This window comes from Lygodium microphyllum, chromosome 24, assembly GCF_053477565.2.
Source record: "Lygodium microphyllum isolate KBCC chromosome 24, Lygodium_microphyllum_v1.1.10, whole genome shotgun sequence".
Taxonomy (NCBI): Eukaryota; Viridiplantae; Streptophyta; class Polypodiopsida; order Schizaeales; family Lygodiaceae; genus Lygodium; species Lygodium microphyllum.
The window spans coordinates 16,043,370-16,115,458 of record NC_141158.1 but is presented as its reverse complement, the minus strand read 5'-3'; the positions used below and the strand labels follow the sequence as shown (position 1 = coordinate 16,115,458).

At 39.2% G+C, this 72,089-nt stretch overlaps 2 protein-coding genes across 2 annotated transcripts; one reads left to right on the top strand and one right to left on the bottom strand.

Moving 5' to 3' along the window:
* Positions 1-12,698: 12,698 nt before the first annotated feature.
* Positions 12,699-38,817, top strand: LOC148014873 (uncharacterized). The gene is made up of 2 exons (XM_087665020.1): positions 12,699-12,987; positions 33,757-38,817. The coding sequence occupies exons 1-2, from the start codon at positions 12,878-12,880 to the stop codon at positions 33,962-33,964; spliced, it is 318 nt and encodes a 105-aa protein (XP_087521146.1). The 5' UTR covers positions 12,699-12,877; the 3' UTR covers positions 33,965-38,817.
* A 22,120-nt stretch (positions 38,818-60,937) lies between these two features.
* On the bottom strand, positions 60,938-70,912 carry LOC148014872 (uncharacterized). Its single transcript, XM_087665514.1, has 5 exons — positions 70,757-70,912; positions 70,576-70,677; positions 69,696-69,847; positions 61,362-61,472; positions 60,938-61,231 (listed from the first exon to the last, which is right to left on the bottom strand). Exons 1-5 carry the CDS (start codon positions 70,860-70,862, stop codon positions 60,998-61,000), a joined length of 705 nt encoding a protein of 234 aa, XP_087521640.1. The 5' UTR covers positions 70,863-70,912; the 3' UTR covers positions 60,938-60,997.
* Positions 70,913-72,089: the final 1,177 nt, after the last annotated feature.

The window sequence follows — 72,089 nt, the reverse complement described above, 5'->3', positions numbered from 1 at the left end:
GCATTCAACATTACTGTTTGCATTTTGGCCTCTTTGCCATCCACCACGACCTCTTTGGCTCCCCCTGCCTCTAGAGTTACCACGTCCTCCTCCATAGGACTGGTTTTCTTGAGTTTGCTGCATATTCTGATTTCTACCACGGCCTCCAAATCGGCCTCCTCTACCTCTGCCTCTACCTCTTCCAGCATTTGAGTAGAAGACAGTTTCTTTTGAAGTTCCTCCTGAAGAAGATGCACCACCATTTCTCTGCTCCTCAGAAATTAGAAGAGCAATCAACTCCTCAAAATCAGGAAATCTTTCACGGACGGAAATGGATGTCCGAAACTGCGCATAATCCTTTCCTAGACCATTCAAGGTCACAGAAACTAAATCATCATCTTCCACTGGCGACCCAATGGAAGCAAGTGCATCTGCAATCTTCTTCACCTTCATGTGGTAGTCATTGATGCTCATATTTTCTCTTTGCACATTGTGCAACTCTTGCTTGATCTGCATTTTCCTGGCTTGCGTATTTGTGCTATACATCTTTGACAGAGTATCCCATGCCTCCTTTGGCGTAGCTACATCCTGAATATGCACAATCATAGAGTCTGAAATGCTGATAGACAGCCAGTACATAACTTTCCTGGCTCTCTCATGCCATGCTTTGAATGCCTGCATTTGCTGTTGATTGGGAACATCAGGAAGAACTGGTTCTTCTTCATTTCCTGCAACAAATTCCCAATATCCTTTTCCCATAAGGAAATTCGTCATTCTAAACTTCCATGCTTGGAAGTTGTTCTTATCAAGCTTTTCAGTGACAATCTGTGAGAGAGAATCAGACGCCATTACAGAACACTGCAAAAAGTTCTGTCACTACAAAGAACACAGCTTCAGTCTCACAAGGGCTAATCTGCAAAATTGACGAAAGTGGTATTTGACCACACAGTCACTTCCTAGTGACGATTTTGCATCAACAGGCAACAAGGATGATTCTGTAACTCCCAATGTCTCTGCACACAAGCATACGATGCAATTTCTACAGCAACTTTTCACCGACCTGTAGAACAGTGGCTGCACAGCATAAAACTGGGCCTTTTCCTGAGTGCGTGCAGAAAACTTCCGCCTCCAAAACAGGCCCCGAAATGGCCTCAAATCAAAAAAACAGGGTCGTCGAGGGCTAAAGCCCTCGCCCTCGCCTGCAGCATATACTGCCCTCTTGCTTCAGCGCGAAGGGCGTCTCAACCTGAGACAATGCACTCCTGCAATTTCCGGCTGTGCTACCTACAGAGATCTGCTCCCAAAACAGAAAATGAAAGCAACACTGCTCCTCTTACCAGACCACCGCGAGCTTGGCTTGCTTTCTTGAGCTCCTTACCACGAACAAGGCTCTAATACCATGTCAAGATTGTGGGAGAGAAGGAAGGAGTCTCACTTGTAGCTTTCTTGCTTGCACAATGGGGGAATACACACAAGGGTGGAGGCTGAAAACAGTTTTCCTCTTCTTAGTTGTGTAAGCCAAAAGAACTCTAATACAAAGAAATAGAAGAACCCTATATATGGGTCTCAAACCAAACTCAACTAACTAAGGTGGCATACTAACTGAGCCATGAACTAGAGTAGATAAGGATAGCTATCGTGTAGCCATTATTCATGGGCGGTGTACCAACCGCGTCTGCAACTGACAAGTCGGTGACATAAATACACAACGGTCACCCTGGCGTATCACGAGTGGAGCTCGATATCTCAACAGAAAGGGCAGCTCGGGAAAGAGAAGAATTTAATGAATTGTTTGAAGACATTCTGGAAACGGTAGCGGGCCGGGACTACACCATTCATGTCTCGGCCGACATGTTCCCTACCCAACCCCACAAGGAGCCCCACACCAACAAAGCCCCAATCACCCGGCCACTGAGACTCGCCCCGCCTCGTACAAATAGAGTAGCCCCATGTTGTATAAAGGGCTTATCAAATGCTACCTGGCCATAAATTTTTGTCTTTAAATGGTTAAGTATTGACATGTTCCCAATTTGTACGAACTTTTCATATCTGCATTTAATATATTTCACGTCTTTAGCAAAAAAAAAAGCTAATCAAGCGCAGGTGATAAATGTCTAAGTCAACACCATAGAATGCAGATAAGTGATGTCTCCTTGCATTGCACTGGTTTATTGTAGTTGCGGCATATACCATGTATGTACTCTCATGAAGCGACAAGTGGATACAAGATGAGACAGGTCTTTGGGCGAAAGTGCTCAATGCCCGATCACCGCAAGACCATCGACCCCACGAGGAGCCGCGACAAAGCCACGCTGCCAAAAGCAGGAATCACCCTTGCCAACCGCCCACATCGCATGGCCCAAAGCACATTCATGGGCTACGCTCCCTTTCTGGGTCAAGCTCTATAGTTGGCTCACGGCAGTCGTTACCTCAATCGTACCAACATCGTGTGTGACGCAAGGAGGTTCGCAATATCTCAAGTGTATCTCCCCATCTCGACAACTGCTTCTCTAACAATGAGGCTAGGGCACAATCATCACTATAATATCAATTTCCTGAGCCTTCGAAGCTTGACATTTTCCAACCCATTGGAAGGCTGATAGCCTCAACATATTGTAATGGTTGTGCTTAGGCAAGTCCCAAAAAAAAAAGGAGAAGAAAAAAAAGAGAAGAAAACAAAAGAAAAGAAACGGATGAAAAGATAAGAAGCACCCACGAGCACAGCACAGCACCTAGGGGTCCTCAAATTAGGTACGTTCGGTGACCTTGTTCGACTAGCTCCGTCCCTAGTCCCCTAGCCCTTTAGCATCACCCACAATTGTTCAGGGCACTTCAAGGGCAGGACACACCTGGGGAGCTTGTCTCGCCTATGGTTAGACCTGTCACCCTGACCCACTTGCACAATTCTCTCTTACACTCTACCTTAGTACCATTGCAGTCAGTGGTGATTAGCACCGCACGATTGGCCATGAAAAATACATCGTACTCATCAAGCAAGTCCAATAGTTTCCAGCTACGGAAATGCGGTGTCCCTGTCTTCGTGCTACGTCGTGCAGTCACAATGCCAAGGAGGTCTCATATACATTCACGTGGACTTCTTCCCCACAGGGACAACTTTGCTTCATCCACGCATTGTTATGCGCAACTAGCCCGCGGTCTTCTAACTACGTAATATCTAAGTATGCACAAGCACTCACATAACATCTGCACCGAAGTATCTCCATAGTTTGGGTCCTCAAGTGCAGGACAATACTCCAGGCTTGCTTAGAGTTCGACATATCTCCCAAACTAATCAAAATATGTCTTGTGCACAATAGAGGAGACCAGCACTACCCTTAGGGAGAAACCACATGAGAGGTTTTCAATTGCAGGTGTTGACGACTCCAACGAAAGTGTCGTTCGCTCTTCATCAATACCCAAACTCTGAATATTTATCCCTTACCAACCGACAAGCCCGCAAATAATCGTCATGTGCAGCATCCCCAACAAACCAACACTTGTGCTGGCCATCAATGCAATCTCCAACACAGCATAGCCCTACCACCAACTCCAACAACCTTCCACCAGCCACCTTGGACACCAACAGGCCCCCAGGACCTTCTGCCACACTGCCACCAACACTCCTCCATGGAAACCATAGGAGTCCTTGTCACACACGTCTTCGGTGCATGCTAAACGCTTGCTACCTACGACGGTGAGTGTCATGGGACTGGCACTCATCTAGGAGGGGGGTAATGTTAACCCCAACATGAAGAAAGAAAAAGGAAATAAAAGAGACGCAGGGCAAAGGCGGAAAAAGGTAGCCCGATTGAAGAAAGAATAGGAGAAAAGGCCAAAAGCACAAGGGCAACCTTAAAAGGCCAAGGCAAATACAAAAAGGGAAATGCGCATTTTAAAATAAAAAAGCGCGCCCTAAAATCTTGTAAAAGAGCACCGGGCTCTCACCCGTGCAATTTGTAAATGTAGATGGGCGATGGAAAGGAAGCTAGGAAGATAGAAGGACAATGGGAAAAAGGGCCTAGGCTATGGCCGGCCATGTAAAAAGGGGATGACCACCCAAAAGGGATTTAGGGTTTTGTATATAAAGTTGAAAAGAGAATGAGAAGCTCATTCTTGTGTGTGGCAAAAAGTAGCTCTCCTCTTCTTTTTCTTCTTCTTCTTCTTGCTTGCTTGAGCTTGTGCTTGAGAGAGGGAGTGTGAGAGTATGACGGAGTGAGTGTGTGAGGGTGAGGAACCGAGGAGAAGAAGCTCTCCATCTTCTCCTCTCTTCTTCTCTTCTCTTCTCTTCTCTTCTCTTCTCTTCTCTTCTCTTCTCTTCTCTTCTCTTGCTCACGGCAATGGAGCTTGGAGCGTGGAGCTTGAGGATGGAGCTTGCTTGAAGCTTGCACTTGGATCATGGAGCTACCGGAGTGCGCAGGAGAGGAGGTAACTCAAACGGCATGGAGGTAAGCTCACTACACCCGTAGATATGGATGGCGCGTCGGCTATGTGAGAGGTAGCCATTAGTGCTCGGCTTGGAACGCTTGAAACAATAAGCGGTCCGTGGGTCTTGGCGGTTGAGCGAAGGTTGAGTGAGAGCTCCCACATATATAACAAAGCAAAATTTATATTTGTGTATAACTATTCTACAGTCTTAACACCTTACTATATTTTTTGGGCTTCAAACCTTGCCCCAAATATTATCAAGATTAAAGAGTAGAGAGAGAAAGAGTAATCAAAGAATATTTACACTCATTATAGTTATATCGGCCTTTCTTTTCACATGTGTTTGAAATCTAAGCCCTTTTTTAAAATGGCTAGCAGAGATGTCCTTATGGAGAGAGAGAGAGAGAGAGGGAGGGAGGGGGAGAGAGAGAGAGAGAGAGAGAGAGGTTTGCCACGAGGAGATAGAGAACCCATGTTGTAGATGGCTATTTGTGTGTGTGTGCATGTGGGCACACGTGTGTGCACTAAAATATTGGACAAGAGATTGAGGGATGAGAGAGAGAGAGAGAGAGAGAGTAGAAAGAGAAAGAGCTGACAAAGAATATTTGCCCTCATTACAATGTTAGTACCTGAATGTAGTTATTAAATATATTGGCCTTTCTTTTCACACATTTGAAATCTAAGCCCCTTTCTTAAATAAACCTAAACTACCCACTTTTTAAGCCCCAAAAACTATCTACTTTTTAGCACCAATAGCATGCCACCTATACATGATTTCACCCCATGATTTCAACCAAGATGCAAAAATTTTCAAGTTTTAGACCAATTTTGAATCTCAAGAGTCATACAAATTTATTCCAAGAAAGCAATGAAGATCAACAATTAATTAATCATGCAACCAAGCCCCTTTCTTTCCTTACAAGTTCTAATGATGCTCTACTTGTAAAATATGATGAAGCTTGCATCAATCCCTCTCAAATCCACTTGCATTATGACTCAAACTCATAAGATAGAGCTCTAGACTCATCTAGCCATTGCAGATGTTTCACTTGACCATTACAGATGCATTGCCAATGCTTGGTGTCTAGGCTATATATAAACCTACTCATCTATGAGAGTATAAACTAAATGTCGAGCCTTGTAATGCACACATAAGTTAAAGCATCCAATAACCTATTGATAAAGAAAGACATCAAAGTAATCTTCAACATCATCAATGCTTGAGTTCAAAGCTACCTCCATAGGCGTACCAATAAGTTTACAATCCTCAAGAGCAAATCTCTACAATAAAATCTCAACATACTTTTTTTGGCACAAAACAATACCCCCCATCAAACTACCTAAACTAAATACCCAAAACAATGATGTAATAGGTCGAAATCTGATATGCCAAAAGCTGAATTCAACTCTTAAAATCAAAAAAATGTGTCTCATTAGGACCAATGAGTAGCATGTTATCAACATAAATGATAATGATTAGATTCACATCATTTTTATGTCTACATGTAAGATATACTGTCACTTGGACTATTTCAGAAACCATGTATATTCAAGCATGTATGTGTCTTCTTACACTAAGCCCTAGATGCTTGCTTTAGACCATACAATGCCTTTTTCAATCTGCATGTTTTATTTTCATGTCCCTTCTAAATAAAACCACAAGGCTAAAGACAAATACTTCCTCATGCAAGTGACCATTTAGAAGTGCATTTTTAATATTCAAGTAATATACATTCCAACTGTTCTAGGCTACTAATGCACAAATGCTATGAATAGTTGCCATGCAGCAAGTGGGAGCAAAGGTATCATCAAAGTTAGTGCCCTTCTATTGAGCATATCCCTTTTCCATAAGTCTAGCCTTATATATATCAACACTGTCATCTGGCTTAGATTTTAACTTGTAAACCTACTTATTATCAATGGCATTTTTACCTAGAAGCAAGTCACATAAGAACCAAGTGCCATTTTTGACAATAGCATCATATTTAGATTGCACGGTAGCCATTAAATTTTTTTGAAATTTAATCCTCTTCAAAAGAAATAGGATCATCCTCATTACACATGCTAGAAATAGCCAATGCATAATAATCGACGTATAAGAGACATTGTGAGAGCTAGAATGAGTATGACTAGACAAAAATACATCTAATTTATTCATGTAATGTTTGTACTAGCCATTTTGGCATAGTCATGGAGGACTACTTAATCTCTACTCTCTCATCAACAAGTGCATCATTTGTATCTATATCAAAAATAAGTTGATTGATGGATCCATGAGAAACGTTCATGGGCTGAAAAACTAACTTGTTTGGTGCTACGTTTGACTTCCCACCACTAAAAAGAGGTAAAAAAGTGTCACATATATCTTATGAGCATATATCAATCTCCTTGATACATGAAAATAAAGGGTACACAATGTCTTCTACACAAACATCATCGTTGACCAAAATAGGCTTAGTTTGTGGTGAGACGATATAGCCCATAATTTTTGCATTCAGTACTTTACCCAACAAAGATACGTTTTACAACCTTGTCATCCAATTTTTTGCATTGTTGCACTAGTACTAGTGTAAAAGTCAAGTAATAAAAAATACATGTCATGGTCATGCCAAGCCTCATACATTGATAGATTCTAATGCCTTGATGGGACACCTCTCTAGTTACACTTAATAGTATCAAGCTAAAAACCATTTGGCAAAGCTTGAACTTTGATAATGCATTGTGCCATTTACATGACAAATTTTTTGTTTCTCTTAGCTATACCATTTTGTTGTGGTGTATATAGTGTTGTATAGTCATGTTTCAATCAACAATGTATTAAACTCTTTAAACATATACTCCCCCTTGGATTAGCCTATATTAGAATAGAGAATATTCACTTTAAATCTTGGCAAATTTTTAGCCATATATACAAATTTTTTGAGGCACAAAAAAAACTTCAAACGTAGCTTCCAAAGATACACCCATGCATGCCTAGAGTAATCATCAATATAAGTTATGAAGTATGGGTAATTGTCAAGGGATGGCATTTGCATCTCACCATAAATATCATCATGTACAATCTATTATTTGTGAACAGCTCTCACTTAACCATCTTCTAGAAATGAAGCATCTTGCATTTTATCCAATGTGTAACCCCCACAAATGTGTTTTATAGGTGCCATAAGAGCAGGTAATGAAGGCACCATGTCAGATTTTTGTAGCAGATATAACAAACTAGAAAAATAAAAAGTTTCGCATCTAAAAAGCTATGACTTGGCAACTACACATGCCAAAGCTTTAATCATAATTATTGAGCTTGTACAATAGACAATATAGTGAACTAGATGTAATAATTGTATCACCACATGAGATTCTTGAACAATACATCTATCATCCACAAACATGACAATCAAACCAATCTTGGCAAGTGCAAAATCTAACAACAAAATCATTTTTATCTTTTGCATGTACAAAGCATTTGAAAGTGTACAAGTACTCCCCTATCATAAAAATTAAGTAGAGAGAGAGAGAGAGAGAGAGAGAGAGAGAGAGAGAGAGAGAGAGAGAGAGAGAGAGAGAGAGAGAGAGAGAGAGAGAGAGAGAGAGAGAGAGAGAGAGAGAGAGAGAGAGGTGTACGAGAATAAGCATGCACACAAACTTGAAAGCTTTGCAAAATGACATGCAAAAAGAAAGATGCAACAAATACTAGCGGGTCCTTAGTACCCATGTAGCTTATAAAGATGTATAGAATGTAGCTCAAAAGTGTAACAACTCAATAGCGAGAGTACCTATAATTGTGTTCATAAAAGGGATGTGCTCACTACCACTATTTCACACATGGCAATTCAAATAGGAAGAGGTGTATGTGTACTATTTATTTTTATGTTTTCTAACTCATACATCTCATATAAGACCTTTCAACAAGGCAAGTTGTATTTTATAATAATAAAGCACATTTACTTGCTACAAAGTATATCAATGTATAAAATAAAAGCTATATCCATTTGAAGTTTTAGGCTTTGTGCTTAAGGTCATTGGATAGGTGAAACCAAGGGCAAAGCATGGAATAATAGCTTAGCAATTATAATGTGTAGGTGGTCTAATGGTGGGTGGGTGAAAGTGATGCATGAAATAAAAAATAGCTTGTGCGTAGAGAGGGTGTAGAGAAGAAACTAGCATCACTTACATGTCAAATTGTTAGTATTAAAAAGAAACAATGCATAAATCAAAATATCCTATTGATGTTAGACATGTTTTCATGAGCCCTACTCCTTAGTAGCCCAAAAAGAGTTCTTTGCATGCATGCAAAACACATTTATGTTGAATGATGTAATGTTTTGATAGGTCAACCTTTATTTATATGCTTGTGTTTAAGTGATCATTTTATTGTTGGGTTTTTGTTAAAATTATGTTGAGATTGGAGTGCTCCTGTGAGTGCCCACAATGGAGTATGGCCCTAGAAATGTTGTAACGTGTCTACTCATGTGAGCATCCACAATAGAGTATGGCCCTAGAAATGTTGTAATATGCCTGACACATAGATAAGAGATAGACAACTACTCATGCTATGCACATGAATTAGGATACAGTCATGAAATACATATAATGGACACATTTCATCTAAGTTGCTCAAACTTACGTGTACTTAAACTAGGATTTCATCTTGGGCTCATTAGAAGCCATTTCTCATATGCTCCTTGCTAGACCTTTTGAAACACTTGAATAGTTAAGAATGCAGAAGAGCTTTGGTTAACTTATTGATCTTTGATATATTGAGTTAAAAAATAGCCTCTTTTGAACATGCTTAATTATTTGAAGACTTTTTGGAAATGGATAAAGCACGACCTTGTTATTCTAGCAGAATCAAATCTTGCTCACACTATACAATAAAAGTAGAAGATATAATGTTTCTCAAATGATAACCAATAACAAAGACAAGTAAAGTAAATACATCTACTTAAGGATATCCAAAAGTAGATAAATTCAAAGCACCATTATTTACAGAATTATGGAGGGGTACAAAAAGTTGAAGCGTATGTTTCCCTGTAGTAGTGAATAGCAAGTTGGCAAAGATAGCAACATTTTTACAAATGAAAAAGTAGCTTTCTAGAAAATTGCAAACATTGAGGCTCTAGGGGGAAGGCTCATGTGCTAGCTTGTAGAAGGGCACATCACAATTGAATTTTACGATTGTAAAAATAAATAAACCAAAAATGAATAATGAAATCACTTCATTCATTTTGGTCCTACCTCATGATGTTTGGAAATCGAAATCAAACAATAACTCCATATTCTAATTAGGTTTAACTACCTTTAATACCACTATTTTTTAAATGTACTAGTCAACGTTAAAATATTGACCTTTCTTGATGAGAATAAGCTTGTTGCTTAGCCTAGTTTTATCAATTTATCACCAATTTTACACTAGTCTCCTAAAGTTAGCTAAACCTGCATGATTAATTATACAATATCTAACAGATGAGGTTGATATTGTGGTTTTGGCTAACCTCGAGTTGGTTGTTAGGAGAGCCTCAAGGTAGCCTACATGCCTCGAATACCCTTCAATGACCTCTTGATCATAACCTTTAATTAGGCCCTTTGCATGCAAACAATGCTTTGGTTAAATTATTTTTAAAAATGCTTTAATGCAGCAAACTAAGCCATCGTTTACAAACTTTGCCTCTTTTGTGTAGTTTAAGGACACAAACATCATTTCAATTTTCTCGATAAACTAGTAAACTCTACCCCACGTGAACACATTTCACAAACTAAGATTACCATTACAAGCTTGAAGTTGAACTAATCAAAGATTTGTCTTCATAGATGCACCGTTAGAGCTAGAAGCCTTTTATCATGATTGGTTCACAAATTCCAATTAAAGGCAACCTCGTTAGGGTTTCAATTTGTACCATTTTATTAAAAGTGCTTATATGGCCATTGTGGATTTCTAGAGATTATTTTTATACTTAAGGATTCCTTGTATTCACTTGGATCCATTACTCATGACATTTTCTATTGTGGAGCAAAGTTTGATGTGGTCAACGATGAATTTAGATGTCATTTTGGCTAGTTTCTATATTATTTATTGGTTGGTAGAAAGGTAATCTTCCATGACTTTTCCCTTTACCTTTTTATTTCATAGGATTAAAACACATTTTAGGTTTTGAACCTTGATGCTTTGAGAGAGAGAGAGAGAGAGAGAGAGAGAGAGAGAGAGAGAGAGAGAGAGAGAGAGAGAGAGAGAGAGAGAGAGAGAGAGAGAGAGAGAGAGAGAGAGAGAGAGAGAGAGAGAGAGAGAGAGAGAGAGAGAGAGAGAGAGAGAGAGAGAGAGAGAGAGAGAGAGAGAGAGAGATGCTCACATATGGTAGATCATGGTGTTAGTCTCCTATTTAAATATAAAAAACCTTTGTTAAATTTAGATTGGCCCTTGAGTTTTAAGGTCAATAGTCAAGCAATTTAGTTCTAAATTCTAGTAGGTAAATCTCAATAGTTTTACTAGAAGGCCCTTGAAATTAAAAGCGTGTAGGAAAAAAGGTTTTTTAAAGCATAGATAGAGTGTGTATGTGTGTGCATGCGTTTGTATTAAATTTCACTAACGATGAAAAACATAATTTCAGAATTCATATAAAAACCTTACATTCCAATAAGTAAATCACAATAGTCGAATTAGAGCTCGCCCAATTTAAGAGCTAAGAATAAAGTTTTTTCTAAAGGGAGAGAGGCTTTATGTCTTTGTGTTTCCATGTCTTTGTGTCAAATTTCATTGTCTAAAAACATTATTAAGAATCAATACAAGCCTTGAATTGGAAATGTTTGTAGATTTTCTCCAAGGCATTGATGTTTTAGAATTGCATTTCAATCTAGTACAAAATGGCTCATTTTCATCAACTTAAAAACCTTCCCATGAGAGCTTAGATATTTTTAAAAATAATTAACTTCATACAAGCGTTCACATAAAATCCAAGTTTGGTGTCATGCACCAAAACTTAGAGATTTCCGGAGAAAAGGTTTTCTAATGCTAAAAAACTTTCAGAATCTAAGAAAAAACCTAAAACAATTATTAAGGTTGAAGATTTTTGTAATGGCTCCGCCAAATGCGTTCCCTCAAAACCACTTAAAACTTACAACTCTTGGGACTTGTTCTAATGAGAATTTCAACTTGGATTTTTTTTTCGGGAACAATGTTAGGTTTTTAAATTGATTTTCGTTTACAAGAGGAGTTTATGAAACACCCTCCCTAAAAAAAACATTAAATAAAATGTTTGCACTTTCCAAAATTAGGTAGAAGGACCTTGGAAATCTGCCCTTTTCTTGTGGTTTCTTGTTTAGAAAGTCGAGTTCAAGAAGGGGGGCTTGGCAGAGGGGAGGTGCTGTTCTAAAAAAACAATGGTTTTCTTAGAAAATCAAAAACGGGTCCAAGTCATTGATTTTCTATGAGAATCCACTATGGAAATCACTCCTTTTTTTTTTGTGAATGCGGGTATTGCTACACCTATCATGGAGACTTGCTTGAAAAAAACCTAGATATACTCTAATACCACCTTCAATCTTAGTGCTAAAAATTTCAAAATCCATGGGATTTTAATGTTAAATCTTAAATTTATATTGACTATTTTTAATGTTTACAAAAAATGAAGGTTCAATGTAAAGTGAGTCACAAAAATTTCAAAATAAAAATAAAAGGGTTTAAAAACCTTGAAACCGAAATGAAAAATATATGTAAATTGATTCAAAAATCCCTCCAAAGTTTTGAGTTAGATATTGTTGTATTTGAGACCAAAAATATTTTTTGTGAACACTAAAATTTATTATACTAAAATACCTTTAAATTGAGAGAGAGAGAGGGCGGGGGGCCCACAGTCCGCTGTATTTTGGGGGCGGGCCCGGGGGGGGGGGGAGAGGCACACACGTTTCGAGGGAGTTGGGGTGGGGCCAACATTCTGGCAGTCAACAGTCAAAGGTACGAAATCACTGACAAAAAGAAAGGCCATAAATCCAATGATTCCCAGGTCAAAGTTTGACTCACTACTCGCCAGCCCGTTTTGTTTTTTCTTAACGCTAAATCCATAATTCTTCTTATCTTCTTCGAAACAAACGATCGTTAACATTAACATAACATTAACCTTTATTATAATTATAATCTCTAACGATCACTCTTGCAATTTTCCGTTTCTCTCGTTAAAATGTCAGTAATTAAGATGACGTGATAGAAATGTTCTTTGCCGTCCTTGACGTGTTCTCCCCCTCTCTCTCTCTCTCTCTCTCTCTCTCTCTCTCTCTCTATATATATATATATATATACACACACACACATACGTTGAATGGAAACTGCTCTTCTTCATCTTCCTCCCCACTCTCTTCTTCGTCTTCTTCTTCTTCTTGGTGTGCTGATGCCGCTGTCTGCAGCACCGTCTTGGTAGGACCGGTTCCTAACGCAGGGTTCAAGCGACGACCAGAGACTTGTGTGTACATATATCTCAGTGATCGTTTCATGGCCAGCGCACCCCCTGCTTGTCGGTCGGAAGAGAGGCTGGGCATAACGGTGGAGCGCTCCATTGACGAATCTCGCATCTCCGAGCTTGGCATCCGCTCCTGGCCTAAGTAATAATCATTCTTCATCATCAATCTTTGGAGAGAGAGAGAGAGAGTCTCTTCTGGTTTTTACCTTCTGTTTAGGTACCACTATTGCAAATTCATATATTGGAGTGTGCGCATGTATGGAGAGAGAGAGAGAGAGAGAGAGAGAGAGAGAGAGAGAGAGAGAGAGACTCTCCCTTGTGGTTTTTACCTTCTGTTGCGGTACCACTCTTCCGAATTCATGTCGCTCTCCCTTGTGGTTTTTACCTTCTGTTGCGGTACCACTCTTGCGAATTCATACGTTGGAGTATGCGAATGCATTTGTTTGTCTATGAAAAAAGCATCGACTCACAGTACAGTCACATGTGCACACACAAATATATGATACAGATCATGCTTCTCTTCTGGATGTGTTTTAGCGTTGTTTTATAATGTTTTGGAGCAGACTTTGCTATGAAATCTACTCTCTCCGTTTCCAAGTTTTTTGAGCAGACGTTACTGTGAAACCTGCGCTCTTTGTATATTCATGATATGATGAATACTGGCCTTACAAAAAGGGAAAATTTGCGAGACAGTCCTCCTAAGTGACAACCCAGTCTTGAGAGATACGGTATCCATTATTAAATTAAGAGTTCCATACTTGCCATTCCATGTAAGGATGCAGTTTCAAGCTGAGGTTTCAAAGAAGGGATAGCATCCGATTTGAACTCTATTCAGGTCTTGCCTGCGTGTTTACACTCTCTTTGGGCCGATTCTCTCTGATAGTCTTGTGTGGGATTCAGGTTGAAGCTTTCATCAAACTTGATACTTCCTCGTCGGTAGTTGTTTATTACAGCTTTGTTCCAGCATTTTTAACTCCTTACTTTAACATTCTAGTTTGCTCTTCCTCATCGTCAGCTGTTTATGATCAGTCTTTTTGATTCTCTAATGAACGTAATGAATTAGCAGGTTGTTCAGCAGTGCTGTGTCCTGCCTCTTTTCGCATATGACTTCATTCTGTACATTTCAGACTGTCCACTCACTGGCATAACTATGACTTATACCCACTTTAAAAATTATGGAAGATAGCCTACGAGTTTTGTTAAGAATAGCAAATGATGCTTAACATGAATGCCCGTAGAGGCTGGATGTGTGCCCTGAAGAAGCTAGGAGATATGACAAAGATGTATGCTTTAGAAGCTCTAGGAAGAGATGTCCAAAATCTCATATGCACAGTGAGTACAATGGTACTATCCAAAAGCTATAAAGACATGTACTTGTTGACACTCATTTCAAGGTAATAGTACTATCATTTTGTGTCACTCAAGATTGTGTTTATGAGTCCAAGTTAATCTATCTTGGAACCTAATTCACTTGAGTTATAATCATTTATTCCAATCATGTTTTATGTTTATAACCTCCGTCCACCATAGCTAGCATAGCTCGAGATCCGTGTTTCTCAACATGGTATCAGAGCCATGGTGAGCTATGACTAGCTTTATTAGAGAAGAGTTTTTCTTTAGCTCTGTTTTATTATGAATGGTAACCTACCTTAAGGCCCTCTGCCATATCCATACCTTAGACTTATTCTTCATCTCATATCCTTCTCTTCACTTAAAATCCACCCAAAGGAATATGCACAAGCTCATCCGACCAATGAGGAGTTTAAGGCATCAGGCTTGTTCGGTGCCAGGCCTGATTTCTTGAGGGAGGCAAGGTTAAGATCCGGTGCAGCTAAGAAGGTCGGAACTTGTGATAGAACCAGCCTAGACACTGCCTTCAACTAGAGAGACGAAGAGGTTGTCGAAAGCCATTACAAATGGAGAGCTAGTGAGCTTGTCAGAGCAGGATTTGACTACCCCTATACAAGCTCCGGTGGCCAATGTCTCACGGCCAAGGTGAGCAACAAGGTAGTATTCAAAGCTAGTACCTGTAGATAAAGCTCCAGATGGAGCAACAACAACAGCCATGGTCTCCCTCTGAGATTCAGAGCAAGGAAAAGGGTACTGAGCCTCCCGACTAGCAGTACGAGTTGGGACGCCACAGATAGGAAGTGACGGACTGAACCAGCAGTACGAGCTGGAATGCCACAAACAGGGAGTGACGGGTCGATGAGTTCGACTCCAGGAATGGATAGCTATGTGGATGTAGACTCAGACGATGAGTCATCACTGTTGTAAGTGGCAACAACTCTGATGATTGTTGCGCTGAATGGTGATGCATTCGACTTCCAGCTCTACATTCCATTACTATTTACTTCGTTTTTTGTTAAAAGACTAATACTAAGGTTAAAAACCCTAGTCTTTAAAGACCATTCATACTCTACCTCTCCAAACCTCCTTGACACAAGCCTACTCATATCACACTCATCTCCATTAAAATCCTAGACATTAAGGTAATTTACCATTTCTGTATATTTTTCATAAAGTGTCTTTTGACACTAGCATTATGTGCTTTCTGAATTTCTCTGAAGTATTTTGTAATCGGGATTAGACACTGCCCGAGTATACTCACGGTAAGACCTTCTCGTATTCAAAATGAGTTCTTTGCACCACGCTCAAACAATCAATACGAATGTAATGATGAGCCATGAGCCCCAGCCAAATAAATCCAACAAATCATGTATCCCAAAATCTATGACACGTATGTCAAAAAAGAGCTTGTCAATAAGCAAAGTAGCCATAAAAGCATGAAGCAAAATGACAGTGTCAAGAAGACTAAAAGAAAAGTACCATGCATTAACAAAAGGGATGAGGGCATGAAATCCAAGAGGTTGCCAAAGAAGCAAGAAGAAGATAAAGAAATTTCCGCTGCTAACAAACAAATAATTTTCCATAATGGATCTCCCTTAGTGGATCTTGTTTCCCAAAGTGGATTTTGTAGAAACCCTACCAAGATGTAAAGTTTCAAGCCTTAACTTGACTAGGCTGCCAAAGAGCTAGTCTCCCAGGCCATATTTACATGCAGGGGGGGGCAAAAGCCAGCAAGGGTAGAGACTCATCATTTGAGGGGGGATGTTAAGAATGGCAAATGATGCTTAACATGAATGCCCGTAGAGGCTGGATGTGTGCCCTGATGAAGAAGCTAGGAGATATGGCAAAGATGTATGCTCCAAAAGCTCTAGGAAAAGATGTCCAAAATCCCATATGCACAGTGAGTACAATGGTACTATCCAAAAGCTATAAAGGCATGTACTTGTTGACACTCATTTCAAGTTAATAGTACTATCATTCTGTGTCACTCAAGATTGTGTTTATGAGTCCAAGTTAATCTATCTTGGAACCTAATTCACTTGAGTTATAATCCTTTATCCCAGTGATGTTTTATGTTTATAATCTCCGTTCACCATAGCTAGCATAGCTCTAGATTTGTGTTTCTCAACAAGTTCAACATAGGGCTACTTTTTCTGAAATTATAGAAAAAATACATATATAAGGGGTTTTAAAATTTGAAGAGATCAAGTTTTCATATAGAAGGGCTCATTTATCACTGAACAAGGCACATATAAGAGGTCTATTTAATCTTTGAAAGTATACAAGCAAGGGGTTTTCAAAATGCCCCTTGAAGAATTATAGGATTCCTTGTTTTGATCCCCCTCAATTAGTCAAAGTATTATTGCTCTTGCAGAGAGTCACATTTTTTATAAACATTATTAATATAGGGGGAGAGGCCTTGTGCTTGGGGGGGAGAGACCTTATGCCCACATGGGCATGTTGTAGCAACATGTAAACAAGGCCATGTAACATGTAAACAAGGCCATGGGAGTTAGTTTGGCTTATCCCATACCTAGCATTTTATTATCTTTTTCAAGAAGAAATATCTAAAATTTGAGTTACAAATTGAAAAGAAGGCGACATGACATGCATATGCACGGGAGCCAACATGCCTTATCCCACTCACCACATGCCTTGTCTAGTATTCTTGATATTTTTTTTGGAACAAAATTCTAAATAAGTGACCTTTGCGTTTAATGCAAGTTAGCTTGTGCTATTTTTGAGCTATAAAACCAGGAGTTGGGTTGTATCCATATCGATTTTGAGGTGAATTAACCTCCACTTTCTCCACATCTCAATGCTATGATTTTAGAGTTTGTTGCTTCTGATGGTGCTATTTTCCTCACGGCCTTTGCTACTTCTTTGTAGCTCTAAATGACGAGGTTTCGGTCCTTTAAAACTTGAAGATGGAGGTGGGAGTGTTTGCACACATTTTGTTGTTAATGCTAGTTAATTACAAAAAAAATCATCCTTTGTTAAAAAAATAAAATTGGTGTGTTCTTTTTCATTGGTTTCCCTTCTTTAGCCACACCTCATCAACCCTCTCTCATTGGTGCTTGGTTGGTTCAGCTAGATTGATCTTAATTTAGTAAGGTACGGTTTTGTCTATTGTACGAGGTGTCTGATGCTTGCATGGATTGATATCTTCATGAATTTTGTGCCATGGTGGAGCTGTCTTTCCTCATTGAGGACTCGAGAGTTCTTTATTCTACAAGTAATTGGATTAAATTTCAGATTTCTCTGTTGTAAATTCTAATTTACAGCTGAAATTAGGGTTTAGCCGCAGCCTCAAGAAGCATGCCAAAAATTGGAAGCTCCAAGACTTGGGTTCAACAGGGCTGAGGCTGTTTTTAGTCCTATTCAAGTGGAGAGATGAGCAAATCAATGAATTTGGGGCATTTTCCATCTCCATCAAAGCGGGTGAAGGCCAATTGATTGTGTGAATCAAGGGGCAAAGCAGATTAAAGACTTGCTGGTCATTTTGGACAGCAAGGGAAGTTTGAATATCAAAAGGGATTGAGAGAACCCCATTGTACATTAACTTCTTTTTTAATTAAGTTAAATAAATACGAAAAGGAGCGCCAGTATTGGAGCCAACAGGGCATCCGTCGTTGAAGATTGTCAGTTAATTTACATTTCTCAGTTTTGTAGTAAATGTTATTGCTGTAACTAGTAATTAGGAAATTACCACCCATCCACGGAAGGAAGACTGGTTTCATGGTTATAATCATGCATGTGATATTGAAGGAATAGGCACCATACACTTGGCTCTTGAAAATGGTCTGGAATTGATCCTTCATGATGCTAGGCATGTACTTGGCATCAAGAAGAGCTTGCATTCTGTTGGGCAGCTAGACAACAAAGTTTACTTCACTATTTTTGGTGGTGGAATATGGAAGATACAAAGGGTCTATGCTAGTCAATAGAGGTGGTAAAAAGGGGACTCTATATTATCTCTACTACAAGGCACTTCTTGGAAAGTTTGTTGCAGTTGCTAAAGTGCAGTCACACATGGAGTTATGGCACAAGAGTCTTGGACACATGAGCCAAAAGGGTTTGTAGGCATTTTTTTCACTTGGAAGAGTTGATGTGAAAAACTCAAAGCTTGACTTTTGTGATGACTGTGTTTTAGGTAAACATGTAAAGAGTCTATACTCTCATGGAGCCTCTAGGAAGGCATGTATCTTGGATTTAGTCCATTTTGTTGTATGCACCATGCCAATAAAAACTCATAGTGGTTTCCATTATTTTGTGTCTTTTATTGTTGACCATTCTAGAAAGCTATGCGTTTACTTGCTTAAGCAGAAAAGTAAGGCATTGGATGCTTTTAGTAAGGTTTTATGCATTTGTTAGTACTCAGAAGGGTTAAAAATTAAAATACATAAGAACAGATAACGAGGGAGAGTATGTATCTAAAGAATTCAATAAATTTTGTGATGCCAATGGAATTAAAAGGGAGCTCACAACTCCTTATAATCCGTCATCAAATGGTGTGATTGAACAAATGAATTGCATGTTATGTGAGAAGATACGGTGCATGCTGTCCATAGCTAATCTCTCACAATTGTTTTGGGGAGAGGCACTTAAAACCGTGGCATATATCTGCAATAGATTTCCACATCGTGCACTTGAAAGTGGCATTCTTGAAGAGGTTTGGTTTGGCAAACCTACTTCTTATGAACACTTAAGAGTCTTTGGCTGCAAATGCTATGTACATGTATCTGTTGATAGTATGACCAAACTTGATATGAAATCTCATAGAGGCATCTTCATGGGTTATGGAGATGAAGGTGAAATGGGCTATAGAGTTTGGGTTCCAAGCATAAAAAAGGTGCTATGCAGCCGGGATGTGGTATTTAATGAGTCAAAGCTGCTAAAAAATGTCATATCTAATGACTTAGACAAAAAGAAAATGAAGTTTCAGCATGATCAGCCTCTTGAACAGCCATCAGCTGCTGAAAATTCAGCTCCATTTGATGCGTCTTATGATAATTAGCGTATCTTCATTGAGCCAGATGAAAATGGGTAGCAAGGGAATGTTGAAAATTAGCTAAGGCGCAACAAAATCAGCTTGCTGAAAATGAATTACAGCAGGCTGAAATTGTATTACAACAACCTGAACATGCCTTTCGGCAGCCAAATAATGAGGTCATTGACATTCCTTTGGATGTGGATCCATTACCTGATAACACCGACCATTGGGTAAGAAGGTCTCTACACGTGTCAGAAGACCTATACAAAGGTTTTATTCCTCTTTGGACTTTGCATTTTGCTCACAGATGAAGGTGAGCCTCTTATGTATAAAGAGGCTTTACCATGTGAATTGAAGAAAAAGTGGGGGCTAGCTATCCAGGAAGAAATGAAGTCACTGTATCAGAATGATACTTGGGATTTGTTTACATTGCCCAAGGATAGGAAAGCCATTCCTAACAAATGGGTCTATAAAATCAAATGTGTGGATGGCAAACCCAAATAAAAAGCCAGACTTGTGATAAGGGCTATACACAAAAATAGGGCATTGATTTTCAGGAAGTGTTTTCTCCTGTTGTCAAAATGGCTACTCTTTGAGTATTATTTGCCATTGAAGCATCTATGGATCTTGAACTTGATCAGATGGATGTTAAAACTGCATTCCTACATGGTGATTTGGAAGAAGAGCTGTACATGAAACAGCCTGAAGGTTTTGTTATACAAGGAAAGGAGCATTTGGTATGTAAGCTTAAGAGAAGCTTGTATGGTTTGAAATAGGCTTCTAGACAACGGTATAAAAAGTTTGATGCCTTTATGCTCTCACGTGGGTTTAGAAGTAGTGCAGATCATTGCTTATATATTAAGAAGGCTGATGGTGGAGGCCTTATTATACTTGTGCTTTATGTGGATGATATGCTTATTGTTGATTAGCATAAAAGCCAGATTAATGCATTGAAAAGACATTTGAATTCAGCCTTTTCCATGAAAGATTTGGATGCAACTGAACACATTTTGGGCATATGCGTGACAAGAGATAGAGAGCAACAACTCTTATTTCTCTCACAAGAAAAGTACATTAGTGAAGTACTAGAACGTTTTTCTATGGTAGATGCTAAGCCTCTTGGTGTTTCTTTACCACCATATCTTAAGCTTAGCAAAGTAGATTGCTCAAAAGACGATAAGGTGGCCAGCTTTATGAAGGGTGTTCCTTATGCTTCAGCTTGTGGTTCACTCATGTATGTGAAGGTTGCTACTAGACCTGGCATTGCTCATGCAGTGGGAGTTGTGAGCAAGTTTATGTGAAATCTTAGCAAAGCACATTGGGATGCAGTGAAATGCACACAGAAAATGTATTTGCTATGGAAAGGGTACGTTAGATCTACACGGGTATTGTGAAGGTATTTGACTTGTGCTTGAGGAAGCACGCCCATATGTATCAAGAGAAATTCTCCACTATCAAAAAGAAATATAGCGTGTCATTCAAGGCAACAGTGGATGTGGGACCACAAAGATCTACATGAATGAGCCTAAGGGGTTTCTCAGCACATGTGGTAGAATGTTAAGGGAAGGGTGTACGATGTTGCTTATCTAGGTCACATACTTTACAAACCTCTTAAGATAGTTTTAGATGTGGAAGGTGCTCAACCATCCCATGATGCAATAGCTTATACCGAGAGTTGTAGCCAAGATGTTCTAAGTGAAAATACTAAAGGCACTCAGAGTCCATGGGCTCCCACGTGGAGGCCAAGGCTTGGAAGTGATGGAACTCCGAGTCGGCAATAGTCAGCTTGGTAAGCAGATGGGTCATGTGATTAAGGCCATTAAGCTATGCCTTACCTCGAGCAATTACTAAACCAGTCTTGGAGTCTAGGATCTTGACTATAGTCTCTATGAAGAAAATTGCCCGCTCCAATCAGCAAAGCTACTGAACGGATAACAAGTTCACCCCATGTTGGGGAACATGATAGACATCATCCGGCGAAGCCGGATCTGGACCTTGGTTAGTGGAAAATTTGACACGACCTTGGGCCATAATCTTGATTAAGGAGTTATTTCCTATATGGATTCTCTCGATTGCAAGGACTTGGAAAATGAAAATGTCCTCTATAGGAGTGATGTGATGAGTAGCTTCACTATCCACAAGACAAATTAGTGTTGATGTGCTTGGTTGCAATGAGTGGGGCTATCTAGTCACCTCGTTGGGAGAGGCAACTTGTAAATGTGAACGAGGCTTGCATCTGATGTCTCTAAGGAGATGTCCACGAGACAAATTAGTGTTGATGTGCTTGGTTGCAATGAGTGGGGCTATTTAGTCACGTCGTTGGGAGGCAACTTGCAGATGTGAACGAGGTTTGCATGTGATGTCTCTAAGGAGACGATGTGGGCCTCTGCAGACCGATCAAGACAAAACCTTTGGTGTTGAAAAGTTGACTGATTGTGATGGCTGACCGATGGTAGTGTAGGTCTGTCCGCGTCATTGTCCTTGTTGAGGGTTTCCACCACCTTGTTTCCCTTGGGGGTTACTTGACTGGCGTGCAGGGGTCTGATTCTTGGATTTTGGTTGTGTACCTCTTGCCTTAGATTGACACTTGTCATCATAATGGCTAGGCTTTTGATAATGTTGACAATACCTGTTCTTCTTAGGTACATTCTACCACCCAAGTTTGAGAGCAGATTGTGTGGTGCCTTGGGATTCACTACCTTATTTTGATTTTGATTTTGATTTTGATTTGAGTTTGAATTTTGTTTGCCCTTTCCTTGCTTTCCCTTCTGAGAAAATGCAACGAGAGCTTCCTCTATCGAGGATGTTTATGAAATTGATTGAACATCTGTGCATAATGCAATAGCTAATATTGAAACTTATAAAAGGTGGGCATTTGAGGCTATGAAATTACCTGTTGCATAAAATGAAAACGTTTTCTTGACAATATTGTTAAGGGGCAGGGTAACTTGATTGTCAGAGCACTTAGGGGTGGTTGAGAACTTAGTGAGGAAATGCCGACACTCAACTAGCTTGACTTTCAAGTCATCCTTGTCTATCATTTTAAAGTTTTGGAGCTCATGATCCTAATTGATGTGACCAAATCTATCTCGAGCCACGTAGAGGTTAGTCAAGTGTGCCCAATGCTCAGATGCTAAGTTGAAATGTTGAAGTTGAGAGTCAATAAGCCCTACATAAGCTCGACAATAGCGGAGGTATGAGCCTTCCATAACTTATGACATCGTATGGAATAAGCGAGGGATCCAGTTGGGTTTCCAACCCGTGCAATTTTGAGAGTCTAAGACATGTCTCATCAAGTTAGACCAAGTGGTGTAGTTTGCCCTGTTGAGAGGAGTATTGTCATTAAAAGCATGCTTGGCGGATGAGGAGCTAGAACCATGAGGTGTCTGTAAAGGTGGATAGGTATGGTTGGGTGGAGGATAAGATGGAGGTGGTGGTGGTAGATAAGGAGGAGGAGGTAATGGTAGGTAGGCAGAAATAGGCTATTGATGTCTAATAAGTGCCGATTGATGGGTAGGGACCGAATTGCCATAGTTCCATATGGTACCATAGGTGGAGGTGGAGGCATTTGGGATACGATAGCCCTGTCCAAATGTTAGCTGGGGCACAACATAATGATTGGATGGTCCACTAGGTAATGCCATAGAGGCAAATTGTAGTACCAAACAATCTATACTCAAGTATCTTTGGGATGCACTCCGAAAGGGATAACCCAAAAGTGTATGTGTGGGAGGTCTAGTCTCCATCACAGGTATACCACCCGAAAACATGTATATAGAGGTACTAAAGGCAGTGCCTAAGTGTGCAAACCCCCCCCTGTGGTGTGTGGTGCACTTAATGGAAGCGGAAAGGAAGGTGCAATGGAAGATAAGGAAGGATGGGTAGGAGGCCAAATAGATTAGTGATTGATATTGTTGTGGGAAACATGGTTGGTTCCTTTTGTCCATTAAATGCATTAAATTGAGAATTGGATGAAGATATACCTACTCCAAATTGACCATGAGAACCAAAATTTATTGAAGGAAAAGGAAGGGAAGGAATTATTATAAGTTCTTCTTTTAGCTTCTTACCTAGTTTTGAGTTCATAAAGAAATACTTGTTTTTCTCATTAGGTTATTTTGAAGAGTCTCTTCTTCATGAGCATTCCATGATCCAACAAAAAATATAGAATCAGTTGGCTAGAATTTGACATAAGAGGGTTCGTACTTGGCATTGGAGAAAGGAAGTACTATAGAAGTGGTGTGTAATCTAAGCCAAGTTCCACTTGCGGATGGCCAGTCCATAGTGGAAATTCCAAAGGTCCTACAAGATCATTCGTTCTATGCACCGAATCTAAAGGAGATAACTTTGGCTTACCTTCAATCTCCTGTTGAGCCTTATGCATAAGGATGATATCACACTTAGCAACGGAAATCTGATATGGTCTTTGGACTCCATGGTAGTCTGATGGTTCTCCATCCATGTCAAATCAAGCAATAGCAAGCTAGGAGGCCCACTCTTGATCATTTCTGTCCATGTTTGGCTATGGAGACTTGAGCGGTGGTGTGAATGCATTTGAAGTCATTTGACCCTTCTATTATTCTTGCTTTAGCGGATGAGCTTTTTGATTAAAGGCCAAGGTTTCTTAGGGAGTACCTTGCTTTGATACCATGTGAAGAAATGCTCTAAACATAGAAAACACAAAACCAAATCGTATGACAAAACACAAATTGATGACACAGAACATAGTTAGGGTTAGGGTAACTTAGAGACAATGAACACAATGAATAATGAAGTGAATCACTACAGAATATATGATGCTCATGCAACAAACACACTATGCAGTGAATACTGAACCTGGAACTCTTGTATCACTAGGATCAAGGTAGAGATTATGAGCTAGAGAGCGTCATACTTTGAAATGGATCACGAAACGCAGCAAGGCAGCCTTTGTGTGTTGAATACTTGCAAACGCAGCTAGAGAAGGTGGATTTGATGCAGATGGCAGCAGAGGAGAGAGAATATGCAGCAAATGCTAATTGTGGAGGAGAGAGAATACCTGGTGACAGCTGGAAAGGCAAATGCAAACAATTTTATGTGGTGATAGGGTGTAAGGTGCAGGTGATAGTGTGGTAGACTTTGGAGAAGAGATAAGATGAAAACGTAGGTTGTCAGATGTGGGCAACAATACTTGGATGATGGCGACAGCTCAAAAGCCCTAGACAATAGTAAATGCAGCCTCAATGTGGTCGCCTATAGTTGGGAAGGAACCCTTGTCAACGAATGCAAGTTTGGCAATGACAGGAACAATAGTGGCAGCTCAATGTGGGTGAGGGAGCTTGAAATCAAGCGGGAGATGGTAGTAGACAGCAATGGGAAGCTTTGACCGTGATGTCCTCCGCGAAGAGGGTGTGGGCAGTAGAGATACAACTCTTGAAACCTACAAAAATGAGATTCAAGGAGAGTGGTGGGCAGCCTATTTATAGAAAGTTTGGGAGCACCCAAATTAGAGTCTGGCATGTGGGACATAGTTACACTCTAAGATCGTGTTTCTTTTAAAAATAATAAGGTTTCTTCATTAATAAAGTATGTTTTGGGGTTGTTAAGTCAAGCTAATGCATTTTTAGCTCAATAGAGGGTAAGAAATGAAGGCAAAGAAAAGAAGATATCTAAGGAGATCGGAGATCTAGAAAGCGAGTACAACCAAAACAAAGCACAAATTGCACTTGGCATGAGTTTACATGTAATTAAAAGAACACATGATCACTACTAAAAAGAGATTGAAAGGTGAGAATAGTCCAAACACAACAATATCAGCTTGAATATATTATCACCCAACTTGTTGAGGAGAGAAAGCTTGCAAATGCAAATGCTGTTGATGAAAACTCCAGCAAGGGTAGAATTAAATGCAGAGAATCAGCCTTGGAAGATGGTTGCCTCAGCAAAATGCAGATGCAGCTGGGCAAAGCACAGATTTCTAGGACAATTGATAGGCCAAACAGCAGTAGATAGAGGTCGCCTAGGCTAGAAACAACACTCAGAACCTAATTAGTAGGGAAATAGTGTGAGGGCAGACTTAGAGGCAGCAAAAAACAGCACTAAGATTCCAAACACGGACATTTGATATCTGTTAGCAGATATATCAGTTCATGGCTGAGTTTGTGCTTGCCGATCAACATTAAATGCTGGGCGACCTGACATGATTTATGGCATTATTTTTGCCTATTTATTCAGGCTTCTCCTCCACATTATGATCATTCATCACCTAACTAGTTTTGGTGGAGGGAGAGGAGCAAGTGCCAGTGTCTTCATAGTCGGTGACTCACATTGGTTCTATACTGTCTCATATCTATGGATTCCATTTCCCAAGTATCTGTTTGCTTCTGAGTTCCTTGTGCAGTGCTCTTTTCTTTTGTTTTGCAATGTTTCTCTTTTGTTGGGAATAAAGGCCCTACAGGCCCTCGTGCCTTTAAATGTGCTCGGGTGTGAACACACCCTTAGCACTTGTACTTACACATATATATCTATCTAAAAACCTAAAGGTACTCTCTCGTCATTGTACCTACAAACATGCACACTCTTTGCTCTGCTCTCTCTTACTCTCTCTGTCTCTCCGCGCGCAAGGAACACTTGTTGTCTCGATCTTCGTGCCTCTCCCGTCACTACAAATTGGTATCAAAGGGTTGGTTACAACATTCGCGTTCCCAAGGAGTGTCAGGTCGCAGCACTTGACAAGTGAGCCAGGAGGAGTGCATGCTTTTGGAGGAGAAGCACAGGCAAGCATAAGTCAGTGTGAGCAGTTGACTGGTTGGGCGAGTAGGCAACTGCTTGACGAGCAGTTCACAAGCGTGCGACGGGCTGGACAAGCAAGCAACGGCCTGGCGAGCAGGCGACAAGCTGGACCAACGGGGCATGACTAGCAATGATCTGCAAGTGACCAGGACCAGGGCGATACGTCTTCACGAATGCGCTGACGACCAGAGGGGCGGGACCAGTAGGCACTGACGACACGACTCCACAACGCATCTCGGACGGGCGACATTCAGTCGACGACCTGCACAGGGTCAACGGACCCCCCCCGGTCACACCTTTCAAAATCGTTTTTTCTTTTAAGGAAAAAAAAAGGGGAAAATCTCCTTTATCCCCTTTTCCTTTGACGAGGTTTCGCGTGCCAGGCAAAAGGCCAGATTTGTGCAACTATGGTCTAGAAATTTGTGGCTTTTCCCGAATTTAGGGATTTCAACTCAGAATTTGACAATCTGACTCAGAAATTGCAAAGTCGGTGCACATTTTCCCGGGAATTTTGGGGCTTTTAACATTTTAGTGAAATTCTTTCAATTTCACTGAAATTAGTGCAGGCAGGACTTGGAAAATTTGGGGATTTGACCAGATTTGGTGCGAGCAAGATGCAACAGTGATATCTGTCTCGAAAATTGTAGGAATTTGTGACATTTTGTCCCCGACATTTGGGGCTTTTCATGTACATGCACAAATTGGGCTGAAATTTACCCAATTTCTCGACATTGATGTACATTGGACCTTGTGCAATTTGGGGCTTTTGCAGGTGGGAAAGATACATCCATTAAGTTGGTACCTAATGGTACTAATACGTAAGGTATGGTACCTAAAGTATGGTATGGTATCAAACCTTTCGTACGTGGTACTAGTGCAACTAGAGAGAGAAAGAGGCTAGAGAGAGAGAGAGAGAGAGAGACTTGGGGGAGAAATAAGAAAGAAAAAAATAAGAAAAAAAAAGAAATGAGAAAGGAAAAAAAAAGTTGTAGACTTAAAGTAGAGTGGCCAAAAAGTGCCCATTTTTTCGTACTAAATCGTACGGATACATACCGTACCGTATGGATCAATCCGTACTACGTACGGAGACAACCCTGTCCATCGGTGAGAATGAAGCAACCGTATTTTATCCATGCAGTCCGAATAGGATCAAGGGCTCTATCAATCCTCTCCTTCTCTTCATCAATCTTTTTCGTCCTCATGTCATTGTATGTAACACCAATCCATCCTTCACATGGACCCACATTGGCAATGGCTTTTGCCATCTTCTTCCATTGCTCTTGCTTTAGGACATTGAATGCAAGATTGCACTCAATCACCGTGTGTGCAATTTCAATGTCCGCAAGTCGTTGCCTTTCTCTAAGAAAGGCAACCGATCCACGCACATGACCGGGAGCTTGAGAGAGAGAGAGAATTGTCTCTCCGGCACTACATGAGCCTCCACTTTTAGTCTTTTACCGGAGCCGGATACAGATCTGAAGTCCTCCACCACCAATGGTAGAGGCCTCTCCCATATCGGTTGAAGATAAGATACACCCACATTTGATGCTTCCTTGTTAGTAGGCATAGGAGTTGGTGCCAATAAGCCACTTCCTCCTCCTCTTGTGGATCCCCCTCTCATCTTGGTGAGAATCTCCTCCGCGATGTTTTGAGGAATCTCCTTGCATGAAGCAACTTGCTCCCCCCCCCCCCCCCGGTCTTGGAAAGATGTTGAAGAAGCCGAGTTGCACCACTTGTATAGCGCTTCCCGCAATACTTGCATGTCCAATGGTTGGAGTTGGACTTCTTTGTGTCCCTCTCCACATGGATCGCATGCAAATCGAAGGCCTCGCGCTTCTCATGAGTCATGGTGTCGATGATGGATAAAGAGGCCCGAGAGAGAGAGAGAGAGAGAGAGAGAGAGAGAGAGAGAGAGAGAGAGAGATGCTTGAGTCTCGACTCTTGAAACTTGAGTCTTGAAAGTTGAAAGGAGGGAGACTCGAGAGGCCCGAGGGTTGGGGTAAAGTTTAAAGAGCAAGAGTGAGAGAGAGGGGATGGGAGATGAGATATGAGAATGGCAAATGCTTAGATAGGGTGCGGGAAAGAGGGGATGGGAGGATGAGATTTGAGAATGACAAATCACAAGTCCATTCAAGAATCAAGATCCAAGAGAGGAAGATGAGAATGGTAAGTGCTTGCTGAATTGGTATGGAAGCATGGAGGAGAGGAGCACCTTTTGTAGATGAGAGAAGGGTGAAAGTTCAAACAGTCAAAGAGGGGTCAACAGTCAAAGAGAGGGCTACCAACTAGTAGGAATCCAAAGAGGTTTGGGGGGGGGGAGGGGAGTGCATGGCTGGAAAAGGGGATGGGATGAGGTATCCAAGGCTTCCCACCCCCCAAGAAGAGGACACGCAGGCCAAGTGGCCCAAATAAGCCCAGAAAAATGTACAAATTCGTACGGATACGTACCATACAGTACCGTATGGATCGTACTGTACCTCGTACAAAGGCAATTATGTTATCGACCTTTGCTCCTTGTATCACTGAAGTACACATGTCTCCCTTGTTGGGTTTTACTCACGCCTACGCTTATTACATAGGAGTGTCAATGATCTGCACGTAGGACATTGAGGCACTTTTTACTCTCCATAAGATGTTTTTTTCGCCAGCCACATTATTCTTCATTTGTGTATTTATGTTACACAGTTTAGTCACTTACAGCACATTGCACACTTCTATGTATGAATGCACTTTAACCCACTTACACAACCCTAAAGTCTAAGGGTTGTACTTTGTACTTAGGTACTTTACTTTTGTAATCAATTTGTGTTGAGCTATGACCACAAACACACACTCTCTCTACTGTCTGCACACTCTCCCAAGCTGAGCTGTTGTCCAACTCCACCAACATTCCTAATGGCACTCCTTGTGCCATCTTGCCATTCTAGGAAACACCCTTCATTTTGCATTAGCTATCAAAGCTTTGTGCTCAAGGAAATAAGTGCCTACAATATGTGCCCTCATAATGCAACATTGTGGCAAGACAAGTCATTGCACCCTTGATTGTCATGATCAACTGTTGCTCCTTATACCGTTGGAGTACATGTGTCTCCCCGAAGACGCTCTCTCTACCACCTCACCATTCTAGGCAACACCATTCATTTTGCATCAGCTATTAGTGCTCTATGTTCAATGCAATAAGATGCCTGCAACATGCAGTAAGTCCTCTTAAACACATTATGACACTGGCAATAAGCCCTTGACCACTGCAATGAGTTGCAATTTCCACCCCCCCAACTTATCCCTTCATGGGCTCAAGGCAATACATGCTAAGTCCTCTAGAGTGCCTAGAGTCCAGGAGACCCTATTGGGCCATAAGCTCTCTTGGAGACCACCACAACAAGCTACAGAAGACTCTCCTACCTATATTCGGAAGTAGTGGCTACCACAACCCTTGGCTTTGCAATCCACTTCTTTGAAAGACAATGGTGTGTAGAAATACCCTAACGCAGAAACTACACAAATGAAAGTGTACACAAAGCATAAACTCAAAAGAACACAGTTAGGGTTAGGGCAACTAAGAGACAATGAACACAGTGGAAATCTAAAAAAATGACTAAATGATGAATATACAATGCTCATGTAGCAAACAAACCATTTAGAAATGAAAACTGCACCTTGAATTCTCATGTCTCGTGGACTAAGGCAAAGGTGCTGAGCAGGAGAGTGTGTCTCACTCTTGAGGATCTCGAAACACAGCAAAGGCAGCCTCGAGATGTCAAACACAGCCTCGAGAGTGTGTCTCACTCTTGAGGATCTCGAAACACAGCAAAGGCAGCCTCGAAATGTCAAACAGCAACAAACGCAGCAGTGTGTGGTGCCAGAGTAATTTTGGACAGGTAGAGGAGAGAGAAAACAACAAATGCAGATGTAGGTGATGATGTGGCAGCTTGTGCAGCAGCCAGCTGTACAAAATGCAGGCTGATTTGTAGTCGCATGCAGCAAGGTGGCAGCCAGCAGTAGAAAACGCAGCAATCAGCTGCCACATGGCAGTAGGAAAGTGATATGCAGCAGACGCCATGGCTGAACAGCAGCAGTGAGTGATGAAAACTGCATGATGAAGGCTGGAAACAATCGCCTAATGGATGTAGACAACAATGGGCAGCTTCGATTGAGATGTCCTCTGCAAACAGGGTGTGGGCAGCAAAGCTAGAGGGCTTGAAACCTGCAAAACAAGATTGGGCTGAATGGAGGGCAGCCTGCCTATTTATGGAAAGTTTTAGGACTTTGTATTGCATACTGTTTTAAAACTCTTTCGAACTGTGTATTATTTTAGGGTTTTCATTATGTAAGCATTTTTGGACATGTTTAAGTGGCTAATTCAGCATGTAATGCTTATGTTAACTCAATACCCCCTCTTAGGTCCCAAAAACTGAGCTAGAAAGGAAGGGCAACCCAAAGGTTTGAGTGTTTTTGTTTTTACATGTTTTGATCCCAAGGAATCCCACCCCAAAGCAGCTAGATCATCAGAGAAAGTTTGCACAATGGTTGCCAAGTGGCCTACCAAGACTACAGAGGCAACAATTATCTTACCAAGGGAGTCTAAGTGGTCACCTGAGAGAGGCAAAGGCATTAGACAAAGGGTGCATGCTGATTGCCTAGTGGCCTACCAAGTCTTGCAAAGACGGATGGAACCACAATGAACCTTCTGGGTTTGATAATAATCGTTTCAAAAAATAGAGGTGGCGGTTGATTAACGGATGGGAGACTAATAGCAAGACCCAAAGGCTTTCACAAAATAAACAAGCTATCCCCACCACTACCAAATGTTGATGACCAAGGGAGAGGCTAGTGGTATGTAGCAAATATGGTGGGTATGTGGAGAGGCAAAAAAGATGTGCGGAAAGCAAAGCTAAGCAAGCAAGAGAGACTACCATGTGCAACGCCACGAATACAGTGGTGTGTAGCAAATATGGTGGGTATGTGGAGAGGCAAAAAAGATGTGCGGAAAGCAAAGCTAAGCAAGCAAGAGAGACTGCCATGTGCAACGCCACAAATAGAGTGGATCCAGAGTTAACCACTCCGAAAGACCAAAAAGGGATAAATGTGTATAGATGTATGTGTACAGAATAGAATGCCAATGCACTAGAGTTATGCAAGAGACAATGCTAGTGTGATCATGCTCATGCAAAATGCCATGCAACGGTGTCACGTGGACAGTGCCCTCATAGGATAATTATTCACTTGTTCAATCACCCTTTTACAATCATGTCATCTTGATGATGCGGATGCAAATACAAAATACAATATAGAAAATGTTTGAAAAGAAACTGTAAACAACATCCTGTCACCACCAAGAAAGTTGTCCCCTCTCAAACTGGAAAGGAAAGCTAGAGGGAAAATCTGAAGTAAGGGAGGGTGTATCCAAACGATCCTGAATAGAATATACTACAATATCGGCCAATTGATTGCCTTGGTTAATATGTCTACAACTCTAGGCATATAATACCTAGCTCAACCAACTCAGCATAGAGTGTGGCATGTTCATGATGGTCTGGTTCCTATGCTCTATGACTCATGCTTTTGTAGAAACTCTGAAAACTCCCGAGAGGCGAACTTGCCCCCATTGTCACTCGTCATGCATCTGACAAGACAACCAGTTAGGTTATGCACTAGCAACACCCAAACAAAAAAATAAGTGAAGTCATCGAACTTATGCTTGGGAAGTACACCCACATGTAACGAGAATGATATCATCCACAACTAAAAAGGATTACAATGCATTGCTCAAGAGGCGGCAGTGGATGTTAGTCCACAAAGATCAACATGAATCAATCTAAGAAAGAGGTGTCTTAGCTCTATGTGAAGATTGCTAAGGGAATGGGGTACGGTGCTGTTTCTTGAGTTGACAAGCTTTACAGATACCCCGCAATAGCTTTAGGTATAGAAGGCCATCAACCATTTATCAACATAACAACTCATAAAGAGAGAGGTATTCGAGATGTCCTTAGCAAAAATGCCAAAGACGCTTAGTGCTCGTAGGCCCCCATGTAGCGGCTAAAGCCTAAAAGGGGTGGAACTCAGAGCCCTCCAAGAATGGTATCCCATACCACTAGCCCGCACCATCTCAATAGACTATTTAAGAACTCAAAGTCAAAGTATGGTGATCACATGAGAGTATGGTACATATGAATCCCTAAGTTCCTTTGTAGGACCCCTTAACTGCCCTAACCTTCAGGGGGGTTACACCTAGTGACACCTTAATTGCTCTACCCATTAGAACCATTCACACTAGTGGCTAGTGAGGTAGTGGCAAATGTAATGGGTCCCATTCAGGATCTCAAAGTATGTGATAAAGTGTCCCTTGCACATGGTGCTCCGCTTATGTTGTATAGAGGATTGTTCAGCCCAAAAGCATCCACATCTTGGATGCTCGTCAAACACAATCCATTATAGCATTGATGTTGCTTGAGTCCATGAAATTGGCTGAGTTCATTGGTGAGCTCAAAGGGCACGTTTGGTCTTGAAGCTGTCTTTGAAATATCAGGTTCAAAATTATGAGCTTAATGTAAAGTGTCCTCAAGTGAAGCATACAGCAGCATTGAGCAACTCAAATATGGGCTGGAGATTAGGACTCCTTAACAATCTTAACCTTTATGGCCGTTAACACCTCATACTTCCTTAACCCCTAGTCAATAGGGCCATTCACACATAGCGACTCCTTAATTGTTCTAGGCAATAGGGCCATTCACATCTACTGACCAATGACCAATGCCACGGGTGACCATTCAGATTGTCCAAGCATGTGGCAAAGTGTCTTAAACACAGTGCTCCATTTACCTTGTGTAGAGCACTGTCAATCCCCAGAACATCTGCATCTTGGATGCATCCTATGCTATCTGCTATAGGCTTGTCTGGGTTCGTGAAATTGGCTGACTGTATCGGTGAGGAGGGCACACTTGGTCTTGAAGCTGACTTTGGGATATCAGCTGCAAAAGTAAAGTGTCCTCAGATGGAGTCGGCAGCATTAAACCACTCAAATATACACTGCATGATGCTTGCATAACTGCAATAGGTGTCTCTAGATCTTGTGTGTGGAGCCTATGCTCAGAGGCTCCACACATGGCACCAATAAACAGAATACTCCAAGAAGCTTGGAGGAAGGGTGGAAGATTGTCTCCAAGAAGAAAACTTGGCAGAAAGTATCAACGTAACATGATGCATTGGAACTCCTTTTTCAATACTTACTTTACCTGATTTTAAGAAATGGAAGGGATATACTACAAATGACTGGGATGACTGTTGGATGTGTGACAGTTGCAAATGTGAAGAAATGATTCTAAATAGGATATGAAAGCACCTCTTCTGAGAATGATATTCTTATGTTCCAGTAGAGTGTTTGCTTATGCTTTCTGGAATGTAGGCTGGGAGCTTTTACTGGCCCCTTGTCTGGTGAAAGTGCCTTGTAAGCTTGATCCCTGCCTTGTTTCTTTAGGAAAGGATTAGGATGAATACCTCTTGCTGAAGTTATCTGCTACTGGTAAGTTGTGGGCCTGCAGTACTTGCTTAGGCTTTCCTCCATTCTGAATCATCTCCTTATCTGGCAAGACTTAACTAATCTGATGGATTAGAGCATCTCATAGACCATTGAGCCTCAGATTCTCAGATTAATTTGATTTATGATATTTCTTTTTAATTCATCTGATCTGAAACAACATGCATTGAAATGCTTCTTTTTATTTTAATTAATTTATTTGAAGAAATATTTATGCTAAACCCCTGTTTGCTTGATTTTTGTCTTTTTTTTCTCGTCTATAGATGGGGTTGCCCTCCGAGCAAGTTCCCGTGGACATATGATGCATCAGAGACATGCTATCTTGTGAGGGGCAAAGTAAAGGTATATCCAGAGGGGTCTTCTGAGTATGTGGAGATTGGTGCAGGTGACTTGGCAGTCCTTCCCAAAGGAATGTGTTGCACATGGGATGTATCGGTAGCTATTGACAAGCATTACACGTTTGATCATTAGCAGCACAATAATTTTTGCTGGATCTTTCTAACAACACTTGTACAGAAAAGTGTAAGCAATTTTTTTGAACCACCTTACATAGCTCTTTCTTTGCCCTCCAGAAACCTGTCTGCTTTTACTTTTTTAGTCTCGGAGCTTTCTAATGTGCGAACCTCAAGGCTATGACTATGATCAGCTCTTTTGTCTTGGTTAGCAATAGGCCCTATTTATCCCATCTATCAAATGCCAAAGCTACATCTTGTGCTATGGTACACCAGAGTGAGAAATGCAAACATGCCCTTGCTTGTTTGCTTCCCACACTTACATGAGAAGCACAAGTGAAGCAATAAGTCTCTTCAAAAATCCAAAGGAGTATGAGACCAGCACCTGTTTGGTACTGTAAGTGAGGATGAAAGATAAACGAAAAGCAATGGATAAAGAAAAAAGAAACTGTTACAAAGATTTTACTAGGCATATCATAGGGACCTGTGTACATAATGAATCAGGTGAACCATACAAGGGAGGCTTGGATCCTGTCTTCATGATTCCGTAAGGGCTTGGAGTATCTCTGAAAGGTGGCATCATTAGAAGCATGTTGTGAGGTTTTTTGAACCTTACAAGGATGTCATGGCATCATTTGTGCAAAATCAGTGTTGGCTTTGACAGAACTCACAGGTGTAACCAGCAACATGCCATCAAGGTTTATAAATATAACTTAGGTTTAGGTTGGGACCAAGACAGGACCCCGTTTAACCAAAACCAGTATAGTACAACAGATTTCACTGTTTTAACCCGCAACATGTCATTGATGACACAAACATAGCTTACATTTAGGATAGGGCCATTAACACATTATGTGCTTAACAGGTCATGCTATTTGCTGTCTATCATAGCACTATTAGGTTGGCATATATTAGCTCTCACCAAACAATTCTAAATGCAACATTAGGTTAGTTTAGTTGTCTAGATGTGAAAATTCAATTGGTTGTTTGCGGTCATCAAGGTCTCTGCAATCGCCAAGCTTCATGAAAAGGATTCCTAGGATGGTCGTTGCTACTCCTAGCTATGTCCTGGCCATGAAGCATCTATCATATGTGTACTCACAACCTGCAGGGGAAGGGCATTCATTAATTGCAAAGCACGTAAGTACCGGGAATTAGTGGGTGATTAAGGGTGATAAAAATATCTCTTCTTCGCATAGGCAGACTGCTATCGGATGGATGTATAAGTGCAAGAGGGAACTGCTATTGGATGTCAGTCGGTGGTTTTGGAAGCGCTCTCTCTCTCTTTCTCTCTCTCTCTTATCTGTTTGAACTGTGAACTTACTTCCCTCCAAGTCCATAAAATGGATTTGCTTGTGAGGATCTTCTAAAACCTCCACAAGGCCTGCCGCCTCCAACATCTAAATCCCACTAGCCCCCCAACCTCAGGTCCTCCTGAATCCTTGTCTTATTTCCATTGAACCCAGCGCCTACCAGAGATGAAACACTCCTAGAAGATGGAAAGCCTTCTTGCTTGCACCTTGTTAGAGAGGTAAAGATCCCTTTCCTTTCATCAAGCTATGCAAACTAGTGAAGGACCCAAAGAAATACAACCTTATACTATAGTTAAAAGGCATAAGAGTGTATAATCTACATGAAAATGAGAATGATAGAGATCCCATCTCCATTGAGGAGGATCATATAAAGATGTAGCACTGGACTTACTTAGGACTCAAAACACGAGCCTTTTTTTCTAAAGTGTTTGGACCAATCAAGAGAGAATTATCTATGGACCACATCATTCCTTTGATTTTTAAACGTATATTTCATGAATAAAAATTTGAAATGAAAATGCTTTACAATTTATATTCAATAAATGATAGATTTTAAAAATATGTTATATTTCTTATATATCAATCTTTTCTTCTAAATATATTAAACTATAGTGTTGTGATCTCATTTAAATGATATAATATATCTCGCGTTTAAAGCCCCTCTCATTTTATGAAGAAATAACTTTCCTTTCAAAGATGAGCCATTTCTCTTCACTACTGTTTGTCATTTTTTCATGAGCTCCATTTGCAACTTTGTTATTTTACATGTTAGGGTTTAGGCGGTTTCTACTTGCATTTTTTGTATACTCTTCTATTACTTAAAGCAATGGCAACACTATGATCTATTTCTATTAGAAGTATTATATTACATATTGGATTTGCCATAGAGAACCATAGAGGACCCCAATAACAATATATGTTGGGAGCTGAATCATGCTACTTGTGTTTTTTGTTTGCTCTTTTACTACTTGAAGCAGAACAACACGAAGACCTACATGTCCATGCTCTTCTATTAGAAGTGTTATGTTATATAATAGTTTAGACATAGAAAACTACAAGTGGATCCCTGTCACAATCTCTATTGGGAGTTAGGTTATGCTACATATCAAAGAGAGACAAGAAGTAGCTAGCACAAATAAGTCTGTGCACACTTGCAAAGGTAGAGTGAATGGTTGTTAATAGTAGCGAATGTGTGAAGAAAGTGGTGACACGTGTATATGCACACTGAGTTGCATCTATGACAATAACCATGTGCATATTCTTGTGCACAAGCCAAACTATATGTTATTCCTTAGCTTTGGTCATATATAGTACATTTTTGTACTACTAATTTGAACTATGTTCATGAACATATATATACTTGTCAGGCATTGTGGATTGCCAACCACTAGAGATTATTGTGGGTATTATTGATACATTTTATAGAATCTTAAGAGAACCTATTTATAATACAACACTTCACAGGTCACTAGTAGAGTGGGAGTGATTTTTAATGACAAATTTTATGTGGTACCAGATACGACTATGGGCTATGGCAATTTATAGCATACTCCATTGTTATAATAAATGACCTAGGATAGCCACTTCTTATGATGGAAACAATATGTTTGTTCATGCCTTGACATATATTCATTGACTTTTAGGCTATGATAAAGAGGTTAGAAAAGTCTTATCAATGTACATCTACAAGAACAAGAAGTGTCTTGATTTCTTAGGTGACAGCTAGGATATGAAAGAATCTCAGAGGTTCATTGTGTGTAAACCCTTCATATGCATTCAATCATGAATCAAACTCACCCTTTTGTGCTAGCGAATCGAGACTTCACAACAAATATTCAAAATCCTCTTCTATTATTGGAGGTATGGCTAGAGAATGAGCTCCTAACATTGCTCAACATAAGTTCCAATATCTCTTCGCATCAAGTCAAAGTGGATCATTCTATGGATAAGTTTCCTATAAGTGCATTGATGTAATTATTCTAAGGTATTAGCTCTCTCTTGCCCTCCACTATATCATGTATATTTGAAGTAGCCCAATTGTGCTCGATAATGTGTTTTCTCCATTCTGGGGGTTGACCATATTGAGAGACTACCATATTCTTTTGCAAACCATGGAGTGTATGAGTGTGTAGATGATGTGCTACAACATATGTAATGCCCATAAGATAGAAATATTTACCAAATCCCTTACATAATACCATAGGTTTTTTGTATCAAGGCTTTCATTACCACATAGTGGCTTAGCTGTTGGTCTACCCATGCTTCAACCATTGACTTCTTAAATTCTTCAAGTGTTGTTTGAAAGGTGCTATGATCATTCAATATTATTACTTGCTTATTGCAAAATGTGAACATTACATCCAAATATCTCCAAAGGTTCACCTTTCTTGCTTTGACACTCCATAGGCTGCATAGTCCAATTCTACATTACAAATGCATTTTCATTTGTTATATTGTGTAATTCATGGACCCCACCTCCTACGATGTTGATGTTGATAGAGAGTCATTGTCTAGAGGGTCATTGTCTTAAGGTGGTGTAGATAGAAATCTTCTTGCTTTAGTACCTCCTAACTGGCTTTATGGATATATCTTTTCCATTGTTTGACGTTTTCCCGTATCTGTCAACGTTTATATTTCGTCCATGTAAGCCAATTTTAGAGAGATCTTTTTCTAATGCTTTTACAGATTTCTCATTTTCTATTATAGATTGCAGGGTCCATGCAAAGCATATGCACAAAAACAACAACTCTTTAATGGTTCTACAAAGAGCACACATTGTACAAATGTAAACTATGTGTACTAGAATATCAAGTATTGCTTTGAAATTAGGGTCCTTCATGTGCATGTCTAGAGCTTTTTTCCAGCATCTCTTGTTGAGTAGGTGATTTATATCAAAAAATTTAGAATTGGCACTCTTTGACACGTTATACATGCACTTCAAGGTCTTCAAATCATACCATAGCATGGCATGATTTTGATCTCAAATATTCATGCTTTATGAAAGACCCAATGTAAATATTAAAATTCTCCACATGAACTTGAAAGAAAGGGCATGAAAAAAAGGGATTGTGCAAAATAAGATTGTATTTTCATTTTCGTAGATAGTAAAATTAGATATACTCACATGATCCAAGGAAAATGTGTTATTCTCGCATTGTATATTAAACCACTTCAGATCATGTTTTCTAATGGAAGAATCAGATTCTCTATTCATCAGCATTATATTCATTATTTTTTATTTTTTATTCTTAGCGATCTGACACTCATCAAGTTTGATGATAAATTTTAAAACATTGCCACATTCTGTAGGAGTGACTTCAAAAAATCAAATTGCAATGAATTGCAAAGCCTCCAAATCACAAATTGTGTTGTTATACCAATCATAAACCACATCTCCTATCGTTAAGCTATACATATATTCAATATAGAATGGCTATCCTAGTACATGCATAATATCTTCATTGACTTGATAGTGGGAAAATCCCACGTGTGCGATTCAACAACATTGAGCCCTTTGCATTTGCTTGTTTCATATTTTTCTATAAAGTTTTATATATTATAGAGTGGCCTTTATGTGAAATGTTCACATGATCAAGAATCTCTTGAATCCCTTTTGGATGCAATGTACTATTTTTTATGAAGCTATGTGCGTCTTCTTGTTCCTAAACCTTATTTACTTCTTATTGCTTTCATCTCCTATAAGAAAATCAACATTAGATAATCCAATTGAGTCAAGCATGTCATTTTTGTTTTAATCAAGGTGTAATAAAGACATGTTCCACAAAGAAATAAAATAGACAATATTGATTATACATGCCTACTTAATTGTATATTGTACAGAAAAAGAAGGAAGGTGTAAGAATCACTATTCATTTGATTGTATATATGTGTTTTTTGATATCCCCACTTCCTACCTTCAGTATATCCCAAACCTACTTTTGTTTGTTGCAAAGACCCAAAGATAATTGCTTAAGTTTGCAACACTTCTTTTTCTTTTTATAGTTGCAAAATGGTCTCTTTACTACTTTTTAACTTCTTCAAACATTGATTCATAGTAGACTTCAAATATGTATTTATGAGGTTGAAATAGAATAGAAATATTGCAAAAAGGAGTTTGGAGAAGCTAAGTAAATAATGAGAGCCACAAAATCCCTCAAATAATCTCTATGTCCCATCAACTTTTGCCTTTGAAATCTCGTGATTTCTTAGAGTCTTGGGTTTGTACATTTACTCTAATCCTAATTACGCCTCCCATTTGCAATATTTACTTAACCATGTGATTAAAAATTAATCCACATGTTAAGTGAGGTTTCAAAAATACATGTCTTCGTGACAAATGATCTATGGAAATCTGATTTATTTGCCCCAAAATGTGGATGACTAGTTATTTTTTATCTGGCTAACTGCATATTTTGGGCCTTTTCCAACCAACCAACCTTTTCCTAATTGTTACCTATTTATAGACTGGACTCTCTCCTCTATCATTCACTTCAACATACACTAGATATCTTCAAGTCTTGTTGAAGAGAGAGAGCTAGTGCGAATGCCCATTCTTTTTCATAAGAAGAAAAGCAATGGTAGATAAACTTTACACCAATAGAATATAAGTCTTTTTTATTATAGGAAATAAGTGAAAGAGTGCAAAATGCGAGTAAATGAATGCCAAAGTGAGTTGATGGTAATAGAAGATAATAAAAAAAGTTCTAGTTTGTTAAAGATGTAAGAAATCTACCTGACAGCTAATTTTTTGAGATGAGCCACTAAATTCCACCTTCTCTACACCAAAGTTTCCAGTTTTTATTCCAACATTTAAGTTATGAAAGATCTTTATTTGAGAATAACAAAAAATGAGATGTATGAAAGTTTGAATAAAAAATATAAAAAAAGAGTTTCCTCTCATTTTTTTTGAACTTTTTGAATTATCTCTCTCTAGGCTAAGCAAGAGGCCCATTTTTTAGTCTAAAGTATGCCTAATGGTGGAATATTGACAAGCTTATATGCCTAAGGTGCTCCAAGTATGCAAAGAAGAAAAGGAGGTAATATAGAGGAACAATCGAGCCATTATTGATGGCAATCTTGAAGCTCAGTGTGTATGGGTGAGGGTCGAGATATCATGAGGTCAGATGCTATATATCACCCTATGCTACCTCTCTCTAAAAGGAATGAGATATGCTGATGGTGGGTAGATACATTAGCAAGAGATAGATAGAGATAAAGGAATAGATAAGGAGTCACCCTTTCTAGACCTATTAGTTGATGTGATATACTACACTAGATTGTGAGAGATTCGTCACATGAGAGACAAAGATTTTAATGTTAGGATACATAGTGGATAATGTGATACATATGACTTTGAGAAGCTAAGGAGGCTATAGGCGATGGATGATGCATGCACATTTAGAATATCAATAGACATGGGATGACATAGCACATGTTATGATCAACACTTGTTAGGTCTCAAGTCATAGCATCATCTCGTTATCTACAATGAGATGAAGAAGTGGCAAGGATCTTAGAGCATTGAACTATTTCTAGCCTAATGGCTCCAATACAATGTATTATGACTCGGGCTTCATAGAGACAATGGAGTTAATTCAATCATTCAATATCTCTCAATGCTTAAGTGGCATAGAGCATACCTACTTATCCCTCACCATCACCACTTCACCACATGTATAGGCACTAGGCATCACCATACTCAACACACCACCTTTCACTTCACTAGAAGTATAGGCACTAGCCATCATACATACCCAATATCCCACCTTTCAATTCACACATGAGTTGGTGCATGTATGCAATCACCATGTTTGTAGAAATCTCACCTAGTTTAAGCGCACTATGTCCCTGGTGACACTCATCTACGAGCTGACTTCCATCTTACATTTAGCCACCCTCCAAATCTTTTCACACTCCACGCACATTATGGCGTGGACTTTTGCAAGGTATTTGATACAATCCCATGAAATGGATTTTTGTACATGTTGCAGACACTTGGAATTACATTAGACATGATTTGGGGGCAGTTACACACTATATGAGAGGGTGATAGGTCGAGTTAGATCTCCAAGAAGACTTTTAAATGCATTCTCCAGCACCATTGGCATGAAGCAAGGTTATCCTCCCTCTCCTACACTCTTTCAACACCATATCAACAAGATAGAGGACCACACCACATGAGATGGTGATGATGGGATGGAGCTATCTATACTTTGGGCTCTATTATGCTCTATGATAATGATATTGTCTTGGTATCCAAGCCACAAGAGGACCTATAGTGAAATTTCCATCATGTGCATAACTTCTACGCATATAGGGGATTGATTGTTAATCTTGGAAATACCAACATCTTGATCTTTTAAACATCGGCCCTAGTATGGAGAATGCCCATCTTCACTTTAAGAGCAAGACAATCGAAGGTAGTGGATTCATATACCTACTTGGTATTTATATATACCACATCTTCTAGAGATTCACCGTATCATGGGTAGCCAATGATTAGCTCACATGAGGATATGCAATTTTAGTCATGTTGGAGAGACAAAGCCATCAAGCACAATTGCATGAGTCCAACATATGGAGGTGGTTGTTTGATGCATTGGTCACACTAGCCATGATATACAAAGAGATAGTGCCATCAAGCATACTTTCATGAGCCCCACACATAGAGGTGGTTGTTTGATGCATTGGTCACACCAGCCATGATATTTGGAGCACCTATTTGGATCCTTGGTTTTGGCTACATCTCTATGGATATAGATTGAGAGACCACATGCTATCATGCTCTCAAGGATGATTTGTACAAGACCTATAAGACCACATGGAATCGCTAGATTTGCAAAACCTCATATGACAATGGAGGCCCTTTATACACAAAGTACAAGATGTGCATCCAGATAGATTTCCTAGGAGAGCCTTCAAATTGTGGTCTTATAGCCTGCAAATTGTGGTGCGTTTTTAGGGGTTGTCCCTATACCAATTGTATTAGCCCTTCTCTCCTAATCCTCCTCGCTCCCTATCCAACTTTTGGGGATTCATTTTGGCTTCTTGAATTCCATTTTGGGCATCATTACGGATGGAGATGATTAGCCATTGATCCACTATTGTGGACAAACGTGTTCTTCACAATTTGGGATAGCAAAATCTTGAAGGTCTATGCTTCTTTGATGCTTATGCACTAAAGGTTCAATGCTAGGATAATGTATTGATTCTCGACAAGGCTCTATGGATTGATTAGAGCTTGCTTTGCTCCTCGTAAATGGTCTTGGACTATATATGTGCTTACTACTACTGGTTATGCTAAATATGCTCTTGCTTGAGCTTTAAGCTTCGATTTCAAGCTCCTTTACATTCATTTGATAGAGATCACATTGGTTAGTGCTTTACCACTTATGATCTTGGATATTTATGTCATTTGTATGCTTTCAGATGTATTACTTGGCATTATTGGACTTCTAGATATTATGATGTATGTGCATTGGGCTTGCCTTGCTCTTCGACATTTAGATTTGCTTCCAATGGGAGTATTTTTCAAATTTTTACTATAGAATTTTTCCTTTGGAGCCCATGCGATCTTTTTGTATACTCATTGGTTTATACAGAGCTTGTCCTTGTAGATCGATCATGCATGCTTATCTCTATTTGATATTTGGTTCTCCAATACTTCCTTCTATGAAACAAATTGTCACTTATGGATACATGCTTCATTATGTACTGAGTTTCACTATTCATTAGCAATGAGTTGATTATAGTGTGGTAGATCTCATAGTTGTTTGGGGATCTCTTATTATGCAATTGGTTTATATACATGGTTACCCCCTAGTTGGGATACATATGTATTTGAAGTTTTTGGATTCTTGACAATACTTGATACTTACAGTTGCATGGTCTTTCTTGGACACTCCTAGTTCCATTGTAAGTCTTATTGCTATCTAGATTTTCTTAGCTTTCGCCTACAGTTGTCTCATTATTTATATAGCTTTTTGGGCAACATTGTTGAAATTTAGTTTTGAGATACTTTACTGAGAACAAACACAAATCAAGCACCCTATTGCTTTTACTTTGCAAACAACAATACGTTGGGTTGCTCTCTCCCTACTACATTCTTTTTTGACTTAGTTTTAGGGCTAATTATTGCTATTATAATAGCCCATTCTCTCTTTGCTTTATAGTCATAATGGTAAGTGATTCTAGTGCCTTTGGGAATAGTGTCAACTTTAATATCGATATGCTGGATGGCAATAATTTTAACTATTGAAATACCCAAATATAGCAAGTTTTGGTGCAAAAGAAGTAGGTTAGACCACTGAAAGGAAAAAGCACAAAGCCCAAGATATGAATACTTACACTTGGGATGACCTTGATGAGTTATACAAGTCCACTATCATTTTGTCTTTGTCTAAGAGGATATATTTTAATATCATTGAGACCAAGGGTGGTACATGGTAGTGATAGAAGAAATGAAAGGTGAAGGAAGAGTGGAAGCACAAGTGGAAGCACAAGCGGAAGCAAGAGAGAGGCAAGAGCTATGGAGGTTCAAGCAAAGAAGAGAGAGACTAATGTGTGAAAACTCTAACAGTCATAATGTGTGACGAGCCTTCCCTTATTCTATTGTCTTGCAAAGAATAAATAATAAAGTGATAGTGATAAGCGACCACCACCTATAGTGCAAGTGTGCATGCAACAAGTAAAAGTAAATATAGGTAGCTAGGCATGAGTGGCCTTTAACCCTCAAAAACTCCCACTTAAAGATGAATATGCTTAAGTATAGAGAAAACAAGAAAGAAGTGGCAAAGTACAATGTGTTCATATAAGTACAACATTATGAGAAATAGATGTCATCCCATCTTACACCCATCATCTTTCTAGAAAAAGGAAATAGCATTCCTCTAGGAGATTTTTAATAAGAAGATTTGCATGATTCTCGTGAGTCAAGATCTTGACAACTCTAGTTTCTTGTCCTCAACCACCTCTCGGATAAAGTGATAACAGACCTCAATCATCTTGGTCTTTGTATGAAAGACTGGATTGCATGCTAACTAAATGATACTCATAGAGTCTGAATGCAATGTAGGAGTCAATGTGCTAGCAAATGGCCTAAACATAGGGCCTCCTTGCAAGTCTCAATGACTACAATGTGCTCAACCTTGGAAGTAGATCAAACTGCGCATCTATGCATCCTGAATATCCAAGGAACAGTACCTCCAGCAAAAGTAAAGACACGGCCAAAGGTGGACTTCCTACTACTACCTACTCTTGGATGCCATAACAAAGGCACAAGTCTATAGTTCCCTTAAGATATCTCATGATACCCTTTATGGCATCTCAATGTCATGTACTAAGTATCACCATATAGCGAGCCACAACTCCCACTATAAATGCTATGTCAAGTCTAGTGGTTATCATGGCATACATCAAACTAACCATCATGGATACATACGGGATCTTGGCCATCTCGGCCTTCTCATCATCTAGCTAGGGATCATCTACATGACTAACCTTCACATTAGAAGGTTATAGGCAGCTAATAGGCTTACCGCCTTGCATATGGAACCACTCAAGGGCTTTATGAATATACTCCTTATGTGACAAGTAGAGAAGTCCCTTAGAGCGATTTGCATACCAAGTATATGAGAGGCATACCCTATGTCCTTCATCTCAAAGCTCTTCTTGAGCTGAGTCTTCAAAGCATCTAACTCATCATGAATACTCCCAACATCAACATATAGCACCAAAATGATAAGGATACCATCACAGGCCTTCTTCATGTAAAGACATGGATCCATATCATTCCGAGAATAACCCTATGAATCCATAAAGGCATCAAACTTATGATATTGTTCTCTAGGTGCCTACTTAAGTCCATAAAGACTCTTCCTCAACTTACACACTAGGTATTCTGTGCCCTTTTTCTCAAAGCCCATAGGTTGCTACAAATATATATCCTCATGCAAGTCCCCATGAAGAAAATCCATTTTCATATCCATTTGGTATAAGTCTAGATCCATCTACACAACCAAGGCCGATACCAAGTGTAAGGTAGTCATCTTGAATACAATAGAGAATATTTCATCAAAATCAACTCCCTTCTCCTACTTAAGATCCTTAACAACCAATCTCACCTTATATGCTGGCTTGAGGTGACCAGAGGTACTCTTCAACTTGTACATCCACTTGCATGGCAATGCATCTTTCCTATTGGGCAAACAAACCAAATCCCATACACAATTTTTTTGCAATGAATCATACTCAAATTGCATGGCACTCTCCTAAGAGTGACTATCACCTCTGTGCATAGCCTCTTCGTAAATGATGAGCAAGAGCAATGCATAGGGATCTATTAATAAGATGAAGTCCGATAATAACTATCTTGGCCCAAAAGTACTATGGTAAGCTTGCCTACTAACTAAGTATACTACAAACTATTTCTTGAATTATTCTATTAATGTGCTCTATAAGACCATTCAAAGATGGAGTATACAAGGCAATTAATTGATGCTTAATATCCCTCTCATCACAAATCTACTCAAACACCTTAGAGGCATATTCACCTCCATTGTCAAATTGTAAGCATTCTAGTCTATGTCCATACTTTTTCGCAACCATAGCTAGAAAGTATTGAAATGTAGCCAAGTCATATAGTTTTTGCTTTATAAGATAGGCTAAAATCTTATGCAAATAATCATCAATCACCATCACAAAGTACTTAGCACTACCTAATGACTGACAGGGCATGGGACCACAAACATTTAAATGAAAAAGAGCCAAAAGCTCACTCACATACGTAGAGCAAGACTTTTTATAAGACATCATTCCTTGAGGACGTATGTCCAAGATAGTGATGCCAAAGCTATATATGAGGAAGATCAATTATGGCCAAAACATGATTAATTGGTCCAAATACAAGCAAAGGATAGATGTTACAAACCTTGGCACCTTAAGTAAAAACAAGACTACTATAAGTAATCTTTGATGCATGCACAATCGCCAAAAGAGACATGGTACCTATTATTGTCCAATTGTCTAGTTGAGATGAGGCTTTTAGTCAAAGTCAAGACATGGCATACATCATGAAGCATAAATGAAACGTCGATACTAAATTAGAATCGCATAAAACTTATGCCAATAATATCCAATGCAGTGTCATCTTCTAGCCTAACCAAACTAGTAACAATGCAATAGGTATAAAACCAATGACAATAGAGGGTAACATGAAATGAAGCCCCCAAATCCAGAAGCCAATACTAAGAGTAAAAAAATAGAGCATTGGTCAACTAAGTAGCATCAAGTGATGAAATAGCAAGTATGTATTCATCAAAGATGTACTCTAAGGTATTTATCTATTCTATCTTAACACTACACTTAGGAACAAGGCTACAATCATCAAAAGATTCTTGAGATGGGAAGCTCAACATGTATGGACATTAACGATGGACCGCCTAGTTAGATGGGTCCGCACATCTACACTTAGCATGTCGGTGGTTATTATGATCCTCACATGACCATTGACTTATCAATTGGCATCGTTATAGCGTCGGTTGATTAGTATAGTTTGTTATACACTATTTAACTTAGTAGGTCACTTTTCTTTATGTTATACCTTATCTATACTTTGTATAGATTGTACTATATATAAAAGAATAAGAAAAAACCAGCAAGAAATTGTTTTGGCCTCCATCTCTCTTCTTATGTTCATGAGTGAGCTTCCTCGAGTGTATGGCATGTGTTTGGTGCAACAACTCAAGTAAATCCCCCCACCATATGATTCGTGACATGATATCAAAGTGATGCCATTGAGAGAGGCTAGTTTTGAAGGCTAAAGTAAAGGAGAAGAAGCAAATATTTGAGCAAGCAAGCAACGGGTAAGAATCTCTCTCACTCTTCCACTCTTTCTCTTAGATAGTACCTGTGGAGGCACCAAAAGAAAAACAAAGTGAAAATCTCAAATTGCTGAGAGATTTGGGGTGTGAGCAAAGCATTGTATATTCTATAGAACAGCCCTTTACGACTTTTGCTACTTTTTTAGCCATATGAGACCATTTTCAACCATATTTCAGACCCACAAGGTTACAGATAGTAGTTTTAGGGTATATTGTGATTTTGATTATGTTGACCGAAAGTGGATGCAGAGGTTATAGATTCCAAATCTATAAGTTTTGAGGTGTTTGCTTGGAAGCAAACACAAGTTTTATTTGCTAACATGTTATAGATTACATGTATTATTAAACATTTAGTGAAAGAGGCTATTTGTTGTGTTATTGTGCACTTGCTATAAAGGATTACAGAAGACTTGCTTGTTATTTTGTATCAATTTTACGAAAATGGTAGAGAATAGTGTAAACCCCATCATTGAGAAGCTAGACAAGAATAATTATCCACCATGGAAGTTTCATGTGATAAACTTTCTTATTGGAAAATGTCTTTACGATTTTGTTTCAAGTGAAAAAAATGACTTAGAGCTAAGTAATCCTACAAGTATAGAAGAATTAAAGGTGTGGAAAGAATGGAATGTAAAAGGCAAAAAGGTTATGTGTTGGCTATCTATAGTCACTAATAATACTATGTTGGGGTGCACCAAAAATGTGAAAACTTCACATGAAGCATGGACAATCTTTAAGAATGTATTTTTAATAAATACAAATGCATGGAAGATTCAACTCAAGCAAGAGTTGAATACCTTAAAGAAAGAAAAGATGTGTCTAAATGAGTATATTTTGAACATGAGAACCATTGTAGATATCTTAACAGTTATTGATGCAATGCCTCATGATGATGATTTGGTTCCATCTACCTTATGTGGCCTTAATAATGTGAAGGCTTAGAAATAATTTATCATTTATGTGTATGTACAAAAGCAAATTTCACAAGGTTGTGAAAACTTTAAAGATAGGGGAAGCTCTAGAGGAAGAGATGGATAGTATAACACAGGTTCTTGCAATTTTGGTATTCTTTGTCATTGTTGTGGCAAAACAAGTCATATTGCAATCCAATGTTATGCTGAGAAAGATAATATCCATATTAATAAATTACAACAATGAAATTATACATTGTCTTCACAAGATAGAATGAAGACAAAAATGAGCATCTATTTGTTATGTAGCATATGATAAATATTGTTACAAGAAACGGGATACATGATGATGTATGGTATGTTGATTCAAGTGTATCTAATCATATGACCAGACATGTTGAATGATTGGAGAGATACAAGATTTACAAAATCCAGGTTATGTGTAGACGAGTGATAATTTGTGCCCTTGTCCTTGCATAATGGTCGCAAAGAGTTTGTCAAATGTATTACATACGCCATCTATCAGAAAAAATTTAGTGTATGTTGGCTAAATGGTAGAGCAAGGGTTGCACATATGATTCAATGCAAAATATTATTTTGTGAAAGATTTTAATGATAAGTGCAGGTTAGTCACAAAAGGAAGTACAATCGGTTGCATGTTTACTTTAGATATTGGAATTCCTTGCTAGGAATGCTACTATGTATGGTAAAGACAAAGAAGTAGTTGTAGACATTGAAATATGGTACAAACGCATTGGGACATAGAAATGTGCAAAGGTTGAAATTAATGCAGTCAAAAGGATTGGTTACCAAATTACTTATTTTCAGAGTTGCAAAATTTCATAAAGTTTATAAAGCATGTCAATTTGATAAGCAAGAAAGACAACCTTTTTCATATGATAGAGATGTGAGCAAGAATATACTTGATGTGCACAGATATGTTTGGGGGCCTACACATAACATATCTCTTGGTGGCAACAAATATTTTGTCATGTTTATTAATGGTTATTCAAAAAAGCTATGGATATATTCATGAAGAAAAAGAGTGATGTATTTTGAACACTTCAAAACTTTCAAATAAGCTTGAAAGTTAAGTGCTTAAGGTCAAATGGAGGGGGAGAGTAGATCTTTAATGAGTTCAGTAACTTCTTGAGATCTTATGGGATAATGAGACAGTTTATTTGCAGGTATACCCCACAGAAAATGGGGTTGCAAAAAGAAATAGATATACTGTAGAAGTTATACGGACATTGATGGACTGAAAAGAATATGCAAAAAAATTTGGTCTGAAGTTGTTCATATTACTGTCTATATTATAAACAAAACTCCCATAGCTATAGTTCATGGAATGACATCCGAAGAATGCTTTATAGTCAAAAAGCCAGATGTGTCACACTTAAAAGTGTTTGGTTATATTGCTTATGTTCATGTGCCCAATGAGCTATGAAAGAAGCTCAATCTAAAGACTAGAAAATGTATTTTCATTGACTACTCTTTAGAGCAAAAAGGGTATCATTGTTATGAACCTATTACAAGTGAGTTCACAATGAATATGGATGTTGTTTTTTATGAGATGAGTAGTTAACATGCATCTAGTGGTGATGCATTGAATGATGATGATCATCATCATAATAGTTATGTGCAAAAAAAACAAACAAAAAAAACAAAAATCATGGAGCCTTAGTGGACCAAAAACATCATCTGACACTATATCTACAGTTAGCTGGGAGACTAAGGAGTAGCCCCACATCTTCAGGGGCATCTAGGTAATGGTGCATCTACTAGTCATTTGGGATTTTATGGAGATTCTAGTGGTTTAGAGAGTTTGGATAATGTGCTTTGTATTCCTTCAGTCAAGACACCAGGTGTATAGAGAACAAATGGTAATGTAAAGTCCACTGAGCGATCCAATGGTTGCAAGTCTAGCAGGGTCAAATACCTGGTTAAAAGATTTAATTTTGAAGGTTATGCAACTCACCATGATGCTTATATAGTAAAAGTGGTTGAGGATGTTGTTAGTCATGCTCATTGGGATGCAACAATGGAAGAGAAAATGGATGCATTAGAGGCCAATAAGACTTGGGATTTAGTATCATTGCCTAAGGGCAAGAAAGCTATTGTTTGTAAGTGGATTTACAAAATCAAGCATAATGTAGATGGTTATGTTAGCAAGTATAAGACTAGGCTGGTTGCAAAACGCTATGCTCAAACATATAGTATAGATTATGAAGAGAGATTCAGTCTAGGTGTAAAAGGCTATGCTCAAACATATGGTATAGATTATGAAGAGACATCCAATCCAGTTGCTAAGATGGCAACTGTTAGTTGTGTGGTTGCTTTGGCAATAGTCAAAGGTTGAAGTTTCCAACAAATGGATGTCAAGAATGCATTCTTGCATGGTGAATTGCAAGAAGAGGTGTATATGGAGCAACCAACAAGTTCTGAGGATTTAGAGAACCCTACATATGGACTAAAGCAAGCACCTAGAGAGCATGGGCTAACAAGACCAAGAAGTATCTTGTCAACATTAACTTTTATGTTTCTAATGTTGATTGTTGACTTTATGTGAGAAATGGAGATGCACATTTGGTCATCATAGTCATTTATGTGGATGACTTGATTATTGCATGTGACAGTGACAATAGAATTGCAAAAGTCAAGGACCATTTAAAGAAGAAGTTTTAGATGAAGGATTTGGATAAGCTAATGTACTTTCTTGGTATTGAGGTGATCAGATGTGATGATGGCATATGGATATCCCAAAGGCAGTATGGCTTGGATATGTTGTCCAAGTATGGTATGACAACATGTAAGCCTCTTTCAGTGCTAGCGGAGCAAAATGTGAAAGTTAAGTGTTGGTGTTGGAGATGAGATGGAATATCCTACATGTTCAAGAGAATAGTAGAAAGTTTGATTTACATGACTATCACAAGGCCAAACTTGAGCTATATTGTTGGCCTGTCCATTAGTTTATATAGATGCCTAGAAAGTCTCGTTTGGATGCACTTAGAGGCATATTGGGGTACGTGAAATCCACTTTGCATTATGAAATTTTTTTAAATGTAGGTAAGGATATATAGGTGTTTGGCTAGTTGCATTGTACATCCCAGTTGCTACCCGGATCTCTAGTCGTGAAAACTTATTATTTTGAATATTTTCCTTCAATTACATTTTTATTTACTATAGTTTTATAAAAAAATATATCAAAAATTAGTATTGAGCAGTTTTTTGAGAGTAGACACTTGGATTCAACACTCTAGCGCTTCTTGCTTGTGGACAATAGTGTATTGGCTCAATCTTTCTCTTGCTACACTCTTTTTGGCTTAGTCTTGAGGCTCATTTGATGTCACTATAGCAGCCCACACTCTCTTTATTTGGCAAACATAAGGGCACGTCCTTCAAATGCTTCTAATGATAGTGCTATCTTCAACATAGAAAAGTTGGATGGCAATAATAACTAGTATTGGAAGACTCATGTTTGTCAAGTATTGGTGCAAAAGAAGTAAGTTAACCAATTGAAGTTAGAGGGCATAAAGCCAAAAATTTATAATGAAAAGGAATGAGAAGATCTTGATGAGTTATGTAAGTCTACTATTATTTTGTCATTTTGTCCAAGCAAGTATACTTTAATGTTATTGAGACTGAGGGTGGTCCTTATACATTATGGACTAAGTTTGTGATCTTTATGATAAATAGAGTCATGGAACTCAATTGTATCAGGGCAAGAAACTCATGGAACTTCCTATAAAGGAAGGGACATCTATATCCTCTCACTTAAATAAGTTTCATTCCAATTTCAGTTAGCTTACTTCGCAAGGCCTCAACTTTGAGGAGAATGTAAAGTCCCTTTCTTGCTTGTTACACTACCTAATTCTCAAGATACATTCTGTACTCTTATGAGTGCAAACCCTCTTGAAGGGGTCTTTTAGCTCAAGGATGTAGAGGGTGGTTTGCTTATAGAAGAGGTGAATAGGAACAATGTTGATGCAGTCGTACTTCTCATGCACTTATAGTGAGAGGCAGAAATAGTGGAAATCAGAATAATAACCATGGTAGAGACTCATAGCCCAACAGAGGCATGTCTAAGTCTCTTGGGCAATCATGTGATAGGTCCCATGGTCCTAAGTTCTCTTAATTGTCATTATTATCGGTAGTAGGGTCACATAAGGTTGCAGTGCCATATGATGCACAATGATATGCATGAAAAAGGCAAAGGGAAATCATAGGATAATTCTAAATCTTTGTCATGAATCGTGTGATGAGAGACTTGCTTGAGGTGTTGCACCAAATACACACCATACACACAAGAGGAAGCTCACTCAAGAACCCAAAAATATAGATGGAGTCCAAAACATTTTCTTGTTGGTTTTTTCCTCTTCTTTTACACACAATACAATGTACACAAAGTATAGATAAGACACAACATAAAGGAAAGTGGCCTACCAAGTTAAACAATACAATGTACACAATGTACACAATGTATATATAAGATACAACATAAATGAAAGTGGCCTACTAAGTTAAATAATGCATAATTGAATATACTAATTGATTGGCATTATAACTATGCTAGCTGTAAGTAAGTGCGGCAAACTAAATATAATAAGTGATAAGTTAGTCTTCATATGAGGATCATAATGACCATCGATGTGGTAAGTGTAGATGTGTGGACCTATCTAACCAGGCTGTCCATCATCAATGTCCGCATGTGTTGAGCTTGCCATCTCAATATTCCCCCTCAAGCTCAATTGTATCTCTACAACTCCAAGTAAGCTTCAAATTTTTGAAGCTTCTCTGTACCCAATGCCTTTGTGAAAATGTAAGCTATCTAATCTTGTGTGCTGACATATACCAACAAGTCAATCTCTCCTGCAAGTGTCTTCTCTCTCATAAAGTGGTACTGCACCTCAATGTGTTTTGTCCTAGCGTGGAACACTGGGTTCCTAGCTAACTGTATGTTGCTCATGCTGTCACAATGAATGACTATTAGACCATGTCCTTGCATATCCAAATCACCCAATAACTTTTTTAGCCACACTACTTCACATGTTGCCATAGTAGCACCTCTGTACTCAACCTCTATACTTGATAAAGCAACTGTAGGTTGCATTTTGTTGCTCCATGTAACCCATGAACCACTGAGTACAAAAGCCTATCAAAGCATCCATGGTCTTAGGTATATATATGCATTCCCACAATGCATATCAAGCATGTATCCAGCGCTAACAACCCATTGACAATAAGTGGTACAAGGTGTCCAAGTCAAAGGCAAATCAATCCATATTCATAAACTCTATAATGACAGTGTATGCATAAACCAAGAGAGTATAATAGAGTTTCCCATTGATTGAAATGAACCAAGCTCTACATAAAAAATACCAAGTACTCCCACTAGAGCAAATTCAAAGTGCCTGAGGTAGCAAAAAAAGCTCAATGTGTAGAGCTCATAGCATCCAAGTTCCTAAACTACATCATGCATACATAGCAGGGAGTGTAAACCTTAAAAATGTCTTCAATCCCAAGAGTGAAAATCATTGAAGCAAATAGCCAATTTCTAAATGCAATCAATCGAACTCAAATCCAAGACGTAGAACTCGCCATAAGCATATTTGAGTATAAAAAACAATAATTAGCATCAACATAACCATGTAGCATACCCGAATAGCATGTATACATTCAATACATAGACACTCACTGTGAATGCTTGCTATCCAAACTTTGCTATGTAATAATCCCTTCAAATGTTGAGCTATTCAAGCTCTAATCAATCCAACAAGGTAGGTTTCCTAAGCATCAAACCAACCTCTAGGAGTTTCAAAGTTGCCACATAAGCATTACATAAGCATTGGTATTCAAATATATATTGTCCACAATGTATTACAGAAGATCTGTCCTAAAATATAGTCAATGGCTAAAGGTATTCATCCTCAATGTGTATCCAAATGCAAACCCTCATTGCAAGGATACCCAAACAACCAACCACTACGAGAGTAATTCAAGAGTTAGAGATGACCGAAAAAAGCTAAAATGGGGACAGATAAGACAACCATGACAGCTAGCTCAAATCATGGTGGCTATCTTGGGGCTTCTATTGCTACTGCGGACTAACTATGGCACAATGGAGTTCTTGCCAATGCCCAAAAACTCCCCCCGAAAGGATTCAAACAAGTCCAAAACAAGTTGGAGTAAGTGGAAGCTCAATGGGACTGATGCATACCTCGATGTGTGGTTGCCATGAAAGCTTCAAGTGAGCTCTTCTTCCCAAGTTAAATGCAACATCAGTGAATCTCATCAAATGCCCACTCTAATACCAGTTGAAAGGTGGAGCAAGAGTGGAAGCATGAGCGAAAGCAAGAAAGAAGCAAGAGCTATGGAAGTTTAAGCAAAGAAGAGAGACACCGGTGTATGGAAACTCCAATAGTCACAATCTATGATATACCTTCCCTAATTCTATTGTCATGTTAAGAATAAAGAATAAGGTGAAAACTTGATGGGTTGCTGCCACCTGTAGTGTATGGGCATGTGGGTAGTAACTACAAGTAAATGTAGACGGCTAGGCAGCCTTTAATCCCCAATAAGAAAATGTGTGATCTTTATGATAAGCAAATCCTTGCCTCGCAATTGTATTAGCTAAAGAAACTTGTGGACCTTAATATGAAGGAAGGTGTGCCTATGACTACTCATTTGAACGAGTGTTGCTCTATTTGTAGCTAGCTCACTTCACGAAAGATCATCTTTGATGATAACGTAAAGTCTATGTTTTTTCTTGTCACTCTTCTAGAGTCATGGGATACCTTCCCTACTACTATTAGCACTAATACTCCTAAGGATGGTTTTAAATGCTCTGATGTAGAGGGAGCCTTGCTTACTGAGAAAGTGGATTAGAAAAATATTGATGCAACTTATGCCTCTCATGCTCTTACAGTTAGAGGCAAAAATGATACTAGAGGCAATTATGACTATTGTGGTAGAGACCCATAGCAAAATAGGTTTAAGTCTAGACCTCATGGGTAGGGTCGCAGTAAGTCTCATAGTCCTAAGTCATCTCTTACTTGTCATTGTTGTGAATAGCAAGGACATATATGGCCTCTATGCTATAAAATGTGCCCAAGATATGCATAAGAAAGGCAAAGGGAAAGCAGAGGATAATGCTAAGAAATTTACTGATCAGTGTATTATAAAGTCCACTATCAAGATCGAGGAGATAAATGCACTAGAGTACTATTTTAGAGGATTATAGTTTGATGGCTACTTCACTTGGTGCCACATATTTGACTGATGGCTACTTCACTTGGTGCCACATATTTGACTGATGGTCAATCTTCTTTCACTCTATGCTAATTACTTGATTTAGGTGCTTGATTTCATGTAACCCCACATCATAAATATCTCTATAATTGTTATACTATTTGTAATTTAGTATTCTTAAGGATGATCATGTCTATGATATTATTGGCATTGATGATGTACATTTGCAATTTTCCCACTGTTACTTCCTTTGTTCTCTATGATCTACATCATGTGCCAACATCATTGACCAAAAGCGTTTTCTCTATAGGATAGTTGCATGATGGTGGGTATCATGTTTCTTTTGGTGATTTTACATGGAAGATCACTCATGGTAACATTGTCTTTGATAGAGGTGCCAAGATTGGTGGTCTTTATTCTTTGCTTGTCTTTGGATCCATTGATCGTATATTGGCTATTACTAATCTCCCTCATGTATCTCTATGGCATTGTCACCTTGGGTATATGTCACTCAAAGGAATGAAATATTTGATCCATTTGTAGTATCACCTGCCCTTGGATTATTTATGTTTTGGTTCTAGTGATCATTGTTTATATGGAAGGCAGACATGTAATACGCAAAAGAAGTCTAGTTCTACATCATGGGTGAGCCCCTAGCTTTTGTTCATTTAGAGGTTTGTATACAAGTACACCAAGGAAAGGGTAGTCATCTTGACCATAGGGAAGAAGATCTCATCAAAATCAACTCCCTTCTCCTATTCAAAACCCCTTGCTACAACTAGAACCTTATATGCTAGCTTAGGGTGACCACGAATGCTTTCCAACTTGTGTACCTGCTTGCATGGCACTATATGTTTTTCATTAGGTAAGGAAAGAAAATCCCAAGTATGATTTTTCTACAACAAGTCAAACTAGATTGCATAGCCCTTTCCCAAGAGGAACTATCACTTTTGTGCATAGCCTTCTCATAAGTAAGGGTCTCATTAGAATCTGTCATGATGACATAATGCATAGATGGGTCATATCGATTAGGAAGATGTGAGGCTTTACTAGAGTGTCACAAGATTGGCTATGGAGGTGGTACATCTTTTCCTCTCTATCCATCATCAACATTATCATGTAAAATAGGTTAATCCTAGTCCACTTTAGCATCAATAGCAACTGTAGGCTATCTAATTGTGGCTCATTGTATGGAAATAAGAGGCTCCTCTTGAAAGATCACCCTATGCACCTCAATCATCTACTTAGGTTTCATATGCATCTTTTTCTCACAACATCGTGGATATTATGGATGACTTTCCTATCATGTGGGTACCAAACGCAATAGCCCATCTCACCTGCATCATCGTAACTTAGAAAGATATATTCAATAGAATTTGGATCCAACTTGCTATGCTTGTCTTTGGAAACATGGCAGAAATCCTCAAATCCAAAGACTCTACTGCGTGTATGACCTTACTACCAAGAATAGTACATGGAGATCTATTAATCAAGTGAATTGTAGTAGTTACTAGCTTAGCCCAAAATGTATGAGGTAAGCTTGTATGAGCATATTGTGTGCACACTCTTGAATGGTCATGTTCATGCACTTTGCAACACCATTCTAGGGGGTGGGGTGTAAGGGACAGTCAATTGATGCTTAATACCCCGATCATTACAAAACTTCTCAAAAGCACATGAAACATATTCAACCCCATTATTAGATCTTAGGCATTTCAGCCTATACCCATACTAATTCCTAACCAAAGTAATAAAGAAATGAAAGGTGGCTAAAACCTTTGACTTTTGCTCAATAGGACAAGCCAAAATTTTATGCAAAAATCCATCAATAAATATGGCATAGTACTTAACACCATTGAGGCTTGCAACAAGGAGGCCATCTGGTTATAAACCTTGGTTTCACCTCTATGACTCCTACATTGCATTTGAACTCTATGAATGCAATCCAATTGGCACATAATAAGGTCTTTCATGCAATGACCAAGCATATTGAGGTTTATTATCGCTTCATCAAAGAGGTGATTGAGGACAAGTAGATAGAGCTTGTCAAGATCTCTATAGATGATGCTTTCCTTACAAAGATGATGGGCATAAGGTGAGATGGCATATTTCCTCATCTAACTGTACTCATATGTACATGTTGTATTTTCTTTCTTCTCACTCTCAACACATTCCCCTTAAAGTGGAAGGTTATTGGGGGTTAAAGGCCATTTGTGCATAGCTGCCTATATTTATTTTATACTTAATGCCCACATACCTATATACTATAGGTGGTGGCCACCCATCACTATCATCCTTATTCTTTATACTTTACTATGGAATAATAAAGGGAAGACAAGTCACACATTGTGATGAATTTAGTTTCCACATACCAGTCTTACTCTCTTGAGGTCAAACCTCCATAGCAATTTCTCTCTTAGTTGTGCTTGAGCTTCTCTCTCAATCTCACTCTTGCTCACCCTTTCATGATGATGCTTGGGTCAATATCTCCTCAAGATTTTAAGGCTCTACACATCAATACTCGAGTTAGACATCATGCAGAGGGGGGAACATCGTCAATATGACAAACTCTTTTTAGACAATGACTATATACATCACATTGGCCAAGTATAGAGAGAGATGACAGTCGATAATTGAGGAGATCATAGCCACACACCAATCAAGGGTGCATGACTATTTGATAGAGATCGGATTACTAGAGAGAGATTATAGAGATCTATCAATAGTACAAGTAGCACTAAGATACTAGTCTAAATGTTATTCATACACCATCTCATCGAGGATGTATAATATATTACAGCCATTGATCCTGACTAGATGGAGTCAAATAGAATTTCCCTAGATCATCATATCCTTGATACATGTGGTAGCCCATCATCCAATCAGATAGCTAGTCACTAACAGTGCTCCATCCACCCACCCCTTTTATCCCTACATTAACATGGTATTGTACATCACTTTGCGCTTTACTATGTATTATAGATCTGATTTTACACTTTGCATTGTACTTTTTGATACCAACAATTAGTACCTATTGCACATGATTATGTCTCATAGGCCATTTTTGACCCTAGTAGAAGTTTATACACGTGTGTATGCACGCACACATAACCCTCCCTTGCTCGCTCCATCCCCTCCGTGTGTATGTGTGTTTCTACATTTGTGTTTGTGCATATGCACATGGATACCTACATTAATGGCACCCCAAGGTGGATTGTGACTAAAATATGGATGTGTATCTCTTGTACTTGGTTAGAGAAGGCCTTGTTCTCTTCTCTCATGAGCATCACAATTTATTCGTACTCTTGTCTATTTCAACTTACCTCAAATATATTATTGAGCCATCTACATTTATAAGATCTTAATAAGGCAAAGTGATTTGGTATTTGCATAGAGCTCGTCAAGTGATAGCAAGAGTAGAGATTGAAGGTGATCTTTTTTTAAAAAGACATAGGTACGTGATAAGGATATAAATAATGAAGCATTAGTAGTTGTATCAATTATACTAGTAGTAAGCTAACAACCATTATCGCTACTCTCTCTCTCACTACATGATCACCTCTAGTCACGGTCCTCTCTCTCTCTCTCTCTCTCTCTCTCTCTCTCTCTCTCTCTCTCTCTCTCTCTCTCTCTCTCTCTCTCTCTCTCTCTCTCTCTCTCTCTCTCTCTCTCTCTCTCTCTCTCTCATCAATCCCCACATCCAAATCTGAGAAAATCATAGAGAGCATCATGTTTTGGTTCTCTCCCACAATCATTTTCTCTCTCAGTTACCTCTCTCTTAGATAAGAGTTTATTCACATACAAAAGTATATAGGATCCAATGATTTGTAATATTTTCCAAGTGGCATCCCTATTGTCCTTACTCGATGAAAGAAAGGTAAGTCGACTTTCCTTATATTTTTTATCTTGAAAAGCTCTTGGATATATTTGTATTCCTTCCCATACTAGCTATTATATGGAAACAAGCTAGTTGGAGCCCTTTCAAGATAATAAAACTCTAAAGATATGCATGTGAGGTTGAACCCTACTCTTGAAGACTTCTTGCGATGCAATCTCTTTTTACATACTCCTTAGGTGCATGATAGATGTATCTAGATATTGCTAATTGCAAATGGGTGGTGGAGTGTGTAGTGATTCAAGGTGAGGTAGAATGTGAGTTCAAGGTAAGTAGGTCAATCCTAATAACAATGTAGCTTAACTACCCTATGGTATGTATTTCAAGTTTTGAACAAGTTATGAACTTCATAGTCTCCTTTATATAGGTGAAGATGTTGATCATAGCCTATATGAATTGAGAGTCCTTTTTCTTTCTATGTATTAACATGCACTTTTGAGCACCCACACAAAATATTAGTCTAGGCAAGACGTGTGCCAAACTAGCTTAGTTTGGTTATGCAAACAACATAGCCCAAATGCCCAACAAGCACAATGATGCTAAAATTCTTATTTTTAATTGGCCTACCGAGGACCGATTTGATATATGAGCATAGAGCTACATGAACACATCATATTAAGTGATATAATTCCAAGGCTCAACCAACTGCCTCACGCACCAAAATCTGATTGTCACAACATAACCTTTGAGACAAGAGGATTGCTTTTCTAAATGGATAGGATAACACAAGGGAGAATTTCCTCAAAAGAAACATTTGAACATTCTTTGACAAGATGTCGAAAGAGAATCCTCTAAAAAGAAAGCCCATAACATTTTGATAAATAACCTACCACATTAAATAATTCGATTGTTTATGCACATTGATGCATCAAAATCTACTCTTCTAAAAGATTGGAATAAGTGTTATTATATTCTTCTATAAAGATAGACTATTTGAGAACATACCTTATTTAGTCAATAATTAGATATCTAGAGCAAGTAGCATAGACAAATAGAATTTTGTATTTTTCATACTTAAAATCGGTGTATAACTAAACCCACAACACCTTGTGGAGAGGATAGAAATTGGAGCTATCTTCACTTACCTCATTGACCCAATTATTAACCTTTATGTTGCAACTTCTACAGCAGATTATCTACATACTTCTCTTCCCACTATTTGGCCTACTTTTTGTGTGACCATACCACTTACACAAACTAATTGAGTACATATTAGAGTGGACAATAAGCAATCTAACTGGGTTCTAACCAAACAAGGAGAGAAGCTAGTTTGGTCACTAGCTTAATCAATATGAAGAAGTGAGCAACTACTTGTGCTTATGTGAGTCAATTCGCTGTGTGCTTGTGACAATCTGTATAAACAACGTGTGGATACAGTCATGAGCTTCAACTATGGTTAGGTTAGCAAAGTACCCTGTCAAAGGGGGTAATTCATTCACCAAGTAGATATACACTAGTCTTCAGTTCATTTGAGCATCCCTCTCAATCCTATCCTCTTCTCTGCACACCCACACCCGCCCCCGCCCCCCCCCCCCCCCCACCCTTGCTGGGGCCAATGGAAGTTGATTTTGTGTAATGAAGATGTTCTGTGCCCAACTGTCCAATTTGAATGGAGTCAACTGCACAATCCAGTCGACTTGCTTGGGAATGCACTTTTGTGACATCTCCCAGTGACATGGACTACAAACTAGGAATACAATCATGGCTCCCAAGTAATGTTTCAATGCAAAACAATTAAGCAATCACTAAAAAAAGGCAAAGAAAATATTGAAGATGCACAAAAACTGGCAGTTCTCTTTAACAAACTCATTCTATTGCTGCACGCTTCAAATTTTTAGAAACATCTTTTGCCTCTTTCCTAATAGAATGAAGCTGAGAAAGCAGTTTGTTTTTCTCTGGATTGCTTGGACCGTCAGGCTGCCTCTCAACATCCATAGTCATCCTGTTCAGAAGCTGAAAGAAGTAGCTATCAGACTTCAGGTAGTCAACAAATCTCTCCATTGTCTTTGCCCTTTCTGAAGCAGTACTATCTCTCAGCAGCTGCTCAAAGCAATGAAAAATTAGTCAATTCAGTCTGTAATGAAGAGCTCTGCATTCCAAGTATATAAATCAAGGGGCAGCACACTCTAATGCATAAAAATGGTCAGTAAATCATGTGTGTACATCTGACCTGATTCAACAATTGGATCTCTGGCCGAAGCGTTTTTTCCCTTTCTGCCATAGCTGTCTTCAGTACAGTTTCAAGGCGACTGACAACCTCTGCATTTCCTTCCTTCTTAGCCTTTCTAGCATAAACAAGCCAACAAATGGTTTTAAACCAGGCAAACTCATTACTGCATCAAACATGATATGTGTAATTAGAATAACCATTTGCTTTCACCATCAAAGCCTTCTAGCATATACAAAAAGATACATGGGACCATTTGCATGCCATATAATTATTTGTCAAATGCAATGCTATATAAGCCTAGTTCAGGGACAATCACCCTGAGCTGTGTCAGTCTCTGCCATAGTCGTATTAGCATACTTGTGCAAGCCTACTAGAAAAGAGTACAATGAATACATCGGATGCATGTAGAAATTGTATTTGTATTTCAAGTCCACTCAGGAACCACTTGTAGGAGGACATTTCTTCATAGCTTTGAGTTGTCAAGGATTATCAAAAAGCCACAAAGATTCATTTGCTCCCGATATGATAACTGACATTCATAATATACTGTCAGTTTAAGGTTGCTGATATGTAATCATAACGAGTTTGTTTTTGACTGTTACATTTGCCTTTCCATCACAGAACGTACTATGATTGTGTTTCAGCAGAGGACTGAATCACTTGGCTTCTGTCAGTATTTTTAGCACTTGGCTCCTGTCAGTATTTTTGCAGTGTTACAACCTGAACTGCTGCATATTGATTACTCACTCTTGAGATGGAGCCATCCAAGTTTTTCCCTAACTGCATTTTGCTGCCAGCACATTCATTGGCAGACCTTATCAACCCGTGTTCCACCCGTGCAGGTGACTGTGTTTGACATGCAGTCCAGGCCTACATTTTGAGGCATCCTTGGGGAATTGCCCGCTTGCTTCATATTTTGTGCAGGCAGCCAAGTTTCAAGTCTTTATAACTACTATGACCTACAGATAGAGAATTCCCCCTTTCTTGAAAGGCTTATACTGGTGGTTGTCACAATGTTTACATTGGGTGTAATTCTAGCCCCTCTCCCAATAGGATTCATTGTGCAACCTTGCCAAATTCTTCCATGCAATAGTGAGGTTTTCAGATTCCTACAAAGAGCCCATCATGCTATCTATGACACTGATAGACAGCCAATATATGAATTTAATCTATGTTTGCTTCCAATCTTAAGGAAGTAGTGCAGCATTCCAAGGGTGTTTTCGTCTCCCAACAGATGTACGCCCTCCAGTTAGTAGATCAATTCTCACCAAGTATTCAACCAATGGCTGGCCACTGGCTAACCCACTGGATCCAACCATCAAGCTAAAGGACTTGGATGCCCATCTGTTTTATTTGCATAACTATTGTTAGGTGGTTGGGAAACTCCTGTGGCCAATACACAAGCGCTTTGGTCTTTCCTATCCAGCCTCCATTTTAAGCAAATACTTGAATGCACCAAAGTAATATGCATGCTTTGAGGTACATTATGGAGCTTATGCTTATGGTTTTCATTTTATTCTAGGACTAACACTACAGGAATACACTGATTTAGATTGAGCCACAGACCTCAATACCTGATGTTCTCATGGCAGCATACATCCACAAATTGGTTTCGGTCCACCCTCCATCTTTGGGGTGGGACCTTTTGGGGAAATGAGAGTGCAGTAATACTTCCCTTAGGCACCTTTTTGGGCCTAAGAGGGGGTGTTGACCAAGTAAAATTAAAGGCCTCAACTAAAAGAAACTCTCATGAATTTCAGCCTAATTTAACTCCACAAAAACAACCTGAACAAGGATTATTCGTGAAAAGGGCTGTTCGACAGTAGAACAATAGCCCAAAAACCTCCAACAAAAGGACATGCGGGCATCCACCCTTCGTCCCCCGTCTTTATACTTTCTGCGATCAGGTATCAGCCATTCTCACCTTCTCTTGCAGCCACACCCTCGTTAGGAGCTGCCATCCACATTCTGGAGATGTTGTTGGGAATAAATGCTCACTGTGCCTTTTACCGTGTTCGGGTGTGAACGCACCCTTACACTTTGTACTTTATATATATTCCAAACCTAAAATGTGGTACATTCATCATTGTACCGAATACACATTGTGTCGTGCTCACCCTCTCACTCTACTGCTCTCAACTCTCTGCACCTTCACTCTCAGCTCAACTCACACAGACGACTCCACTACAAACTGGTATCAGAGCGGGTGATGGGCATGAGTTAACTGGCGTGAGGTGACACGCCTGAGGTGACGAGTGACAATCAAGGCATGCAACAAGTTGCAGGCCAGTCAGGGCACGCGCAATCAAGACGTGTGACAAACAAGTCACAAGCTGGCTCAATAGGCAAGTGTGACAAACAAGTCGCAAGCAAGCTCGGACGGGGCGGATGTGCTGCAACTTGACGAAAGATAAAACAGACTAACGTGACGTGCTGGCTCTAACATGACGTGCTAAAGGCACACGCAAGCAGGCAATGACGACACATGCTGGCAGGCGTTAATGCTATCGGACAAGTCAACACGTCAACGGACGTCTTCTTTTTTTCATCAATTTTTTGTGAAATTCCTGAAATTTTTCCTTCTACCCTCTGCCTGGCGTTCAAATGCACAAGCACAATGTGCAATTTTTGATCCAAAAATTTAGGGCTTTTCTCGGAATTGAAACTCTGATGCAAAAATGGAAAGCTGACTCAAAAATTGCAAAATTAGTGCCCAATTGCCCATGAAATTTTGGGGATTTTCATATTTCAGTGAAATTTCTTCAATTTCAATTAAATTTGTGCACCCCAGACCCAAAATTTTTGGGGCTTTTGCAGAATTTCATCAATTTGTGCAAGAATTGATTGGTATATGCACTTGGGCACTTGAATTGATGCAATTTTGAACAAATTATCCTCAAAAAATTTGGGGCTTTTGACCCAAATTGTCAAATTTGTGCTCAAGAGTGCCTTTGGAGCAAAAATTGCAATGAAATTTTGGGGATTTCACATTCAACTGTTGGCTTGGTCTCTAATTGTGTCAGAAATTGCTTGAGGGGTGCAGCAAACGACATTTTTTAATTCTGAAAATTCATTTGCAGATCTGAAAATTCCTGCAATCTTGGGATTTTCATTGCTAGTCGGTACTCTTGTGCACTGTGGTCACTTGTGTCATATTTGGGCTTGCCTTTGGTGATTGGTTATTCAATTTGGGACTGCAAATTATGGCTGGAAACAGTGACAACAGTAATCTTTTGCACATTAAGAAGCTTGAGGGTGCCCATAATTTTGCAATCTAGCAAAAACAGTGCTATAATGTCTTGGTGCAAAAGAAACATGTAAAGCCCATCAAAACAAAGGGAATCAAACCAGCAAACACAGAACAAGACGAGTGGGATGACTTGGACGAGCTTGCTCGCTCTACCATTGAGCTCTCAGTGTCAGACGACTTGCTCTTCAACATTGAGAAGCTGAATTCAGCATATGCAATGTGGCAAAGGCTTGAAGAATTGTATGCTCAAAAAAGTGCAACCAACAAGGTTTATTAGCTGAAAAAACTGATGGACTTTCACATGAAAGAGGGTACAGCCATGTCTGTACATTTGAATGAGTTTACCTCAACTTTCAGTCAACTAATTGCTTTGGATTTTCATATCGATGAAGAGTTTAAAGCTACCTTCTTGCTATGCACTCTACCTGAAAGTTGGGATACTTTTAGGACAACTTTGAGTAATTCGAATGCTCAATTGTTATATTCTGATCTAATGTGGAGAGTTCTTTGCTGATAAAAGAACTCAATAGGCAGAATAACTCAGCAAACAAGTCTTCAAATGCATTACACACTAGAGGTAGATTTCAACATAAGAGCAGTTCTGAAAGCAGAGCACGCAGCAAATCTCATGGAAAGAATATAGAGTGCCATCATTGTGGCAAAAAAGGACACTACAAAAGAGATTGTTTTCAGCTCAAGAAAAAGAATGGCAAAAACAAAAACAATGAAGCCAAGTCTTCACCCTTAGAGTTAGTACATTCAGATGAATGTCAAATGCCAAAATTATCTCTAGGAAAAAAAAAAAATATTACCTTTGTTGATGATTCCACACACAAAGTTTCGGTTTATCCAATCCGTTGCAAAGACGAGACCTTGGATAAATTTTAAAAATTCTTGGCACTTGCTGAAAATCAAACCAACAAGACGTTAAAATACCTTCGCTCCGACAATGGTGAGGAATATGTGTCCAAAGCCTTTCCAGACTTTGTGAAAGCAAAGGGATTAAGAGGGAACTTACTGCTCCTCATAATCTGCCCCAAAATGGTATTGTAGAGCGTATGAATCAGACCATTCAAGACAAGGTCCGTACAATGTTGTCACATGCTGCTTTATCCCATGGTTTTTGGGCAAAGGCTGTTATGACAGCTGTACACATGATTAATCGGTCACCAAACATGTCTTTGGGGGGGGGGGGAGTTCCCCAAGAAGTGTGGTCGGGGCAAGCCACCTTTGTATGTACACTTGAAAGTGTTTGGTTGTGAGGCATTTGGGCACATACGCAAGGAAGAACGCAACAAACTTTTCTATAAATGTATTTTCCTAGGATATGGTAATGAAGGTGAAATGGGATATAGATTATGGGATCCCAAGAAAAGAAAAGTAATATGCAACAATGATGTCATCTTTTGAGAAGATCACATACACAAACAGCCCGAAAAACAAAGGATGTTCGAAGGATTGTATTCCAGGAGAATGTACCAATAGGACAGCAAAGAATGCCCGTTAGACAACAATAAATACCTGCTGAAAATGTCTCTGAAAATGCAAGGAATAATGCTGTAAATGATCAGCAAGATCTTGCCCAAGATGTCCCACAAATTTAGTAAAAACATGTGCACCTGGAACAACCTGAACCAGTTATACAGTAAGCTGTACCTGCAAAACAACAAGCTGTTAATGCAGATTTATAGGCTGAACAGCCAACAAATATTGACCACCGGGTCTGTAGGTCGACCAGAGTGCAAAAACAGCCAAACATATTTGTTCCTGAAGTAAATTATATGGCTGATTATATCATGTTAACAGATTGTGGTGAACCGTCATGCTTTCAAGAAGCAATGGACGGACAAGATTGTAAGAAATGGCAAAAAGCAATGCTATAAAAAATGGAATCTCTCATGAAGAATGGCACTTGGGATTTGGTACTTTTGACAAAAGGACAAAAAGTGCTACCCTACGAATGGATTTACAAAATAAAAATCACTTCTTGTTCTTTGCCCAAGTACAAGGCACGCTTGGTTGCTAAAGGATACAAGCAAGAACATGGAATTGATTTTGATTAAATCTTTTCTCCTGTGGTCAAAATGAATACTTTGCAAACCATCTTGGGCTTGGTTGCATTTGAGGACATGAAACTCATATAGATGGATATAAAAACCGCCTTCTTACATGGTGATCTACATGAGGAAATCTATATGCAGCAGCCTGACGGTTTTGTTGCAAAAGGAAAAGAGCACATGGTATGTAAACTCAACAAAAGTCTGTATGGGCTGAAGCAGGCACCACGCGAATGGTATCACAAATTTGATACATTCATACAATCTCAAGGATTTCATCATTCTCAAGTTGATCACTGCTTATATACCAAGAAGACAACAGATGGCAACCTTATTCTCCTGGTTTTATATGTGGATGACATGCTAATTGCAAGCAAGGATGTTAATACCTTGGACTCCTTAAAACGAAGCCTACACAATAGCTTTAATATGAAAGATCTTGGTGAGGCAAATCACATTCTTGGCATACGTATACTCAAAGACAAATCAAAAAGTCTTCTTTATCTGTCACAACAAGAGTATACTACGAAAGTTCTACAACGTTTCAACATGTGGGTGGGGGGGGGGAAGCTATTAGTGTACCATTGCCTCCATATGTGAAACCTAGTGCAGACAACAACCCTACATCAGATTATGGTAAGGCTGAAATGACCAAGATACCTTATGCTTCAACTGTTGGTAGCTTGATGTATGCTATGGTTGCTACATGCCCTGACATTGCATTTGCGATGGGAGTATATATGCTGACAAAAAGCATTGGGAAGTAGTGAAAGGTATCATGAGATACCTTAAGGACACAAAGGATTTGTGTATCTGCTTTGGTAAGCAAAAGTCGTCTGTTATTGGTTTCACGGATGCAAACTATACTAGCCATCCTCACTACAAGAAGTCTACTTCAGGATATGTGTTTATGTTCACAAGAGGAGCAATCTCTTGGATATCTAGGCTGCTGCAAAAGTGTGTTGCACTGTCTACTACAAAGGCAGAATATGCGTCTGCCACAAAGGCATGCAAAGAGACTTTATGGCTTTCACGTCTAGTGAGAGAGCTTGGGATTACAAAGGTTCCTATCCTCCACTATGACAATCAGAGTACTATCATGCTAGCATGGAATCTTGTCTTTCACGCAAAGACAAAGCACATACATGTGAAGTATCACTTCATCAAGGATGTACTTGATAGCAAAGGCATTAAGCTTGTCAAGGTACATGCAGATGATAATTCTGAAAACCTTCTCACAAAAGGTCTCCGAGTCAACTAGTTTGCTCATTGCCGCTAGATGATGGGGGTTGGATAGTATATGTGTCTTTCAGCTTTGTACATACATACACTTAGTTGATTCTTTCCTTTACCTTCAAGCACGTTACCTTTAGGTGGGATGTTGTTGGGAATAAAGGCTCGCTGTGGCTTATACCATGTTCAGTTATGAACGCACCCTTACACTTTGTACACTTTGTACTTTAATTATATTCCAAACCTAAAATGTGGTACATTCGTCATTGTACCGAATACCCATTGTGTCGTGCTCACCCTCTCATGAGCTCTACTGCTCTCAACTCTCTGCACCTTCACTCTCAGCTCAGCTCACGCACAAACTCCACTACAGATGGTGCCCTATTGTTATCGCTGCTGCCCTGATCATCAGAGGCTGCTAGTAGCTACCATGCTGCCTGGAGGAGCTGTTGCCAGCCTTGACAGCCTGTTGCCTGCAGTCCCAGCTGCCGCCTGCCATGTCATTATTACAAGGAGCTGCTGCCTGCATTTTCTGCACACCAGTCTGCATTTTCCACTGCCATGTGGGGGCAGTCTAGCCATCATCATCTGCATTGACTGGGCTGCATTTCAGCCTGCAAACCTGCACATTGCTGCCTCAAAGACTTTGGTGGCGATATCCTACTTCTCAAAGGACTGCACTTCAACCCTCCACTACTGGCCCACATCATCATCATCCCAATGGACTGTTTTAATTTCCACCTCAAGTATGACACTCTCAAAGCTATTCTCAGTGTCTCACATTATTCCCAGCTCACCGTCCTTTAGAAAAGGTCCATGGAGGTTTGAGGCCCCATGTATCATTCATTCATCTCTATGAACTCTCATCTTCATAGAGCATTCATTGCATTGTGTTTATCGTGTGTCATACATTTGCATTTTCTCTATGTTTGCCCTAGTTTTTCCTAACTCTCTCCGCTCCTATAGCAATGGCTCTACTCAGCAGTCCTCTCATATTGTCCTTGATGCTTCACAATGCATGACTTCCAACATTACATCAATATTATAGGATCCACAACCCTTCACATACTCAGACTACAAACAAGCTGAAGACTGCATTTGAATCGGTGGTAAATGCCACACGAAGCTTTGAGAGCTGTAGACTGCATATAATGCTAGCAAATCAGTCAAAGATAGACCTGAGGTGCAATCTACCATATGTTGAACCTACCATAAATGCAGTTGTGGGCATCAATAAAGCTCTATGGTTCATTTGGTTTGCAAGCTATCCTATAAGCCATGAAAATATCGGAAGCGAGGCACCATCCCTTGTGGGTGTTCAGATGTATGTGCCTTATCTCAGAAACAGAGACATGAATACATGCCTAGCTCATGCTGAACCAAATGGCACAGGTGCACAAATCCATGTGTTTTGTTAACATGTGCTGTGTGTGTTTATCTCGACATTATGCTTGCTAATATGCCTAGCTACGTACACGGATCATCTTGAACATTGAAGATGCTGCTCCCACAACACAATGCTCTAACTTTGGGAGGTAAAAAAGATCCTTTCAAGAATGCTATGCTGGATCCAAACGAAAAATCAAGGCCCAGCATTATGCAAGAGAAGGGTTCTTACTTGCACTAAGGAGACAGACACTACTGCTTGTGCAGTCCATCCCATTCAATTATAATAAAGCAAGTGGATCCTCCTCTCTAACACATAGGAACATATGTTTCAGCAAACTCATACTTACAAAGGAAGAATATAAGCAAATGGCAATGTTACAAATGAAAGGTGAACTAACTGCTTACCATTGACAAGTATGTGGAGGCAATCATAAAGAATTCCTGAGTGAAAGAATCAACATGCTCTCTTGCACAAAGCTCTAAATTTTCTGCCTTCAACAGTTGGGCAAGAAGATCTGTGGCATGCACCTGAGTCTCCCTAGCAGCTTCAACTTTCCCTGCAATGCACAATAGCAACTTGGCTTAGCCAGGAGATAAACACACTCATATGCAAGCTGGTCTCTCTCAATGTGTTTGTGGTTGACGATCATTTCATGCATTCACAAGTAAACTAAGGTGTGTAAAAATATTTGCATGAAAGCTGGTCTGTGAATTCCTTCATGGTAAATCATAATCTCATGCATCCCTATATCGGCCCCAAGTAATCAGAAAACGTAAAGAACAATCTCAAACCAGTGTTCACAAAAAACCGATGATTAATGTAGAATGAAATGCAAAATTTTCAAAAATACATTCTAAATTTAAGTGCAAAATTTTCAAAAATACCTTCTAAATTTAAGAAAGAGGATCTGACACTATGAACCTTTAAGCAATTTTTAGCTATAAAGTTGGCAGATGTATGTACTTTGATTCCAAAATTTTGGGTTGAAGGTTTTTGTATCTGTTACCAAACATGTTTTTCATGAACACTGCCTCAAACCAAATGCCCTGAGTCCAACTAACGTAAATTTGCAAAAACATCCACTCAATAATCCACAATTTGTTGTGTTGCACATAACAGCAACAAGCAAACCCACACATTCTGCTGCACCGATTGCCCTGACAGCAACAAAAACCAACATTCTGCCTGTGCAAATGAGCCATGCTAAAACACTTGTTCCAATTGAAGCAAAAAAAAACTACCTTTCTTTGAAGCTTGAGGAAGTAGAGGAATGACAAAAACTACCTTTTTCTGAAGCTTGACAAACCAACGAAGAGCTCCGATGGTCTTTCTGCCGCCATTGACAGGCAGAATGCGGTTGAAGACGAGGCCATGAGAGAAGGCTGCCTGGAAGGTGACAATACCTGTGTTTATGGCTGCTTAACCCGACTACACACATTCACGAGAGGATTGTTTGTGCGTGTACCTGTGTTGTTACAGGCTGCAAGCTTCTCAAGCTTGCTGCCATTGCCTGTTGGTGATCGGGCTAGTGTTACAGTCTGAATGGAAGAAGCCATTGATGTGGCAGCCATTGATGATCTCCTGAAACGGAGCAGGTATGTGTGAAAAGATATCCGAGACAGAGTGCTCTCCTTTCATTATATATCCAACCTCTTTTTAAAATCAAAATTTAAAAGGAAAATATCTCTATGCGTTCTTTTTCTCTCTCTTCCCCCTTTTTTTAATTTTTGAGAAAGGCTTGAAATTTGAAAGATGCCTCTAAGGCATACCCAAGGTTTGAACTCACATGCCCATGTACACATCTAGACCCTTGTGAAGGTATTCTTATTCTTATTGTACAGTTAAACCTTATGCTCTCAAATTAAAAGGTCCGGAATGTTTTGGTGTCTTTGTCAAGTAGACATGGTTTATAAACAAGTAGACATTTTGATCTCTTGGTCAAGTCTTAACTCTATAATTAGGATGAAAATAGTTTTATTTGGGAATAAAGGCAAGCTAGATGAGGAGACTCTAAAACTCTAGAACATCATTAGAGCCTTCACAATCTCACTTGTTTGGAACAGCAGGAACAAAGCTACTATGGCCAAGGAGGCTATAATCAAATATGACCATTTGTTTACTAGTGTTGTTAGGGATGTACTTATTTGCTTAGGAAGATTAGGAAGAGAGAGCAAATCTTCAAGGTGGGCTTCAAGCTCTTGAAGAGAGCTAAAGTGTAAGTTTGTTTTGGACCCACAAGCCTTTTTTTACTGGACTAGCTCGCAACATCCCAATGGTGTAATGTAATTATTCCTTGATATAATATCAATTAATATTTATGCATTTTAAAAAATTTAAGAGTGACAATGAGGGACCACTACAGCCGCATTAAAGGATGTATTATTTGAAGGTGTTACAAAAACCAAAATATTAAAACAATAATATGGCCCAATTTGCATATCGCATAATACCTAGATTGATATCTAAGAACTTGTGTCATAGCTTCAAGTGGCTAAAAATTATACATCTTATGTATAAAATTGTCAGTAAATTGGGGTGGTGTTCGTTGGGGACATCACTTGACCATCCCCTTTACCCTAATGATTCTTCCTTTCCTCATTGTCTTCCTCCTACACTTTCTCATCAATAAAGAAACTTGGGGTATGAACACTCTTCTTCCTTCTACTCTTTGGCTTCAACATCTTCCTCTTACTTTGTCTCATAAAGAAAGAAACTTGGGCTATGAAGACTCAAGCCACTAAGGTTGAAGCACTACAACTACTATGTAATAAGATTGCCTGAAACCAAGTACTAAGTAA

What these genes read in the sequence shown, in the direction of transcription:
- LOC148014873 (XM_087665020.1), top strand. Translation starts at nt 12,878, where the DNA reads ATGGCCAGCGCACCCCCTGCTTGTCGGTCGGAAGAGAGGCTGGGCATA. An exon ending in GGCATCCGCTCCTGGCCTAA is followed by an intron (nt 12,988 to 33,756) that starts GTAATAATCATT and finishes TCTCGTCTATAG; the next exon opens with ATGGGGTTGCCCTCCGAGCA.
- LOC148014872 (XM_087665514.1), bottom strand. Translation starts at nt 70,862, where the DNA reads ATGGCTGCCACATCAATGGCTTCTTCCATTCAGACTGTAACACTAGCC. An exon ending in TTGTCAAGCTTCAGAAAAAG is followed by an intron (nt 69,848 to 70,575) that starts GTAGTTTTTGTC and finishes TGTGCATTGCAG; the next exon opens with GGAAAGTTGAAGCTGCTAGG. An exon ending in CCTCCACATACTTGTCAATG is followed by an intron (nt 61,473 to 69,695) that starts GTAAGCAGTTAG and finishes TATGCTAGAAAG; the next exon opens with GCTAAGAAGGAAGGAAATGC.